Source organism: Chenopodium quinoa, unplaced genomic scaffold (assembly GCF_001683475.1).
Source record: "Chenopodium quinoa cultivar QQ74 unplaced genomic scaffold, ASM168347v1, whole genome shotgun sequence".
Classification (NCBI taxonomy): domain Eukaryota; kingdom Viridiplantae; phylum Streptophyta; class Magnoliopsida; order Caryophyllales; family Amaranthaceae; genus Chenopodium; species Chenopodium quinoa.
This window is the reverse complement of record NW_018743814.1, coordinates 725,801-797,889: the sequence shown is the minus strand read 5'-3', so window position 1 is coordinate 797,889 and position 72,089 is coordinate 725,801. Positions and strand designations below refer to the sequence as shown.

Below are 72,089 nucleotides of genomic sequence, written 5' to 3'. Positions count from 1 at the left end.
AATTGATTTTAATGTAGATGGATGAATCTCAAATATCTCAATCAAAACAATATTTGGTACACTTGGCTTAAAAACTCAACATTTGATTTATTTGTGTGAGGGGGATGAAAAGTAAGAGCTCCTCTATTCATTTTTCATCCAACAAGTTGTTATCAATAGATCTATGAAGTCCTTAAAGATGATTATTTTAACATGTGACCTTTATGCCTACAACAACAATCTATATAGATTCATAAAATAATTGATAAATAACTAGATAAACTGCTATTGCTAAATCAAGAAAGAATTTGTTGAAAAAGCCTGATCCATGCTCAAACTTCATTTGTCTTCCTAAATAATTTGATAAATATCAAAGATAAGATTTAGATGTACTTTTAATAATACAAATAAGTCAATAATAAGCGGACAAACTTTTAATGTACTTCATTCTCTGCTAGAACTTAGGGGCCAATCCGTCAAGTGGTTAACATAAGAGAAAGGTGAAGGGTAAAAAATATCTTAAAAATCCAATATTACTGGTTGGTATGGTGTAGGAACTGAAAATTCCATAATGAAGTTTATTGACCTATGAATATACAGAGAGAGAATTGATATCGACCCAACTTCTCAACCACAATAGCTCTTTTTCTTCAAGGAACTTCCATTCTACCCCTTGCCCTCTTCCTTTACGCAGCCTGCAACCTCCACTTCTTTCTTGTATACAATCTTTAACCATCACCAACAACATAGTCTCTGACAATAGTGTTGACAGGCCCGATTCAGATTCTACACTGGAAAATCCAAGGCCCCAAATTACATCTATGAAGCCAAATGTGCCCGAGCTTAGTCATGGAAATCAAAATTATGGCTTGTCTGGCATAATCGATTAACTCTGATCAAGTCTCTCTCTTTCTTCCTCAATTGAACGATTTGAATCTTGGGATATCAGTGGTTGATATGATATGTTTGGCTGGGTAATTGCTTTTGTAGACGCTGTGACTTACCAGCCAGCATCACCTTGAAAATTTGTCAGCAGGTTGCAACTTAAAAGTAGGTAATTAGAGCTGAATAGTTATCGTGAGGTGATGGGATGCTGGGGGAAGAGTTTGACATGGCTAGTTGACAAAAGGTGATTGGGAGAAGAGGGCATGTATGATTGACTTTATTTAGCAGAGTTGAATATGTAATTGACCATGAAATTATCTACTTTAATACAGTCTAGCTGTTTTGCAGTACAAAATGTTACACTGACCTCTTCCGTAGTTCATCAACCTAAAGTTTCCAAAGCTACACTATTACTTCAGATCTACATTTCGGTAAAGGCCCTTAATTCCAATTGCCTGATTGCAGCACTAATCCGTAATCACAAACTATTGTTAATCACAATGTCAGCGTAAGGGTGTCCATTGCAAACAGTCTGACCCCTAGCATTACCTCAATAAATCAATAATAGCATAGAAGCCATTTCCAATAATACAGTGAAAAAACACATCTTGAGAGTCAAATCAGATAAAGTCTAATTCAAGGTAGAAACATAGCAAGCTGCTAAATCGGATTGAATTTAGATCAATCAACAATACCAAACAAATACCCACCCTCAATTGTCATTTTAGCTCCAATTCAATACACTGCCGGAAAAATTAGTAGATACAAATTCAGGATGGCCTTCGAAACAGTTTCAGTTCACCCATTAATTAAACAACTCCTCCCACTCCTTCATACTCCGGGATTTACACATTCAGAATATCACAATAACTAAGATTGCACCAAAATGAATGCTAGAACCATGGAATTAGCAAGTACAAAATCAGGAAACCCTTAATACGATTTCAGAATCACCCATTAGTTCAACAAATCCTCTCACTGCTTCATATTCCCGAATTTACACATTCACTATAACGCGATAATTAATATTGCACCAATATGAATGCTAGAACAACAAATTATTATAATAAACATCCATTATTATATTACCGATTAACAACAAATTATTGTAATCTTCAAACATCCATTACTATAATTCTAATAACATAGAATTCTAACTTCAAAACATCCATTATAATAAGAAAAACACAACACGAATAATACAATTAACAACAAATCACTCAAGCAACCAAAAAAAAAATTATCCAGCATAAAAATTCAATGCAACAAACCCTAGAAAGTGAGAGAGTTAGAAAGTAACCTGACGAAGAGAGACGAAATTGAGGAACATCTGAGTGACAAGCTCGCGAAGCTCAGGTTTAGGTTTATCATCCTTTTTGAGAGAGAGCATCTTAGCAACTATTTCTTCCACAGAAAGCTTGCTTTCTTTCAGCAAATCATAGGGAGATTTCTCTACCGCCATTGGAGGAGCAACATTAGCTTCCGACGTTGACGTTGACGTTGACGTTGACGCCGCCGCATCTTCCATCTTAACATCCATGGCTGCTGAGCTCTGTCACCTCGATGTGGTTATTGCTTGTCAATTCAACTGTGGACTACTAATCTAGAGGTGTCAAAACTCTAAAAGCAGGCAGGAGTGCAGGAACCGGACCACACCAACCCGGACTAGACTGTAGATCGGTAAGTTAAAATTCAAGATCCGGATACCGAAGCCCAGACCGAACCGAACCGGTTTAGACTTTTTTTTTTGAAAGCATGGTTTAGATTGATTTTAGAATTTTTTTTATAAAAGATTTTTAAAAATTTAATGATATCAGCCATGTTTGGTAAATGATTTTGGCTGGCTTTTTTATTGAATGATTTCCCTCAAAATTGTTTAAATCAAAATTACTTCTTACTTGTTTCAAAAAAAAATTACTTCTTACTTTACGTCGTTTTAAAAACTTATTCCCTGAATAGTTTACACGTAGGATTAGGTATTAGCTTTGTAATTTTTTTTTAAGTGTAATACCGTAACTGGTGATAGCGGTTATACATATACTTCGTAGCACTTTACCACCTCTTCCCAGTCTTCCACTCTTCCCAATTCTATCTCCTTGGGTTTCAATGTTGTTTTTTTTTCAATTTCAAACCTCTTTTTTCTTCTTAAATCTTCTCTCTTCTTTCTCTCTGTAAAACACCAGTTTTTAATTGTAACTTTGTTTTGATTTTCTAGGTAATTTCATACAATTATGATTTTTGGGTAATTTTATATATATATATATATATATATATATATATATATATATATATATATATATATATATATATATATATATATCTCACTATTTTTTGGATAATTTTGTTTTGATATAATCATACTATTTGAAATATAAGTTTATTAAAGTATAAAAACATTGAAACCTAATGGCCTGTTTGTAAACCATAATTTCAAATTTGGCCCAATTACATTGTTTGGATTCACTCTAAATTTGGGAATTGTAATTGGCCCAATTTCAAGGTTTTAAAACAGAAGTTAACTTTGATTGAATTAAAATTCCTACTTAAAAGGTGTCATTCGAAATTCCAACAGTTAAAAAAAAGCCCAATTCTCTCTCCTAATTTCTTAATTTCTCTCTTCTATGGATGGGTTTCCTATTTTCTCTCTCCTCCATTGAAGAAGATCGTGAGTTCTCTACTATAAAGCAGCATGTTCTTCTCCATTAAAGGAACTACTGAGCTTTCTCGATCTCCTCAGTCGATGTGTTTGTCGATTAATCCTCCATTGTAGTGGCTTTTGTGCTCTCTTTGCCATTGAAGCTTGCCTTGAATCCTCCATTAAAGCGCACCTTAATCCTCCTTTGAATTAGCTTTTGAATTTCTGTACTCTTCAAACCTCCTCTCTTTTTAATTTGTTAGATAAGCTTTTGTTTTTCCCCTAATTTTTGGTTGTTTAATTTTGTCAATTTGATGAAATTAGGGTTTCTCGAGCAATTTCCATAAATAATGCTAAAATAAAAAAATAATTTCGTGTGTGCGTTGCTTTAAAAAATATTTCCCACCATACCGTCCACGTAGGGTCGGATTTTTGGTTCGTTTTTTGGCTATTAATAAACCGCTAATAAAGATTGCGGTTCTACACAAATTAGAACCGCTAATGGTATTAGAGGTTCTTCAAATAGAACCTCTAATACCATTAGCAGTTCTATTTGAAGAACCTGTAATGTTTAGAGGTTCTTTAAATAGAACCTCTAATGGTATTAGCGGTTCTATTTGAAGAACCTCTAATACCATTAGCGGTTCTATTTGAAGAACCTCTAATACCATTAGTGGTTCTATTTGAAGAACCACTAGTAGAAAATATCAAAAAGGCACCCCCTAATTGGCACCGGTTCAGTCCAAACCAGTGCCAAAAATGGCCTACAAAATTGGTGGGAAGCTGAACCAGAATAAAATTAAAGGCACCGGTTCATTTCAAACCGGTGGCCTTTGCCTTTGTGAACCGGACCTTTTAATTATTAAAAAAATAACCGCCCTTACTCTCTCCCTTTAATTAAAACCCTAAAATCTTGCTCTTTCTCTCTCCTCTGCTCTCCCTTCTCTCTCCTCTAGCTCTCCTTCTCGATCTCTCCTTCCCAATCACTTCTCTTTCTCTACAACAACACCACCGCAACAACAACAACACCACCGCCAAGCCGCCACCACAAAGTTCGATGTTCTAATTCGATTTTCTGGGTTTTTGTTGTAATCGATTTTCTGGGTTTTTGTTTTAATCGATTTTCTGGGTTTTTGTTTTAATTGATTTTTTAATCGTTTTTTTAATTTTAATCGATTTTAATATTTTTTTTTCTGGGTTATTGTTTAGATCGAATTTTTAATCGATTTTAATTTTAATCAAATTTTTAATCAATTTTTTTATTTTAATCAAATTTTTTAATCAATTTCGATTTTGATTTTTTTTTTCAGATTTTAATCGAATTTTTTTTCGATTTCCATTTTTTTGTTTTCTGGGTTTTTTTCGATTAAAATCCAAATTGTAAGGGTTTTTTTCGATTTCAATTTTTTTGCGTTTCTGGGTTTTTGTTTTCAGATTGATGAATTTTTGTTTTCTGGGTTTTTTTCGATTAAAATCAAATATTAAGGGTTTTTTTTCGATTTCAATTTTTTTTGTTTTCTGGGTTTTTGTTTTCAGATTTTGAATTTTTTTTTCGATTTCAAGTTTTTTTTCTAGGTTTTTTCGATTTCAATTTTTTCTGGGTTTGAATTTTTTTTCAATTTTTGGGATTAAATTCTGGGTTTATTTCGAAGCTTAATTATATTAATGGTTTTTTTTTTATTGGTGCAGGTATGTTATTTAGATTTGAAATCGAAGAAGCAAGATACAAGAATGAATGGTGTTTTTGTTTTTGTTTTTTTTTATTTATATTGTAATTTTTTAAAAAATTTATATCGTAATTTTTTTTTATATTTATATCTTGTAATTGAAGTATTTATATGTTGTAATTTTTTTTTGATTATGTATTGCAAATTTTCGATGATATTGATGTTGTTTTAATCGATATTCGCTTTACGTTATGTTTTGATGTTATGTATTTTAGTCTATTTAATTTTTAAGTGGAAAAAACATATATATATATATATATATATATATATATATTGGCACTTGGTGCCAAAAACAACAAAATAATTTTTTTTTGCCATTTTTGGCACCGGTTAACCGGTGCCATTTCCGAGTTTTGGCACCGGTTTGAACTTGTGCCTTTTTAAACCACTTATTGGCACCCCCCACATTGACACCGGTTCAAACCGTGCCTTAGGCTGGATTTGAACCGGTGCCAATTTCATTTTTTCACGTAGTGAACTTGTAATGGTTAGAGGATCTTTAAATAGAACCTCTAATGGTATTAGCAGTTCTATTTGAAGAACCTCTAATACCATTAGCGGTTCTATTTGAAGAACCTAAACATTAAGCCTAGTAAGTTATTGAGTATTTTAAGTATAAACCGTTAATGACATTAGCGGTTTTAATAAATAAACCGCTAATGACATTAGTAGTTATTTTTTAAAATCCGCTATTGTTATTAGCGGTTTATAGCCTCGGATTTTACAACCCTACACTAATCCTACGTGTATGGTACCACGGGAAATAGTTTTAAAACTGACATATATACGGAATTATTTTTATTTTAGCATTATTTATGGAAATCGCTCGTGTTTCTCTATTGTTAAGTTTTCCCCAAATTCATGCTTCAATTTTGGTGTAGTTTCAATTTGTTTGATTTGTGCGGCAGATTTCTTGTTCTTCTTTATTTCTTAGTTTTTTTCTTTAATTTTTTTAATTATCTGAGTTGATTAAATTCACGTGCAAAAGTTTATATTTTGGGAAAAAGGCGAAAATCAAAAACGAATTCTGAAATTTGGTGGCAAAAGAAATCAATTTTGTAGCTGATGAAGTGTATTATCATTTTAGCTTGAATCTAGGATTTGAAATTTTTTGTTTTCCCAAAAAAGTTTTTGGAATTTGAAATTCCAAATTTGAAATTCTTAATTTGCCAAACATGAAACTTTGAATTGAATTCTGAAATTGAAATTCTGGAATTGAAATTAGTGATTTCAAATGAAATGTGAGTATCCAAACGCAAACTAAGCTGATTTATAATGAAATCAAAGATGAAGATGAAGATGATGTTGAACTTAAGTAGAGTAGAAGACAACGGAATCCATGGATGAAGTTGAGAGCTTGTATGCCTTTGAAATTGCTGCAAATTAATCACTATGTTCTAGGCAACATGCAATTATGAATTCCCATGTTTTTTTAGGGGAATATCTCAACATAAACCTCAAGAACTTCGAACAATTTTGCTGAAAAACTGGTTTTGTAAATGTAAAATCGCTGCCAACAATCGCGGTTTTGTAAATGTAAAACTGCTATCACCATTTGCGGCTTTACATTGAACTAAAAAAAAATACAAAGTTAATACCCGATCCTACGTGGACACTATTTAGGGAATAAGTTTTTAAAATGACGCAAAGTAGGAATTAATTTAGATTTAAACAATTTCTAGGGAAATCGTTCCCTTTTTATTGGCTTTTGGCTTTATCTTTTGGTCAAACAGTAAAAAAAAAAAAAGGATGATTTACAAAAATATAGCTTTTAAAAAACTTATTTACGATTTTGCATTAGAATGAAACTTATTTACGAAAATACAGTTCACGTAGGCTCGGTAATACATTTGGGGCAATTTTTTTCTTTAGCAACAAACTGCTACTTAGGTCTAAAACCGGTACTTAAGGTAGCGCTTTGTCTTTAGTACTCCAAGTAAAGATATGGAATAGCAATTTGTAAAGGGTAAAATATAAACCACTAAAACTGCTACTTGAGGTAGCGATTTTCCTCTGAAAAATAAATAATAAAAATAAAACTTATCCCAGCCCCTTTGTTTTTTACGAGAAGAAAAAGGATTTCATTAATGAAAAATAGTCAAACGCACTTACAAACAATTCCTAGGAAATCTAAAATTCCAACACAAGTACAAATCACGTTAGAACTAGTTACATCGCATATTTGATCAACAATTGCCTTAATAAAAAACTTCATCCGAAGCAATACAATCTGTGAGTTAGCACTAATTAAGCTTGAGATCCACGGATGAGTAGTTGTTTGGGTGAAAAAACTCATATGGCCTTCTAGATACTTTCGGAAACGATGAAAACCTAAATCTTCAAACTTTAGCACACGAACAAACAAAGAAAATAACCCTAATTGAATAAACACCATCATAAATATGGGATCTATTTATTAAAAGCAATTAAAAAGTTTTTTGGGGCTTACCACCGGTAAAAACACCGGTGGAAGCCCCACAAAAATTTACAATTGAGATCAGAAGAAAAGAGATGAAAGAGAAAGAAAGAAAAGGAATAGAGTGAAGGAAAAACTTCAAAAAAGCAGAAAAAATTTAGCAATGGAGGCTAGAAAAAGCCTCCCAAGAGAAAACCCTAGAGGGAACCAAAAAAAACCTCCCAAGAAGAAAACCTAGAAGGAACTTATCCGAGCCTATTTGGACAGTAGTTTCGTAATTAAGTTTCATTCCAACACAAAAATGTAAATAAGTTTTAAAGTAACCAAACTTTTGTATATCATCTCATAAACACATGTTTGGTAAAGCTGAAAAGACAGCTTTTCCGCCAAAAACAAAATTCTAGTTTTACTACCTTTTTAGTTTTGGCTTTTGGCTTTTCATTAAACAAATTACTTCTTTATCCATAATTAATAATTGATACAGTATTTAATAATTAATCATTGATGATGAATAATAAATAATTATTATAGTAATTAGTGATTATTACTTAATAATAATTTATTAATACTTAATAAATAATAGTTAGTAATTAAAAGTTTGTAATTAGTAATATATAATTAATAATCAATAATTAGTAGTAATTATTACTTAATAACTAACGACTGAATAATTAATATTTAGTAATTTATAATAGTAATTAAAAATTAAAATTTGCTAGTAACTAATAATTAGTATTTCATAATATTGATAATAAATAAATAAGAACACATAATCATGTCATTTAAGGTCATTGTGCTTCATTACAACAAAAAGCTAATATCTGATTTTACCAAACATACTTACATACAATAAATGGTCAAACAACCAATATTAACAGCCAGTCAATTAAGCCAAGTTAAACAACCATCAACCAACATCCAAAAGCCAATTGTCAAATAAGACCATGTGAGAATACGATAAAAAAAGAAAGGAAAACAACTTCTGTATGTTTTTTTTTTTTTTTGTAAGTTTAAAACAAAAAACTCATAAAATTAAAGTTTTTCTAACTTATTAAGAATAATTTTAATTATTTTATGGATTTTATGCATAATTTAAGCATTAATTGATTTGGTTCAAGACTAGGTTTTAAAGGGTTTTGGACTAGACTAGATCGAAGACCGAAATATTGTTTTCACGACCTGGAGATCGGGCTGATTAATTTAGTCAAGTCCTTTTTTCTGGTTCGGTTAGTTTTTGAATTGTATGTACACAATAATTTTACAGGACTCAACTTTAAAATAGACTCGTCCGATTGGACCTCATTAAACTCGAACCGAGTATCCGAATTAACACCTCTAACATATTTAAAGATTCATGCAGGGGCACAACACAATTTTGAGGAAGTATATCTCTTTTATTTATTCAAAAAGTTAGGCACACATATTATTATAAATCAAGATACAACAAAGACATAGTGTGACCTTTTTTTTTAACAAGAAAGACATAGGCTTTGGGGGAAAGAATTCATACAAATTAACTTTGAATTACCACATGTGTCACATCTCGCTGTGAGATGTGCAACCATATTGCATACCCTCTTGGTATGAGAAAACGAGATAACATTAAACAATTTAGCTATTTTAGAATCAAGGTTGCCATACATTATTGGAGGTCGCTTCTCCCACCTGAACAACCAACTTAGGACATGTCCTCTTCAGTTCAGTTCAGTTAATTCCTAATTTCCTTATCTCATAAACAATTCAGTTCAGTTCAGTTCAGTTCAATTCAGTAAATAAGAACAAACCCTTACCCTCCATCGTTTTGATAGTAAATTATAATAAAGAGTATTTTATTACGAGCCACCAAAACTAAACTAGCGTATGAAGTAGTAATGTGTGCATCGACGTTTATCTTTGTTACCCCAACATGGGAGAGAGAGAAAGGAGGAGAGAGATAGGTATGTGGGACCACTTTTAAATATACCATTGAAACTTTATATAATACCATTAGTTATTTAGTGATACTGTATATGCACTTAGTTAGTACCACTTAATGCATACATAGTACCACTGAAATATTCAATGGTACTATTTGATCACCCAATGATACTATTGATCACTCAATGTACTACTCTAAAATCAAAATATACATTACGTGCAATTACACTCTTACCCCTCGTTATGCATTTGTTCTTGCATAATGGGACTCCCTTTAAACAGGCTCCAAACCATAGCAACTTCTCCATAATGAAGTGGTAGAGGCTTCACTAATCAGAGACTTAAAGTAGTTGCTCGCCCAAACCTAATGCCTTCACATAATATTAAAAAAAGTACATGATTAATATATAGACTCCACATTCACGCCGCAACACCCATGTTCAGGGTCAAAATTAGAGCCTTGAGACGAGGCAACATTATTGGCGAGTAAATCAAAGTTGATATCGAATATTAACGTCCTTTGTTAATATCAGGGTACCGTTGTCATTTCACATGGTTTAGTTAGGGGCAAAAATGTAAGGAAAACAAAACAAGTCGTTTTGTAAGCTATTCCCGTTTTGAAATGGAAGCCAGGTTATCTGGTATCCGCTCTAACCACTTTGTCACTTTGATGTCTACCTTTTGTCCTTTTCCTTATTCTGAAACCCCAACACAAGTTCAATGGTTGAATTGAATCCGATGACTGTTGCTGAAAGTTAGATAACTCCTAATTATTGGTTGGCCAGAAAAGTCGATCTTGATTTCCGGTAGTGCATTTTCTGGCTAGTCGAGGAGTTGTTGAATAGCCGCGGGCTAATCGCAGTTGATGATCATTTGTTCGAAGTTGGTGGAGGAGTTGTTCGATATTTAAGTTACCAACAAATTTGTTACAAAATTAACCACTAAATCAAACACCATACCTCGAAATTTCGGCTAACAGGATCTAATTTAGGGCTTCAAAATCAAAAATTTGCAATACATTTACCCCGAATTAACCAATCGTAGTGCCGTACATAATTTACGACGGAATAACCAAGACAGAGTTAGAAGTTATGCGAAGATTGTTTGTGTGATGGTTGTGGTGGTAGCGGATTATCCACCGTCGACCATCATCGTTTCCTCTACTTAAAATTTTTGTTTCTCTCTCCTAGTTTGTTATTCTATTTCCTCCTCACCAAGTTGTTGGGTTTCGAAGAGTCCGAATCACCATGGAAATAAAACCCGAGCCAAAGGAATTTTCACAATAAATACAACTAAAAGACATAAATAACAATATTAAGGAAAAGACTAAATTACCCTTGATGTGTTCTTCGCTCGACCAACAAAGCTCTTACTTGAGAAAGCCAAGTCTCACAAAGGGCGACGACCCGACCGGTATCCATCTAGAACTCAACCCGATCGGTCTCTTACTTGGAGGTTAGCCAAGTCGGACCAAAATAACTACCTGAGTAATTAATGAGCTTAAAGGTTCTCTCAAGTAGAGATGCCTTTTTGAGCTCTTACTCAAGTGAACAATCACAAGGTATGCCTTGGCTATTTATAAGGAGTGCTTCCTTGTGAATTCCTCTAATCTTTCAATGTGGGATTTTTTCACAAAAGGATCCCACATGGAAAGAATGTTGAATTCAATTCCTAGTTAAATAAACCAAGGAATAACTAAATAACAAGTGTCACATGGTTAGGTAAGGACCAGTGTGAGCTAACCATGTGGCACCCAACCTTGAGCCCCAAGATAAGTTCGGTTAGGCCGCCACCTTTCGGCCCGTGTCCATGACCCGTCACCTGGGTTCGCGACCCTTGCCACATGGCGCTGCCAACGTGGCCCGCTGCCACGTGGCACGCGGCCACCGTGGCACGATGCTACTTGGCGCGCTGCCAATGTGGAACGCTGCCACTTGGTGGCTTCCAACGTGGCTTCCATGTGGCACACTTCTATTTGGCGCGATTCCCTAACCTTTTGCGTTGCTAGGGTTTTTACTTATTACTTGAAGTATTTTCCCGTCTCACCAATTCCTAAATTTTGGCTCGACTTTTAAAATTCGGTTCCGACGCTCTAAACTCGGAATCCGACGTCTTTGTTCACAGTACTCGAGTGACTCATTAATTCCTTTTGGATTAATTCATCGTGTCGGATCATTAGTTGCTTGGGTGTGACCTGAAGGGTTCAGTCAAGAGTAAGCTGTAATATTAATTATACATTAATATTACTGATCGGAAGCGGCCTCCACCTAGGCATTTCGATCACTTGACCTTACTGAATAATTAGCTTTCTAATAACTCTGAACCCTTTATCGTAATACTACACTTGTTTGAAGGACACCATTCCTTTCAATCTTCCACTTGTCCTTCCAGACAAGTGTGCTTTTAATGTACTGCCTTTTTCCTATGTCACTTAATGTGTCTTCATGAACTATTAGGTAAGATTGTTCATCATCCTTATTACGTCCAGAAGTGTTTCTCGATATCTGAGTTTGTCTATCAATAAATAGATGATTTCTAAAATCCATCCGAGCACGACCATGCATTTTTACAGTCTCGCTCTTCGAGAGGCCTTGTAAACAACAATGACATGTTCCCTATTTTTAGTAGGGGGATATTCTTAGTCTTGTAATGTCAGCTTCTCTTATTAAGAGGACCTATCCGCCCAATTGTTATCGTTATAATCCCCATGTACTGCAGATGTTTGACCAACATCAAAATGGACTAGTGCTAAAAAAAGAGAACTCACAATACTCATGGTTGAGGAAATAGGTTTCGATAGTTATAATGAGAAATATACTTATGACAATTTTTAAATCTCTTAAAGTATTCTCATAGGTCAATTGGGTATGGTTCTAAACCAATACCTGTGCAAATGTCCTTGTAACACAAGAAACAGTGCTATAAATCATACTACACACTAATCTCAAGTGGCCATTAATCGTCCACCATCTAAATGACCTTGATTTAGGGATAATTTTCGATTAAAATATTCAATGTTCACTTAATAGGTGTTTCTTTATCCAAGACATTGTCTTGATACCCTATTTATTTTGAATATTCTCTCAATTGAATAGACTCAATATTTAATTCTAAACCACAATTAAATAGTTTTGTGGAATATTTAGGAAATTTTTATTCCTCTATGAAACTTTACAACATTTAATCTTATGATAAATGGTTTTCCCAAATGTTTTAAGAGTAGTACTCTTCATAAAACATTAATAGAAATCACACCCATATTTGATATGCTTGATTTCTTTTACGCAATTTGTGAATGTTGTCGTTCACTTATTGCATAGGTTAAGTCATGATTACTTTGCTAATCTTAGCATCTTCATTATTTCATAATAAGATGATAAAATTTTTAGAGTATTCATGCATTATATGTGATTTAGGATTTATTGTCCAAGTGATGGCTCCCACTCATTTTCATGATTTGATATCTTTAACTTGACAACCTACAATCATCAACGTTCAATAACGAAGTTTCCATTTAACATCTTGCTTATTATTGCCTTTAAGGAAACACTATTATAACATATATTTTAGTATACTCCCTGATGATGCCTTGTTTGGGTTTCACTCCAAACGGCTCACAACGATTTGGGATACCCTAATCACTTGTGATAATGGAAATTTACCTTAAATTTCCACACATTACACACGGATGCACATCCATGTTACCATTGACAAGCCACGACGCTTCTTACCTCGTGCTTACAAATGGCTTCCTTGTTAAGGATTTCATCCTTGTTAAGGTTTGTACTTGCAACATCAATTCACAAATTACATTTGTTTCCATGCGTTAAGAACTCATCCTCTTACTCATCCAAGTACTTTGGATGTCTTTGATCATAATCTAATGATCTATTACTTAGATTCATGTTGATTGGTATTATATACATACTTCACATTTTCTACGCAAGTAAGCCATGTGGTGATTTCATATCGTAGCGTACATGATGGATTTAATTGTAGAATAATTCTCAATCTTATTCCATCCATGTGACATTTTAGCTCATCCTGTTTCACTGAGTCTTGCTAAACTATTTGCTATGTGATACGGTTGAAAGTCTCTACTAGAGTCTTTCATGTTTGACTTAATATTTAGCCTAGCGTATGCTTAGTTCAAACATTTACTTAGTTTTATACATATAGGCCGAAATCCTTAGCTTTCAAAGTCCTTCATGTTAAACATGGTAAATTTCTTTACTCATTTAAACATTTAATTAAGTCTATATTATACCATAGATCTTAATTTCCAATATGTACTAAGTATCGCCTTTAGCTTGGTCCATTGTCGAAAATACTTTTAAATCTAAGCATTTAGCATTTGATAGTTATTTCACAATAGAGTTCATAATCTTCTTGTTGGACCTTACAAGATTGATTCTTGCTCCCAATAAACTTCTTATCCATAAGTATTTCTATGTTTCTCCATAAGCCAATTCTTAACTTTATGAGAAAATATGTTCCAATTCCTATATGCAATGTTTCCTTCAATCCCATAAAGGATTTCCTGAGCTTGCTTCCAAATCAAGCTTTGTTTAATTTTCCAAAAAAAACCCTTTGACTATTTTCATAGTCACTTCCAAAAACCTATTTTTAGGAAGGCGGTTTTGGTATCTATTTTGCCATATTTCATATACTTAATTTTGCTAGAATAATCACGAAATGACATAAGCATTCCGATTGGTGATTAGGTTTTTATTCAAATCAACTCTGGAATTTAGTTATATCTTTTTCAACCAATCTAGCTATGTATGCATATACATTTTCACATGTATTAGTTTTCTCCTTGAAAACTTATTTGCGATTGATGGGTTTTTCACCCTTCATGCAAATCAATCAAGTTTCAAACATGATTTTCAAACATGGAGTCTATTTCGGATTTTTTATGGCCTCTAACCATTATTCAAAATTTGGATTTGTCGTAGCTATCTTACAAGACATTATTCCCTTACTATCTAATAGTAAATAGTATGCTTGTAAGTATTAGGTCTATTTCTAACTCAATAGAAATTTATAGGATTCAATCCAAGCCTTTGGTGAATTCTATACCTATACGGGGTAATTACATCAAATACTAAGTTTCAAGGCGCTTTCAAAGTCCTTTGATTATTTTGATCTTACTACAACATTTCTGATGTACTGTGAGTAATGAATTCTCTTTAAGGCACTTCTAAAGTCCTTTTGAGTATTCTTGATCAAGCATTCTCATGAAGCCCTTTTAAGGTATTCCGAGATTCTCAATTCTAGTTTGTTGCTAATCTCGATGGCCATCGAGTTCATTTTCCTCCCACTTGTCGTTTTAGAAATGTGTTACTTTCTAGAAAGACACCACTTAGAGCAACAAACATTATGTTCTCAATCAGGTTGTGGAGGTAATGCCCGTAGTCTCACTTGTATGCTTACAAAGAGATATGTATATTGTCTTTGGGTAAAAGTTCGCTGTGAAACAAAAAGTTAGCTTCCACTTGAGCTATCTTAGCCTTTAATGAGCCATTAATATCCCACTAAGCCACCTAGCTTTCACTGAGCCGATGAACTCCCACTGATCCACTTAGCTCCCACTGAGCCAGTGAGTTCCCACTGCGGGTAAGAGCCTTAGACATATACTTAAAAAGACGTTTAGAAGTTATCTATCCAAAACTGAATATGGCGTCCTTTTGTTTAGTGTAACATTAGTCATTTGTGCAAATCTTTTAAGAACTTTATAGGAAGGGATATGATCCATCATTGTTCGAGTCATTTTCAAATGGCTTTGAGGTCTCCGTGAAAACATACTATGTCCTTTGTGGAGTTTGTTTATGAAAATTTCCATTTCATAACTTTGAGATGGTCATACTTGGCTCAAGCAAACATCGCTCGATCTAATCAAGATGTTTTGATATCATGTCAAGTCGATTCTATACTTCACTGAACTCTTGAGCTACTCAAAGTCAAGTTTGTTCACATTTGATGAATATAACCATATTCTTTCAAATTATTTGCGAAACGTTGAAGTAATTGAATCCTCTTTAGCTTTCGGAGTCATTTGTCTATACCAAAAACAATAGCTCTTTCTTTTATCGGTTTCAACAAGTAAGACTTGCTTGCCTTAGAACGATTCTGAATCGATCAACTATCAAGAGCCTATCTAATAAAACCTTGAGTACTTTCTTGTCAATATGACATTGCTAAAGATGTTCGGAACACAAATCATGTCCATGACTTGGACTTTGTGAGTTAATCATGTTAGGGAAATGTTTGTTTATAATCAAGTATTCTTGACTCGTGGCTTGATAACCATGCCATCCAAATAAATTCGCAACTATTGCTATTTACTTTGAATGTGAGTTTTTCCGTGTGTAAACGAATCATTTTCTGATTATGGAACATAATATTAGCCATTATTCATTCCAGCCTTAGCTTAAAAGGTCTTTAAACAAAGCATGTGACCTTATAACGGATGTAGCTTTCCTCGCTTCATTTTAAACTTGTAAGTCAATAACTTAGCTTATCTTCAATGGTTTGAGGTCACTTTCAAAGTGGAACCCTCAAGCAATATTCGATACTTGTGAAGACAACGAGTTGCTAAGTTCACCATAACAGTGAACTCTTTAGTAGAAATGGAATCTTATTCCTTTTATTTGTTCCTCATTTCCTATATTTCTTATCATACTTTATCTCATAATCTTTAAGAACAATTTCTTTAAGAATTTTGACTTTTATACTTTGTTAGGCATAATTAAGCATCTAGTGCGCCGTAAAACAAAGTTCCATATTTTCCTTTAGTTCATGCTTGAATTACTACATCAATGAGCCTTACTCATCTATGTATGTAGCGGAAAGATATGTTGGTTGTCAAAATTGACAATTTGAGTTTGCAACTTAATACTTCATGTTTATCAAAACTACCTAGCTAGTATTTCGAATACATGATTTCCGACTGTCCTTTCGATCTTAGTTATAAAAGTCATTTATGAGAATTGTATTTTAGAAATGCTTTTCCTTTCTTTGAGAACCACCCTTAAAGATTTCCTTTACCAATCATGAAAATAATATAATTTGATTTAGAATACTACAAATATAAGTGCAAATTATAATCATTTATCAAGATATTAACACAATAAGTTCGAAATTTAAAGCATTCATGCAAATTTCAAACTTATTTAACGTCTTATTCACGCATTAAATTTGTTCCCATTTGGCAAGAATAAGGAGATTCCAAGATCCAAAGAATTTATAAGTAGTTAGGCATGCCAAAGTCCTAACACTTATTACTCTAAGGTAAGCAACTCTTTGCTAATGGCTCTAAGCCATTCTTGGTTAGATAATCGTCGGATCTAATGCTCTCGTGATGATTTATCTCTTTTGCCACGACATGTTAGGACTCCGTCACTCATATCATTGAGTTTAACCAAAACCAACATGTATATGATGTTTTTCTTTTGGAAAACCTATCAACATACCTTACGTTCCTTGGAGTAGTAGTGATGCCTCGCTTTGGCGTAGCCCATCACTACTCTCGTTCGATTGGTAAGTGTTGTTTTGGAATGGCGTGTTTTACTCAATATTTTAGGGACCTAGGGTTTCTATGTTGGTTGATTTAAGTGAACTTAATTAATCATCGCAACATTTGAAATCCCTAAACATGCATCCAACATATCATTCACATATATAAGCACAAGCATAAATATATATAGAAAGCATAAGTAAATGATGCATTTGACATCTAGTATGAACCCTTGAGTCTTCAAGGGTCTTCTCTTGCAACTTCATGGCTTCGTCTTCTAAGAACCTCTGTCTTTATGACTTAACCAAAATTATACAACTATTAGTATCTACGATTAGGACTAATCTAAATATTAAGGTACAAAAATACTCAACGGTTTGTAAACCGTATTTAGATTTACAAAAATACATCACGGAACGTAGTCCGTATTTGATGAATAAAAAGTTATACCGCAAGTGCATGGTGTCTGTTGTTAGCAGAGATTTAGCAAATACGGTCGAATCCCACAGGGAGACAGGTTCTATTAGTTTTTTCCCAATTATATGAACTGTTTCTATAAACGAATAATGATTCGATGATTAATTAACTAAAGAATAACAATAATAAAAATAAGGTTGTTCTCAGACAAATTAAAGTCTAGGGCTTACGTTCGGTCCACCATGCTTATACCAATCCAAGAAATGCAAACAATCCATTAATAAACAAACTAGGTCGAATAATTAAAGCACTTGTTAATCCTACGGTCGGGAATTAACGCTTACGAATTAACATATGTAGTTCGGTCGCTAACATAATCAAATTCACCAATTGTAATTAAGCCTCTAAAAATATGATCTTTCAATTCTAATTTTTATTAGCTAAATAATTAACTCATGATATTGGCCAATTACATGAATCAAACAATAAAGCACAAATCAATTGGAATTATTCAAACCCTAATTCATAAATTTATAAATAAATAAGCACAAATAATCATGGTATAAACATGGCTTCCCTCACTTAACCCTAGAAAACGACTACTCACTCATAATTGAAATAAACAAAATAAAAGAGATAAATAAACTTGAATTCATAATTAATAAAATAAATAAAGAAAGAAAAGAATAATTGAAATACCTCGATGATTGAATTAATGAAGAATGAAAAGCTCGGGTTCAACAATGGAGAGAAAGAAAACTAAGAAGCGTTTAATCTAGAAAATAAAGCATGAAGAGGAAAATAAAATCCTCCAAAGTATTTATATTAAAACCTAATCCTAAATAAAATAAAATAGATAAAATAAAAATAATGAAATAAAAGTAACAAAGGTCATCTTTTAATTGGTCGAGAGAATTACGATCGACGGAAAACAAGTTTCCCGCGCGCCAGACCCATCGCCCGATGGATGGACGATGGTCGAGTGATCAAGGGCTGCGACGACGACCATCGGCTGATGGATTTCCATTGGGCTAGGCAGATTCGAAGGGTCGTTTGTGCGGCTAAACCATCGCCCGATGGCTGGGCGCTTGCTGGCAGATTTGCAGGACCGATTTTGGAAGGCTGTAATTCACAAACTAGGAATCGTATGAAGGCGTGCGACCTATCATTAGAAAGATCTTCAAGTCTAGTTTCCAACCCAACTCGAATCATCTCAATCTGATCTGTAGAACTCGATATATGGCTAAAACAATGAACAAAGGTCCTTTTTGATACTTTGCAAGCCTTCGTTTTCCTTTGTTCCTAACTCAAATTCAATTCCGAAAAGTGCATATCGATCCTTGTGGATTCGATTTTCAATTCTCATGCATATAATCCTTAGAGACAACATCCACGAGCATAAATCCCCCGGTAAATGAACTCGATCCATCTATTTCCATTCAAATATCATTCGAATCATCTCCAAATACTTCGAAAGCGTCCAAATGACTATGAAATCACCTGAAACATTAAGAAATACACAAACGGAGCATAATAGAGCGATTTAGAATGACTTATGAAGATATGACCCTAAAATCGACCAAAAAGACTAAGAAAAAGGTATAAAAACTAACATAAACGTGCCTAAGAACCCTATATAAATATGATTCATCAAATTCCCCCAAGCTAAACCGTTGCTTGTCCCTAAGCAACACTTGACTCAAGACGAAGAAATAAGATAAACAAGACTTCCAGGGAACCAGAATAAGATCGACTCGACTCTCGAGCAAACTATCAAACCAAAGTTAGCGAAACTGAAATCTGGCTCGGATACATATAGAACCACGTAGCACTCATAGTCCTGCAATTAACTCACCGATCTAGAGGCCACAAACAGTCTCTTTCCAAGCTAGTCTTCACTGATTTCCTGTAGATATGCTGAAGTCGAGCACGAGAGGTGCCCTACCAGCTTAGGGTTATAACATACACTCAACCTATACCATGTCGACTCGGAATGCAACAATTACTCTTTAAATTTGACTCAAAACTCAGTTCACTTAATCATAACTTATGCACGAGGATCAAAAGGTCCTTATGAGGGTTGTAATGGGGGCTAGGGTGAGAGGTAGGATTAAAATTTTGGGAGATGTGAGAGTTGAAGTAGCTGGGAGAGTGGTAATAATAGTTTATAATAACAACACAACCAAATGCATGACGAAGATAACCTCGTTTAGCATCTAGGCTCTCCATACACCATAAAATCAAGACAAAAATCACTATACACCAAAGTAATTTGATTTTCTCTTCTTCCCTTCTTTCTTCAACCCTTATTTATTTATTTAATCTCTTATTTTTTTTTCATTTTTTGAAAAACCTTGAGCTTCCATTCAAAATCTCCTTTATTGCACCACGAAGCAAATATTTAGCCAAATGAAAATTCACAAATCACAAGATAGACCACTCCCCCAAGCTAGGCTCGGGAATAGTAACCAATTGAGGTCGAAGGCTTGTAATATGGCTAATTCAATGAAGGGTAAAGCTCAACATGGGTAACAATTAAGGAGCAAATGTACAAAAATAACTTCTGGAGGCTCAAATTGAGAAAAAGAAAGACCTTTATCATTTCAAACATGCACTCATCACAACCAAATTACTACGAGTCTCAAGGCAAAATCAAGATCAGAGTTACACCAGGAACTATCACACATACAAAAATTTAGACTGTTATAAATGTGACAATCAATCAATCGGGTTTTGAAAACTCACATGGCTTGGGGTCTACAAAAATATCGACTAGCTAGACTCAAAAAGAGCAAAACATCTTTCCACAAACTAATTAGTCGCAGGCTACATTGCTACGCAGTTATCAACGTATAAAGCACACCGACCAAATTTCAAAATTATAAATATGATGAGAAGAAGCTCAAGAGAGTCTAATATAATCCGCACACGGTTCGAAGTCAAACAAATGGAAAATAGGCACAAGAATGCATTATTCGAAAACACAACTAAACTAAGAAAGCAATACATTTTTTTTTCGTTGCACGTAAACTCCCATCCCTAATAGGCGGTACAAACCATGCAACACCTACAGAAAGCAATAAAACTTCACTATGAAAGCATTACAAGATAGATATCCCCCCCCAAGCTATAATGAAACACAGTGTCCTCACTGTGGCAAAATAAAATGCAAGAGAGAGAGACGAGAAAGAAAAGCTCACTCAACAGGAACCTCGTCGACAGAAGAGGTGTCGACTGTAGTGCCAGTAGATGTAGCGGTGGTGCCAGAAGCTACTATCTGCTGACGTAGAGAAACAACCTCCGAATTCAAGGCATGAAACCGTTGCTCCAAATTGCCGAAATGATCAATAACCTCCTGAGCAAACGTACCAATGTTAGCCATGAACTGCTTGAACATCTCTATAGTGAATAAATCACTTCTAGATCCCTCGAAACTGACACTATGACGGAAAGGGTGGGATGGAATAGTCCCACGAGAAGGAGTATGAGAGATTTGTGAATTGTCACCAACCAAAGGCGGAGGGGCCGAAGAAGAACCTTGCTTTGTAGAATGCACACCTGTGTGGATGATTGTTTTGATGTTGGGGGTAGGCAGAAACAAAAGGGCATTTGGAGTTCCCATGCGAGTCGCAAGAGTGGGCAAAACAGCATAAGGAGTCGGATGTGAGTCCTTCTCCTCTTCCTTAACCTGCCATACAAACAAACCAATCTTTGGTAACAACAACCATCCAAATCGTTCCATGCTCACAGTATCAAGGAGTGCATATGAGTTCAAATTCTTAAAGTAAGACAAATCGATCCCCAGATGCGTAGCAAAGACGGTTACAAAGCTTCCAATAGTGATAGGCCATTTCGGCTTGTTTCTCTCCACAAGAAATGCAGCAATGAGGAATTTCCCGAAATCCAATTGACCCATTCTATCTCTATCACCATGTAAGAAACACCAAAGCATCTTGAAATCACTTGTAGCAATTTGTCCCATCTCTGTCTTTGGAAAGAACACTTGTAGAAGAAAGCGATGCAGAATACGAGGCACATGGTTCACAATTGAAAAAGACTTAGTAAGACCAACTTTCCAATCATCTCGACCTGTGAGTTCTCTCCAAAACATTTTTTGGTGAAATTGTGATGCATTCTTGTCACCCCAAAACGAACCGAACTCTGATGGGCCAATAGTTCCATCACAAGGCCACTCGAAAATTTCATTAACCTGCTTTGGTGACATTGAATGTGCCATTCCATCAAGAGAAAAAGATATGTCACCATTGTTAGACACTACTAAAGAAGTAAGAAACTCAATAACCAAATCCGGATAAACCTCTTCCTTCAAATTTAGAACTTTTGACCAACCACACCTTCTACCTATCTCTTGCAAACAATCTTCAACCCCAAGCTTCTTACCATCGTCTTGTGAATAACAAAGTGTTGGTTTGATTTTTCGGTCTTGAAGGGAGAAACCAAGGCCTTCTTTGCTCAAACTTGAGGAAGGGTGAGAGGTGGAATGTGGGTTGGTATGAGAAGTGTTTGGAGGGGATTTATGTGGTGGTTTGGGATGCTTCTTTGAAGGTGAGGCTCTTGCTTTTCGAGGTGGGTTTCTTTTTGTGGGAGTGGATCTTAGTGGTGCAAGTGGAGAAGGAGTGGACTTTGGGTGAGAACTAGTGATTTTTGTGGTTTTCATGATGCAATGTCACAATCAAATAGCAATAAGCACAAAATACTCCAACCAACACTAGTAATCCAAAGTAGAATCAATTCCAATCAACCACCAACCAAATATCAATGTTCAATCAAAATTAATCACCACAAATTCAATCAACAAGCCAATATTAATACACAAGAGGCAAAAGTTTCAATTTTTATATGAATGCAAACAATTCAAGAGGAAAAGTTGGATGAAAAATTGAAAATAATACCCATGCTTTTTGCAATTAAAACAATACTGTTGTTGTTTACCTCAAATCAAACACCAATTAAATTGCAATTTCAACCAATTCTCCCAATTGAAAAAGAAAATCAAAAGCCCTAACCTTGAGAAAAATTAGGGTTCCTTTTTTTTTTTTGGTTTTTTTTTCGTGGAGGTTGGCTGACTGTTGTCTCGGAGCAGCGCCGGTAGGGCGTCGGTGATGCAGGCGGCGGTGCGCGGCTGTGGGGTGGCGGAGAGGTAGAGAGAGAAGGGGGTGGGGTGTCTTGGGATTCGTGCAGGCTGGAGCTTTTTTTTTGGTTTTTTTTTTTCCTTTTTTTTTTGGGATGCGTGTAGCTTCCTGGGCGCTGGAATTCCAGCGGGCGCTGGATTTCCAGCAGCCCAGGCAGAACGTTGGGCTACTGGTGGGGGCTCGGCCCAGCGGGCGCTGGCCTGCCGCTGGCTGTGCGGGCTGGTGCCTGCTGCTGGCTGCCTCTGCTTCCTTCTCTTTCTCTTTTTTTTTTTATATATGAAAATAAAATAAAATAAATTTATACCTTCACTAAAAATAACAAAAAAAAAAAACAAACAAACAACGTTAAAAGAGTTAGTGAAGTAAAACAAAAACAAAACAAAAAAAAAGGAAACGAAACTAACACTAAAATAAATAAATAAATAAATAAATAAATAAATAAATAAATAAATAAATAAATAAATAAATAAATAAATAAATAAATAAATAAATAAAACTAGAAGAATAGCATAAATAAATAAATAAATGAATAGAAAAAATAGAAATGGAGAAAATAAAGAAAGAAAAGTTAAAAACAAAAAGGAAGAAAAACTAAAAAGAATAGGAAAAACAAAACTAAAAAAATCAAAATAAAGAAGAATTAGGAAATCGGGTTGCCTTCCGATAAGCGCTCATTTAGAGTCGTGAGCTCGACTTCTTACCTTAGTATCAAGCATCAATTGGTGTATCGGAGAGATAAATCGTCTTCAATTTGCCGATGAAAGCACCCTCGGTATATAGCTTTAAACGTTGTCCATTTACCTTGAATTTCGTGCCGTTTTCGCTAGCAACCTCTATGGCTCCATATGCTTTGACATCGGTGACTGTGAAAGGCCCGGACCATCTAGACTTAAGTTTTCCAGGAAAAAGTAAAGTCTTGAGTTATAAAGCAACACCTTGTCACCATTATTGAACTCTCGTTTTTGGATCATCTTATCGTGAAACTTCTTCGTTTGTTCCTTGTAGAGCCTATGATTTTCGTAAGCATCGATCCGAATCTCATCTAGCTCGTTCAATTGAAGAAGTCTCGCTTCACCGGCCTTCTCTAGATCCAAATTAATCTCCTTGACGGCCCATTGTGAAAGGTATTCCATTTCGACCGGTAAATGACATGCTTTGCCATACACCAACCGATACGGAGTTGTCCCTAACGGAGTCTTGTAAGCCATTCGCAATTCCCACAATGTATCATCCAACTTCAATGACCAATCTTTGCGGGATTTGTTGACTACCTTTTCAAGGATTCTCTTGATTTGTCGATTAGATGCCTCAACTTGGCCGCTCGTTTGAGGATGATAGGCCAAACCAACCTTGTGAGTAACTCCATGTTTCTTAAGAAGAGACTTGAAAGTTCGTTGATGGAAATGAGAACCACCGTCACTAATGACAACTCTTGGGAATCCGAAGCGCGGAAAGATGATCTTTTTGAATAGCTTCATAACGACCTTTGAATCATTAGTAGGCGACGCAATAGCTTCGACCCACTTGGAGACATAGTCGACGGCAACCAAAATGTACCGATTCCCACAAGAAGAGGGAAATGGTCCCATAAAATCCATGCCCCAGACATCAAAAGGCTCGACCTCAAGAATCCCATTTTGTGGCATCTCTTGCCTCTTCGATATATTTTCCGTTCTTTGACACTCATCACATGCATTGCAAAAAGCACGAGCATCCTTGAATAATGAGGGCCAATAGAAACCACATTGAAGCACTCGGTAGGCAGTTGCAGTAGAACCAAGATGTCCACTAGAAGGTAGATTATGGCAATGATGAAGGATACCATGGGTATCCCAATCCGCTACACATCTCCGAAACATTCCATCAGCGCACTTTCGATACAAATGAGGGTCATCCCAAAAGTAACGCTTGGCATCATGGTAGAACTTCTTGCGTTGTTGGTAAGTCAGATCCGGAGGATGTGAACCACCTACACAAAAATTAGCATAGTCAGCATACCATGGAGATACAGAAGAAACAGAGAATAAATGATCATCGGGGAAAGAGTCATTTATAGGGCTATCTGAAGTAGACTGAAATCTCAATCGAGAAAGGTGATCCGCAACAACGTTCTCGACACCTTTTTATCTCGAATCTCTAAATCGAACTCTTGAAGGAGAAAAATCCATCGAATGAGCCTCGGTTTAGCCTCTTTCTTTGCTAGGAGATACTTTAGAGCGACATGGTTAGTGTGGACAATTACTTTCGAACCAATGAGGTAAGTTCGAAACTTGTCAAGAGCATACACAATATCTAGGAGCTCTTTCTCAGTGGTGGCATAATTCATCTGAGCCTCATCCAAGGTTTTACTAGCATAGTAAATGGCATGAAAAACCTTGTTCTTTCGTTGTCCAAGCACGGCTCCCACAGCATAGTCACTCGCATCACACATGATATCGAATGGAAAATCCCAATCTGGAGGTTGTATGATAGGAGCAGCTATCAATGCCTCCTTAATCCTATTAAAATACTCTATACAAGCATCAGTAAACTCAAATGTGGCATCCTTAAGCAATAATTGAGTGAGGGGTTTCGCTATTTTTGAAAAATCTTTTATAAATCGGCGATAAAACCCTGCATGACCAAGAAAACTTCTCACTCCCTTGACATTCACTGGAGGGGGAAGTTTCTCAATCACCTCAATTTTTTCTTTGTCAACTTGGATGCCACGATCAAAAATAAGATGACCAAGTACCACTCCCTCATTGACCATGAAGTGGCACTTTTCCCAATTCAAGACTAAATTGACATCAGTACAACGTTTAATCACCTTAGAAAGATTATGCAAGCACATATCAAAATCAGAACCATAAACACTAAAATCATCCATAAATACCTCCATGATGTTCTCAATGAAATCAGAGAAAATGGCCATCATACACCTTTGAAACGTCGCAGGGGCGTTACACAACCCAAATGGCATTCTGCGATAAGCAAATGTACCATAGGGGCATGTAAACGTTGTCTTCTCTTGATCATCCGGATGAATGGGAATCTGAAAGAAACCTGAATATCCATCCAAATAATAGTAAAAACTATGTTTTGCTAATTTTTCAAGCATTTGATCTATAAACGGTAAGGGGAAGTGATCTTTCAAGGTGGCTGTATTCAACCTGCGATAATCGATACACATACGCCAACCTGTGACAACACAAGTAGGAATTAGTTAATTCTTATCATTTTTAACAACAGTTGTCCCCCCTTTCTTAGGAACGACTTGTACCGGGCTCACCCACTTAGAAACTGAGATGGGGTAGATGATGCCCACGTCAAGAAGTTTCATTACCTCTTTCTTCACCACCTCTTGCATATTAGGATTCAATCGACGTTGTGGTTGGATGCAAGGGCGATGATTCTCTTCCAAATTGATTCTATGCATACAAAAATTAGGACTTATCCCTGTAAGATCATCAATGCTATACCCGATTGCCTTTTTATGCATGCAAAGCACAGTCAAAAGCTTAGAAACTTGGCTATTATCGAGTTTAGCACTAACAATTACAGGACATTCCTCATTATCATCAAGAAATGCATATTTAAGATGAGGAGGCAAAGGTTTTAACTCTACCTTTTTTACTTGTGACTCAGAAGTAGAACAAATAATTCCCATTACCTCAAACCCCTCAGTGTTAGGGGCATCCAAGTCATGAATCAAGGAATCAACCTCTGCATCTCCTTCTCCTTCAGAGACCTCCAGGGTGAGAACAGCTTCTAATGGATCATTAGCTAACTCACAAGGCGTATCATCTCTCACAATCTCATCAAGCACATCAATCCTGCAACAAGTATTCTCAAGCATAGGCGACTTCATCGCATTGGTTAGATTAAAAGTCACTGTATCATCACCAACAGACAAAGTAAGGGATCCAGACTTGACTTCAATAACAGCACCTGCAGTACACAAGAAAGGTCTACCTAAAATGATTGGGATATTACTATCTTCCTCCATATCCAAAACTACAAAGTCAACAGGGATGAAAAATTTCCCAACCCGAACGGGGACATCCTCCGAAACACCTAAAGGGTATTTTATAGAACGATCCGCCATTTGCAAAGTGATTTGTGTGCATTTTAAAGCTCCCATATTCAACCTGTTACAAATAGAAAGAGGCATAACAGACACACTAGCACCTAAGTCACATAAAGCTTTAATAAAGAATAATGCACCTACATGACACGGGATGGAAAAACTACCAGGGTCCTTAAGCTTAGGTGGGGATTTATTTTGCAATATAGCACTACACTCTGTAGTTAGAGCGACTGTTTCTACACCACCAAAGCCTTTCTTCTTAGTAATCATTTTCTTTAAAAACTTTGCATACATTGGAACTTGAGAGACCAAATCAGTAAAAGGAACAGTTACCTCAAGGTTCTTGACCATAGTCAAGAACTTACCAAATTGTTGATCAACCTTGTTCTTTTGCATCCGATATGGGAATGGTAGCTTTGGCTCGACGGGTGGAGGCTCGGAACCTTTCTTTTTCTCTTTCTCAGCATCATTTGCTTTAGCTTTCCCATCTTTTGAGGTGGGAACATCATCCAAGGCCTTCTCTGCAGCCTTACTCTTATCCTTCTCAAGATTTTCATCATCAATAGGCATTTGGGGCCCTTCATAGCTAACACCACTACGAGTAATAGCATTGGCGGTCTCCTTAGGGATAGGATGTACTGGTAAGTGGCCAGGTTGCCTTTGGATATTGGTACCTGCGACTTGCGCGATTTGGTTCTCCAAATGCTTTGTCGTATTTTTCAACTCCTTGATGCTATCTTCAGTGTTTTGCTTCATGGATGTCATCATTCTCATGAGGTCAGACATAGTAGGCTCTTGAGTGCTAGAATTTCCATGAGTAGGTTGTTGAGGTGGTCTATTGAAACCCGGAGAAGGATGATGAGAGGCCCCTTGTTGATGTTGTGGAGGCCTTGCAACATATTGCTGAGGTTGAGGGTTCTGAGACCACTGTTGCTGAGGTTGTGCCCATTGTTGCTGAGGTTGAGGATTTTGAACATTATTGCTTTTGTATGAAAGGTAGGGATGATTCCTCCAACCTGGATTAAATGTGTTAGAATATGGATCATTTGGTTGCCTTTGTTGAAAGGCATTCACCTGCTCCATCTGATTGGTGTCTTGAGAATTCTGAGCACATTGATATCCAAAATGACCCTGTGTACCACACAATTCAAAAAAAAAATTAGTTTGCGAAGGTTGAGAAGACATAGCATTAACAGATAAAAGAGAAGATTCTTGAGCGGCCTGCAATGCTTCAATCTTTGCAGTTAATTGAGCCATTTGAGATGTCATGAGTGAATAGGCTTCAACTTCCATCTTCCCTTTCTTTGGTTGCGTTCTTGGAGATGAGAAGTGGTTGGCTGCAAGATTTGCAAGAAAATCATACCCTTCCTCGATTGTCTTGTCAAGGAAAACACCACCTGCGGCAGAATCAACAATACATTTAGTCTCGGGTTCTAGTCCGTTATAGAAAATACGAACAAGATTCCACTTCTCAAAATTGTAATGTGGGCATGATCGTTGAAGATATAAGAATCTATCCCATGCTTCCCTAAGAGATTCCCCCGACTCTTGAGAAAATGTTGATATTTGATGTCGAATCTTTTCAGTTTTTTCAGGGGGAAAATATTCTTTGAGGAATGCTTGAGAAATCTTGCTCCACTTCGTCTCCTCGACAGTGTTCAACCACTTTTGAGCTTTATCGCGAAGGGAAAATCCGAACAACATCACCTTCAATTGATCTTGAGTGACTCCTTTGTGATGAACAGTGGAGCATAATTGTTGAAATCGCTGCAAGTGATTAATTGGCTCGTCAGTAGGATGGCCGCTAAACTGATTTTGTTGGACCATACTGAGCAATGCAGGTTTAATTTCAAAGTTCTCTGCAGTGATTGCTGGCATTTTAAGACCCGTTGGAATGCCATCTTGGGATGGTACTCCGTAAGAATTAAGAGACCTATTATCAGTCATCTCTTTGCGTGTGTCAGACTATGTTGTAGAGCTCTTCTCTGAGTGGGTCTTTTTCTGCTTCCCTTTCCCTTGTTTTTTGAGTTGCCTAAGGGTCTTGTCCAAGTTCGGATCCTTAGGGATCAAATCACCTGTTTGTTTTGACCTGGGCATAAACAAAAAGAAAAAAAAAGCAATGAGAATGTCCCGATTGAAACTAGAAGTTCCAATGGGACAATAAAAACAGTTCAAACAATCAAACTAAAACTAATTGAATCTAGCCGTCTCCCCGGCAACGGCGCCAAAAACTTGATGAATAAAAAGTTATACCGCAAGTGCACAATGTCTGTTGTTAGCAGAGATTTAGCACATACGGGTTGAATCCCACACGGAGACAAGTTCTATTAGTTTTTGCCCAATTATATGAACTATTTCTATAAACGAATAATGATTCGATGATTAATTAACTAAAGAATGACAATAATGAAAATAAGGTTGTTCTCAGACAAATTAAAGTCTAGGGCATACATTCGGTCCACTATGCTTATACCAATCCAAGAAATGCAAACAATCCATTAATAAACAAACTAGGTCGAATAATTAAAGCACTTGTTAATCCTACGGTCGGGAATTAACTCTTACGAATTAACATATGTAGTTCAGTCGCTAACATAATCAAATTGGCCAATTGTAATTAAGCCTCTAAAAATATGATCTTTCAATTCTAATTTTTATTAGCTAAATAATTAACTCATGATATTGGCCAATTACATGAATCAAACAATAAAGCACAAATCAATTGGAATTATTCAAACCCTAATTCATAAATTTATAAATAAATAAGCACAAATAATCATGGTATAAACTAGGGGTGAGCAAAAAATCAGGGTACCCTGAATCGGAACCGGAACCGCAGGTTCCTGAACCAGAACCTGTACAAGAGGTTCCGGTTCCGAGTAGCAAACTGGAGAACCTGTTGTAATAGGTTCCAGTTTAGGTTCTCAATTTTTTGGAACCGGAACCTGTAGGGTACCCTGTACCTGATAAAAGTATCACTTAATTTCAAATTATACACTAATTCTTACTCAATTTTTAAATAATAAATATCAAAATTACAATTATAAAAATATATATATTAAATTTGTAAGACAACTACTATTAGTTTGTCTTATTTGCAAGTTGCAAACATTATAAATTAGTGACCAACCAGTTTTTTTTTTAAAAATTCCGCGAAAAAGTTAGTGAGTATATTATAATACAGGGTACCCTGAATTCGAACCGGAACCTACAGGTTCCGGTTCCGGTTCCCAATTTCCAAGAACCTGTTCAACAGGTTCCGGTTCTGGTTCTCATTTTGAGGAACCTGTTGCAACAGGTTCCGGTTCCTGGAATTTTTACAGGGTACCCTGTTATGCTCACCCCTAGTATAAACATGGCTTCCCTCACTTAACCCTAGAAAACGATTACTCACTCATAATTGAAATAAACAAAACAAAAGAGATAAATAAACTTGAATTCATAATTAATAAAATAAATAAAGAACGAAAAGAATAATTGAAATACCTCGATGACTGAATTAATGAAGAATGAAAAGCTCGGGTTCAACAATGGAGAGAAAGAAAACTAAGAAGCGTTTAATCTAGAAAAATAAAGCATGAAGAGGAAAATAAAATCCTCCAAAGTATTTATATTAAAACCTAATCCTAAATAAAATAAAATAGATAAAATAAAAATAATGAAATAAAAGTAACAAAGGTCATCTTTTAATTGGTCGAGAGAATTACGATCGACGGAAAACAAGTTTCCCGCGCGCCAGACCCATCGCCCGATGGATGGACGATGGTCGAGTGATCAAGGGCTGCGACGACGACCATCGGCTGATGGATTTCCATTGGGCTAGGCAGATTCGAAGGGTCGTTTGTGCGGCTAAACCATCGCCCGATGGCTGGGCGCTTGCTGGCAGATTTGCAGGACCGATTTTGGAAGGCTGTAATTCACAATCTAGGAATCGTATGAAGGCGTGCGACCTATCATTAGAAAGATCTTCAAGTCTAGTTTCCAACCCAACTCGAATCATCTCAATCTGATCTGTAGAACTCGATATATGGCTAAAACAATGCACAAAGGTCCTTTTTGATACTTTGCAAGCCTTCGTTTTCCTTTGTTCCTAACTCAAATTCAATTCCGAAAAGTGCATATCGATCCTTGTGGATTCGATTTTCAATTCTCATGCATATAATCCTTAGAGACAACATCCACGAGCATAAATCCCCCGGTAAATGAACTCGATCCATCTATTTCCATTCAAATATCATTCGAATCATCTCCAAATACTTCGAAAGCGTCCAAATGACTATGAAATCACCTGAAACATTAAGAAATACACAAACGGAGCATAATAGAGCGATTTAGAATGACTTATGAAGATATGACCCTAAAATCGACCAAAAAGACTAAGAAAAAGGTATAAAAACTAATATAAACGTGCCTAAGAACCCTTTATAAATATGATTCATCAGTATTTTCTATCCTAATCGGGCCCCACTAGTTGCATTTCATAAAATTTATGAGAGAATAAACATTTCATTCATTCAATCACTATTTTTTAATAGTCTATGTATTTTACGACGATAAACAAGTAACAATGCACAAATACATGTAAACTACTAACTTAGGTGGTTAATCCGATTAACGTGCCTAATTAAAACTAGTCAAAGTTGTTTAACCGATTATGTAATTAAGCGCAATTAAATAGCTCAAATAATGAAGCTCCCACTAAATTCTGCATCCAACTTAATTAATCCAATTAATTAAGCCGATAAACCCTAAATTTTGCCAAAATAAAATTTTGCAAGTGCCACTCAAAAACCGAGGCCTAGCCTCAAAAATAATTAAATTAAGTAAAATAATTAAAATGGAAAAACCGCAAAACATAGCCCATCGCTTTCGTGTGCCTAGCACCAAGCAACAAGGCTTGGTTTGCTAGGCACCAAGCCCTGGCAGGGGGTGTGAGGCTGCTGCTTGCACTAGCCTTACTGTTGTGTTGGGCTCGTGCTGCCTAGCAGCCACGCCCGCATAGCCTTCGCACATCCCCGTCTATACGCATACAAGCATCACACCACTCTCGCACACACTGGCTGCAGCATCAAGCTACGCCCCCCATGTGCTCACCTCGCATGCACACATCACGAGCCTCGGCAACCTCATGTGGGCTGCGCTAGCAGCCCGGCTGGCCGAGAGCTTGCTTGGAGATCTTAGGCCTCGATTTATGTGCTCGGGCCTCGGGAAAAATTACCGATTTTTCGTGTGACATTTTTAATCAATTCTAAATTAATTTTAGAATCAATTTATTGAGCAAAATAAATGAAAATAACAAGTCTAACTTAATACATTCATTCAAGTGCACAAAACCAAAATTAATTTCAAGAACTATTCTTTAATAAAATTGGTTCAACTTGATGCAACAAAAAAATGAAGGGCTACTATCACTATTAATTTAATCAACATAAATTAATCATGAGATTTGACATTTAAAAGGGGGAGTTGGAATTATGAACATAAACATTCAACTAAAGATTCTAACTTTAACTTGTGAATCGTTGAAAAATTACATCTTCCTATATGAAGATTAATGAAATTTCTATCACAAGTTTGAAACTTTATGACTTTAATCAACTTGAAATGATTCAATAAAGAAAGTTCAACAAAAATCATGGAATTTAGTAACTCAAAGTTCCAACCACTTAAAATAATTAAATTTGATCTTTAGTACTTAAGAGCCTCAAAACATAAACTTTTCACACTTAAAGCAATGGATTTGCAATTATGTGAAAATTGAGTCAATCTTTCAAGAACTAACTACTACAAAGTAACCATGCTTAAAGAGTTCCAAAAATGCAGAAACTTTAAGGAAAGAACCAAATACATAATCACCGTAAATATGCCATTAAGATTCAAGGTTAAAAGACTTAAATATTTTGTCAAAAATGAAAAACCTTCAAAAAAAGGTATTTCTGGTCGGATTTTGGCTTTTTCACAATCCTTAAAGGCTTGAAAGTTTTCCAGAACACTGTTTCCACCCAAAATTCACAATTTTTGGGCAAAAATCTGGGTTCAGGGTCAAAATCTCGTAAAAACGGGATGAAAAATAATTTAACCGGGCTACTAATCTAATTAGCAACACAAAACCAGAAAAATAAAGCCGTAAAAACACCTAGAAAATTTTTGGTTATAAAAATAAATAAGCAAGGCTCCGATACCGTTGTTGGGTTTCGATAAGTCTGACTCACCGCGGAAATAAAACCCGAGCCCAAGGAATACTCACAATAAATATAACTAAAAGACATAAATAACAATATTAAAGAAAAGACTAAATTACCCTTGATGCGTGCTTCACTCGACCAACGGAGCTCTTACTTGAGGAATCCAAGACTCATAAAGGGCGACGACCTCCAATGGTATCCACCCAGAACTCGACCCGACCGATCTCTTACTTGGAGGTTAGCCAAGTCGGACCAAAATAACCACCTGGGTAATTAATGAGCTTAAAGGTTTTCTCTTAAGTGGAGATGCCTTTTTGAGCTCTTACTCAAGTGAACATCCTAAGGTATGCCTTAGCTATTTATAAGGAGTGCTTTCTTGTGAATTCCTCTCATCTTATGTTGGACTTTTCACAAAAAGATCCCACATGGAAAAAATGTTGAATTCAATTCCTAGTTAAATAAACAAAGGAATAACTAAGTAACAAGTGTCACATGGTTAGGTGAGGACCACTTCCTCACTTGCTCCCCAAGGCAAGTCACATCCATTGTGAGCTAGCCATGTGGCACCCAACCTTGAGCCCCAAGATGGGTTTGGTTGGGCCGCCACCGTTCGGCCCACGTCCATGACCCGTCACCTAGGTCCGTGGCCCTTGCCACGTGGCGCGCTGCCACTTGGTGGCTACCAACGTGGCTGCCACGTGAACTGCCACATGGCGCTGCTGTAAGGAGGGTGATCCCATCGTAAGGGGTACTCTCCTTAAATGCCCATGGCCGCTTAAAAGATTAGGACTTTGCACTTGTTAGGGTGTAGTAGGATTTGAATTCCTGACTGTTTGGGGGACCTTGAATTAGAATTGATTCTATCTTTACGTTTTTTTGTAAGAAACAAGTAGGGAGTCTCCAATAAGTTTTAGGAAAAACTCATAAACCTCGTTCATGCCTTTCTTCCATGTGGAGTTCATGGAATAATTAGCACGAATTATAAGTTTACCCATGCCTAAATTGGTCTATAAACCAGAAATGAGTTTGGGAGCGAGGGTACTAAAATAGCGTTCCTTTTAGAGGGTAATCGTTTTCCTAGCCCTAGTGCGGCCTCTACTAGCTCTTCCTTTTTTACAATTTCATCACCAAACAATATATGCAACGAGATACCTAAAACTATGTTAGTTGATTTTATTTACAAGCATGCATTAATTCACGTAGGAATTACATCGTAATGTCGTTATTCTTATTTAATCAAATTCGTGAAAAGGACAAGGATATAAACAATATTCGCCTTGGCTTAAGTGATCAACCAACAATTATTTAATTCAATTCTAATCTTTATCTAACGCAAGATACTATGTGGAATTGATTAATTAATTATTTTAAAGGTGATCAAACAACACTAATTCATTAATTAAGGTCCTTTTAAATAAGAAAAATAAATGTGATTTAACTAAGTGCTCGGAAATTTACCACTTCTCTTTGCTAGATCTCCGTTTAGAACACTTATGGACTCCTTCTTATTGGGGAACCTCCACCGTAGTAACGAAATATAAAAAGAGTGAGTGTTTAGGACAAGAGGGGCTAGGTTGCACAAGTTCACAAGTATTTCGCTAGAGTTTTAGGTTATTTTCTGTGTCTTTAAACCTCAGTTTAAGCTCTTATTTATAGGGAATGATTAGGTTTAGGGTTTCAAGCATTCCGCCGCAGCAGGTGTCGAGCGCAACATAATGAGTTGCGCGTGGCATCCCAGCGCAAGTGATTGGGTTGCGCTGCTATGGGCAGCGCAACTAATTGTCTTGCGCGCGGCTTTATGGTAAGATTTGATTTTATATTTTCCGTATAATGCCAAATCTGCCGCAGCGCAACTCTAGAGGTTGCGCTGGGTGTCGCGCGCAACTGAATTAGTTGCGCGCGGCAGCCTAGCGCGACTGTTTGAGATGCGCGCGGCTTTTTCTGCGGCAGCACTAAGATTTAACCTAGGCGCTCCTAAATCCGTCATTATTAGGTTTTAAGCACGGGCTTAAGCCTAATTATGATCGGGTTTAGTTAATTGGACCATGGTTTTGGCTTTTATTTTTAATTTGGGCTAGTCTTTTGTGTGTGGCTTAACCAGTTATCCATAAGTATTCTTCACTTTGATCCAACACGAAGATGGTTTTATTTATCGTCATTGCACTTCCTGTCGGGACAAGAGGCCAAAAGTAGATGTCTACAGCTGCCACGTGGTTCACTTCTCTTTGGCGCGCTTCCCTAGCCTTTCGCGCGACTTGTGTTTTTACTTGTTACTTGCAAGCATTTTCCCGTCTTGCCACTTCCTAAATTTCGGCTCGACTTTTAAGATTCGGTTCCGACGCTCTAAGCTTAGAATTTGACGTCTTTGTATACTCGAGTGACTCATTAATTCCTTTCGGATTTATTCGTCCTGACGGATTGTTAGTTGCTTGGGTGTGACCCGAAGAGTTCAGCCAAGGTTCAGTTGTAATATTAATTGTACATTAATATTATTGATCGAAAGCGGCCTCCACCTATGCATTCCGATCACTTGACCTTACTGAATAATTAGCTTTCTAATAACTCTGAACCCTCTATCAGAATAATACACTTGTTGGAAGGACATCATTCCTTTTACAAGTTTACCCAAATTTCATTAGAATGAAGAAGACAACGTCAAATTTGTCGTCCATTTAAAATCCGTTACACTTTTGCAATAAAAATATTGCAGCTACGGAGTCCTAGTTATCATTCCACTACATTACAAACACATGTCGGAAAAAGTTCCAATTATTTACGATAAAGCCATGATATCAACATGGCTTGTTGATATATGATATTAATGGGGACTAGCTCATTATTGGCAGCCCATGTAACCATCAATCCAGCCACACGCGAATATTTTTGCCATTACCAACACTCCATCTTATTAAATTGTCAGTCAATAGAAACTTCAAACCCTATAAACTTCACCATGAATAACTTATATTATAGCCTCAATATGCCTTTAACATTGAGCTGTTCTCAAAATAGTGAGCTTTTAGAATAGAGTGTAAAAACAAGATTTGATCATTGTAGAGACGTCACATTAAGACCTTATTCATTTCACCTTAAATAAATAATATTCAATAAAAATAATTTCAATTCAATATATATAAATAAGTTCAATTCAGTAAAATTAGTTTCAATTCAGTAAAAATTAGTACTTGTAAAGAAGAAATATAATAGATAATCAGTAAAAAAATAATTTCAGTTCAGTAAAGATAATATGTCACCTACTATTAGCAATCATCAATGTTTCCACAGAAAAAATTATAATTTGTTAGCAATAGTATTTGAACCCTCATGACCACATATTCATTAAAGTTAAACTTTAACCATCACTCCAATAATAACAAATCTTATGATAATAAAGTTGTATTAAAATAGTTAATCATGTTCATAAATTCAAAATTTTAAATTGCTAACTTATATGTGTATATTTTAACAACAATATGATTATAAAATTAATTTCATTTCTTTCAGTTACTCAACCAATTTATTTAGATTATAGTTCAGTATTTAAAATATGTATCCCAAATTTAAATTAAAGTTTTTTCTTATAACCATGAAGTATGTTACTAAAAGGAATTTTTTATAGCTAGAAAAAGAAATCCCTTTAACCAGTGAAACAAATTGATACGATAACACATTTACCTTAACAACAAAATATATTACTTGAAAGAGCTTTTTTTTTTTTTTTATTTATGATATACAGCTCGAAAAAACATCTCTTTAACATATAAAACAAACTGATAAAATATAACATTTAGGTTACTTCATATTGAATAATTAATTTTGGTGTTTAATTATATTTACAAAAATTAACAAATGATATATCGTTTTTAGGAAATTTTAGAAAATAACACCAAAAAAACCCAAATTTTGATTATAACACCACAAAATTTAAAAGCTTTATTATAACACCACAAAAAAAAAAAAAAAAAAAAAAAAAAAAAAAAAAAAAACAACTCACATATTTTATTTCACCACTACTTAACAAATTCTTGGATGGAATTCGTTAGAGGGGCCTATAATTTGACACGTGTCAATAGCCTTATAGGTTTGAAAAATTTTCTTAATAAAAAGAAAAAAAAATTTAGAAAAAAAGAAAATCCCTTAACCCAACTAGCCCCACCACCGACGCCACCTTGCTTCAGCCGCCAACACCATGCCGACACCCATCCCTCCCACCAAAACTGGCAGAACCACTCCACGATGCCAGATTTTGCCTTCCCCCTCCTCGAAAACCACTCACGCCGCTAAACTCCTACCACCAAACGTCCAACCTGAAAACCACCCCGCGCTGCAGAACTCCTACATCACGCCACCACCTTTTAGCTCATCCACTTAGAATTATTTTAGGAAAGTTCCCTCACGTTTTCCTTAGCTTCCCAGACGCCTAATTCAGATTATTAAACTTAGCAAAAATATCCTAGAAACTTACCAAAAATAACTTTAAAGAAACTTAATGCTTAAACCAAGAATTATCCTTAAAGCAAATTAAAGAATCTACAAGAATCTTCCAAGAATCTTCAAAAATCCTCAAGAGTCTTCTAAGATCTTCAAGAAGAGATAAAGAACACTCAAGTGTGTTCAAGAACACCAAGAAAAGTCACCTTGCAAGTCGTGGACTTGTCTTGATGTCCAAGGTAGTGTGAGTTGCTAGCCATGGACACATCAATGTTTAGGGACAAACTTTGTTGCTTTTTGATCAAATCTTCAAAGTCATCACCATTGATACTCGTATCAAAGTACATCACAATTTCCAATATAAGGATTTGAATAGTACAACCTATCAGACATTGTTGCAATGGGACACAACTGTAAAACAAGGCCGCACTGAACCATATTACAACAACTTTAAATATGCAAAGCAAAATACAATACAATAAACCCAGAAATAATTGTCAAATCCACAGCTCTAATAAACATGTTGATCGATACATTTGATAAACACTGTCAGAAGGCTGTGAGGTCAGAAAATCCTAAACCAAAAATCTGAATTGTCAATATTCTACAAGAATAAAAACTAAGAATAATCATACAGTGAAATACTTTTGTCATCTGACACACTGGCCAGTCGACAAGCCCGGACACCGGCCCCACCAGGTGGCCGAAACGCTACCCCCCATACCATGTCAGAGTGGTTGGTCATGCTCTGAACAGCTGCCCGCATGCTGAGATCCCAAAGCTTCACCGTTTTATCACTTGATCCACTTGCAATGGCACCACCATCTGGGCTTGCATCAATACTCAGAACCCAGCTTGAGTGACCTGACATTGACCCAATTAAGCTCTTTCCTTCGGCATCATACATGTGTATATGGGCATCGTCAGATCCCGAAAAGAGAACTCTAGGGTCATTGGGAGAGTAGATAAGGGATCGAACAGGCATGAGGTGGCCCTCAAGGTGGTGTAAGAACTTAGCGCGTGCAACGTCAAAAACAGAGATTGTTCCATCCATTGAGCCGCAGGCCAAACGTCTCCCGTCAGGAGACCAAGCAACCGAGAGGACAAACTTCTTGGTGGCAATTTTATCGTTTGGTTTGCTACTTTCAGGACGGGGGATTTGTAGTGATGCAGCAAGTTGCCATGTGGCAGTGTCCCAAACCTTGATTGAAGTGCTGCTTCCTCCAGCAACTGCAAGCATGGTACCCTGATGACAAAAGATGCATAGGATTAATACAAACATCAGAAGTTGAGAGCAGATCTCAAGTTGTTTGATACCCTCGTTTCTTTTAACAAGGCACGTTGACCATTTTACCGTGTATTAAGAGTTAGTAAAAAATGCAGTGGTGATTCAGATTGACATTAATACTGAATTCAGAATATAAGTAAACCAGCACATCAGACAGACCAGACTAACACACTATGTGCAGTAAATAGATGGTTAACCAGTATGGTGACATTGCCCAAGCAACTGGAGTCCAACTTAAATAACTACCCCCGGGAAAACTGTGAATTCAATCACAGAAGTTATATCATTTAGGTGATTTAACTTGGCTGACCACCTAAAAGGGAATCCAAGATGGGAAATATATATATATATATATATATATATATATATATGTATATATATATATATATATATATATATATATATATATATATATATATATATGTATATGTATATATATATATATATATGTATATATACACATATATATACACATACATATATATATACATATATATATATATATATATATATATATATATATATATATATATATATATATATATATATATATATATAAAAATAAAATAGTTCCATATATTTGATACTATTTACATAGATAAGATAGCAACAAAAGCTCATGTAAGGGCAACAAAAAATCATAAATGAGCAAGAAGCACCCAAAATGGATAAAAATGCAAATTTATATAGTAGTGTGTGGCTGTGTCCCTCCAACAAAAGAAGTCAAAAAAGTTTTCCTTATTAAAAAAAAAAAAAAGCAATGAGGAAAGGTTGAGGGAGTGATGGTCATTCCAGTTGTCTTGACCCTATTACGGGGATAAGGCTACAATTGTCATCAAGAAGAAAACGGAACATGCAGGTAAACTACAACAGATTCAGTATCATCCTAGAGTAAATCATCAAGTCATGAGCGCTGTGGTTCCAAGGAAAAGGCTACAGGAGAGCCAGGAGCAGAGGCATGTGGAATCCCATATGAATCAGCAAGGACCCCCGAATTTCCATGAATATCAATATCAGAAAAAGATCTTTTCCAAGACCAACAACATACAGTACTGGACATGAAATGGCATAGATTGATATACAACCAAACAACTCAAAATAATAACATGGCAGAATGATAAGATATTCTAGCAAAGTAACCACAAGTAAACGTAAATAAGCAATTGCAAGCACAAAACAGTGCAACAAGTTCACTTATAACATGTATGTGTATGCAAAATAGGTTAAAAATGCTGTTACAAAATATCATAATATATTGAAAGTAGCATCTCCAGAATACAGAACCATGGGAGCATAATAACACAATTACATATAACCCTAGTACAAGCTCACAACTCACAAGCCACCCAGAAGGGCAAGCACTTGTCTAATCCTGCTTTGGCAATGAATTTAAAAGGGAAAAACCATCTTGCACCTTTCTGGTAAGGACAGACCAGTGACCACAGACCTGATGCAGAAATATATAGGAGCTAACCAATTACCAAGCACTTATCTAATCCTGCTTTGGCAATGAATTTAAAAGGGAAAAAACATTCTTGCACCTTTCTGGTAAGGACAGACCAGTGACCACAGACCTGATGCAGAAATATATAGGAGCTAACCAATTACCAAAAAATGAAAACTTCCATTCCAGTTTCTTTCTTCTTATTAATTTTCTTTAAAAAAAAAAATCATATGATCATTGCGGACATCAGGGTACATCTTTATTTGGCCTCGTATAATTTACTACATGCTGCAGAAAACATTTACTGCACAGTCCACATGAATTCTGATACTTGTAAAAGTATATGATTGATGATAAGATCTTTGATGCTACCAACTCATATTTCATTATAAGGTTGTTCGTTAATACGAAACACAACCAGAGCAGATTGATGATAAGATCTTTGATGCTACCAACTCATATTTCATTATAAGGTTGTTCGTTAATACGAAACACAACCAGAGCATCCAAAAAGGTAAGAATTTGGCATGCCTTGTAATCAAACTTATTCAATTCCTACATTACTAAAATTTGACGAAAGGAATACTAAAATTTTTGTCGTGCATACACAACATGCTGCATGCAGATATGGACTCTCCTAGCAATGAAATACACAGCACAAACCCTAATATGAGTAGAAAAACACATAAAACAAATTTAAAACATAAATTTCTTCAAATTTAACATTATTCTGTCATATATCCATTTACGTAGCAAGTTTTCTAAAAATACTACACTCAATCCCTATTTCGACTTCTCCAAACAAGAAAAGGAAACTGGATTCCTGCTTGCTTTCCATTCTCTGCCTACTCTATGGTCTTGTAGTCTTTCACTTACAGAAAAGAAATATGTATTCGAGAAATTCATCTGCAAGAAAAGAGAAGTGCTAACGAGCAATAAAAGAAGAAGACTTTCTCAATTCTCATTGCATTTGTTGGCCTATCCCTATCTGTCGACCTTAGTCCTCTGCGAGCAATCTCATACCTTTTAAAGCAAGCAATTGAATACCTATCCCTATGGCTGCTATTTGCTTCTAGCTTCTATCCTTGAAGGAGAAGTTACGAATTAGTTCAAACAACAGGAAAGGTCAAAAAACGGCTCATCTGGCAACCGGACGATACCCAGCAAAAAATTGACAACAATGCTAAGAACCATCTGAAAAACAATTCATATACACACTCACTACAATGACTACACACTATAACGGTCAAACATTGCATCAGCAAACTGATCACTAATTCAATATCGGGTCTTGATACCATATCCTAATGCTTTAACCAACTAAACTAGTTGACATCCGCAATCAACTTAAATATCTCAAATAAATGCACTCAAAACTCAAAAACATTCATCACAAAAACACAAATTGAGTAAAATTACTCATCTGGATATTAAAATAAAAAAAATAAAAAAAAGTTAAGAGTGTTAACACACTCACTACAATGACTACACATTGTAACAGTCAAACATTAGAGTTCGAAAATTCTCCAAAATTAGCTCATATTTATTTGGAATTGGGGTAGTCAGTAAACCGATGACTAATTCAGTACCCAGTATTACCATATCCTAATACGTTAACCAACTAAACTAGTTGACATCCGCAATTTAACTTAAATATCTCAAATCAATGCACTCTACACTCAAAAACATTCATCACAAAAAAAAAAAAAAAAAAAAAAAAAAAAAAAAAAAAACAAAAAAAAACAAAAAAAAACAAAAAAACAAAAACAAATTAAGCCAAATTACTCATCTGGGTACTAAAATTAAAAAAAAGTTAGAGTGTTATACCTTAGGGTGGAACTGCATTTGCCAAGATTCAGAAGGTGGAGCCTCAAGGGTGGCAATAGTAGAATTGGAATCAACATCAAAAACCCTAACAAAGCTATCGAGGGAAGCCGAAGCGGCGATAACCCCAGAAGGATGAGCAGCAACAGAGACAACGCCAAGGCTGTGGCCGGTATTAGTGTGGTCTAACACAACATCATCGTCGGCCTTCCAAAGGCGAACAGTTTCGTCAAGGGAGCCTGTTAGGAGGAGCGAAGGACGGGTTTCGGTCGCCGGAACCCATGTTGTCGCCCATATTGAATCGTCGTGTGCTGATTCTAAGGATTTTAAGCCGGCTAATTTCATTGCAACAACAATTATGGGGTTTTGGTTCAATTGTTGATGTAATTTTGTAGGCTTGGGTTTTTGGTTTTCTTGTTTTTTTTGGAAGAGGTTGGTGTAATGTAAATTTCGAACTGCAGTAGGATTTTATGATTTGGTTGACAGTCGAATGGAAATGAAGGCCGGTTTACTTAACCTTGAGTCCTTGAAAAACAAGCTTAGACCAGGCTATTGGCCATGTTTGGTAATTGACTTTTTAATGGCTTTTTGGTTAGCTTTTGGCTTTTGGCTTTTTTAGGTGGTCAAACAGCAAAAAAATGTGTTTGGTAATTGGTTTTTTAGTCAGTGAAAAAGCTGGCTTTTAAGCCAAAATGAAAAAGCTGATTTGAGTAGTTTTTTTGTTGGCTTTTGGCTTGTTGGCCCACAAATTATCTAATAAATAGCTAGCAACCAATAATTAATTTACCAAACACTTTTATAAACAGCCAGCTTAAACAGCCAATTTCAAAAGCCATTATAAATAGTCAAACATTCCAGCTAGTCAAACAAGCCAAATGAACCAGCCAACAACCAACCGCCAACAGCCATTTGCCAAACAAGGCCAAATGTATAAGAACTAGAGTGTACCAGTGCAAAATGCACGGGATATATATACTACCTCCGGTCCACATTAGTTGCAACTTTTTCCATTTTGGGCTATTCCACATTAGTTGCAACTTTCCCATTTCTTTCCTTTTGTAGTAAATTTTTAATGGTAAAATTACAATTTTACCCTTACTTTTTTTTAAAACACCCTAATTACAAAACTGATTTTATCTAATTAGCTTAAACCCTAACATTAATTAAGTTATCTATTTTCACCAAAATCAACCCCTTAGCCACCGAAACCAATTGCAGCCACCTTCATCCTCCTTCATCTTCCTCCTCATCACCATTATTCATCAAATTTCTACATCTTCTTCCTCATCCCCATTTTTTTCTCTCTCCTCCTTCAATCATTCCTATTATTTTTCTAGATCTGTGGGTTTGTGGGGTTGTGGATCTTTGGGTTCGTGGGTTTGGTGGTAGGTGGGTGTTTATTGCGGCACGTCGGCGGGTTCCTGTGTTGGTTGTTTCGGGGGTTGGTGGGTTCGGCTGTGGTGGTTTCGATGTTGGTTATTTCGGGGTTGGTGTTTCGGTGTTGGTGGTTCGGGCGTCGTTGGGTTTCTGGGGGTCGGTAGTTTGGTGGTCGTGGCTGGTGGATTCGGTGGGTTGGGGTTTCAAATCGGTGGGTTTGGTGTGATTCATCGGTGCTGAGTTTGGTGGTTGATGGGTTCGGTGGTTGATGGGTTTGGTGGTTGATGGGTTCGTGGGGGTTCGTGGTAGGTGGTTCCTAGGCTCGTCGGGGTTGGTGGTTGGTGGGTTCGGGGGTCGTTGGTGCTGGGTTTGCTGGGTTCAGTGGTAGGTGGTGGTGGTGGTGGTGGCCAGTGGGTGGTTTCTGTACAGTCCGGTGGTGGTGGGTAATTAATATAAATTGAGTTGAATTGTTTTTTTTTTTAAGGTTATATTAAAACTTAAGCATATACCCTTATCTTTCAATAATCATGCTTATGATCTTTTGTCTCGACCTCCGCAATCACCCCCAAAGTTGCAACTAATGTGGACCGAAGGTAGTATAATATATCACATAGTAAGATACTCCGTATTAAAATAAATACAATGTAGGAAGTTTTTTTAAAAGGAAAATTGTGGAACTTATGCTAGCGTGTTAGTTTTCTGTGCGTAGCAACACCGTATGGTTATTAGTAGAAAAATGGAGTAACCGGTATTATATTGAAATGGTAAACCCTTATTATACTTTTTGCGTAACCCTAAAAACAGCATAACCCCTATATTATTAACTAAGTAAGCTCTATATCCGTAACGGAGTAACCATTATTAACACTAATCGAGTAATTTCATAAAGTGGCCAGCTAAAAGTTAGAGAACTTAGGGGGGGCGGCTATATTATTTTACAAAATAAATAAAATGCCTATAAATTTAAGATTGAAGTTTTCAAGAGTTGGGATAATACAAAATTAAAAAATGAAACGTACAATTATAATATAAATTTCTTCCAATATTGTGTTATAAAATATTAGTGTGTATATTTGTAATATTAAGTAAAGTGGCTAGTTCCCTCAAAAATTAAAAAGTAAAGTGGGTAGTTTATATATTAACTTTTTTATAAGATGAAAAAACATAATAAATATGCTTGTAGTTGAATGTTGTTAAAAATGTGTAATTATATATGGAGATATATATTGTATTGTAAAATAGTAAAAGTGAAAGTGATTTATTTATTTATTTTTTTAATCTAAAATTTAGAGAAGTGGAAGTTATTGGAAACCAAAAAGAAAAAGAAAAAGAAAATGAAAAGATAGGTAGTTATTTTCCAAAAAAAAAGTAAAAAAAAAAAAAATTACACCAAATTGTTTGGGGTTTTGGAGTGATGTGGTTAAGTGTTGCAAAAATGACTCTACAATTATATATTAGATTTATTATTTTACTCATAATATTACAATTATATATTTGTTCAAAAATCATATTTACATATAATTATAAATTACTAACCTATAAGTTAGTAAGTAAAATAAGTACAACTACACAAGTTAAATAAATAAAGACCGATCTTGAAATGCTCTCCCTCGCAAGATAGGGTTTCCTCCTCGAAAGATAGTCGACCTCCGCCTCGAACAGGAATCTCCGGTCCCATGGCCGACGACCTTATCTCCAAGTGTTCCAATCTTGATGCGGGGATCGTGGATTTACGGGGCACAGATTCGACAAAACCAAAGGAAAACCTGGAATTACTCCTAGTTGGAAAGCTATGTACTGAAAGAAATTACAATGCTGATGCATTCAAACGAACTATGCAAAAGGTGTGGGCGTTGTAAGGAGGGAGATCCCACTGTAAGGGGGTCCTTCCTTAGATGCCCATGGCCATTTAAAAGCCTAGGACTTTACACTTGTTAAGGTGTATTAGGATTTGAATTCCTGACTGTTTAGGGGACCTTGAATTAGAATTGATTTTGTCATCACCCTTTTTTATAAGAAACAAGTAGAGAATCGCCAATGAGTTTTAGCAAAACTCATAAACCTCATTCATGTCTTTCTCCCATGTGGAGTTCATGGGATAATTAGCACGAATCGTAAGTTTACCCATGCCCAAATTGATCTACATAAACCAGAAATGAATTCGGGAGCGAGGGTACTAAAATAACGTTCCCTTTAGAGGGGAATCGCTATTCTAGCCTTAGTGCGGCCTCTACTAGCTCTTCCTTTTTCACAATTTCATCACCAAACAATATATGCAACGTGATACCTAAAGACTAAGTTAGTTGATTTTATTTACACGCATTAATCATGTAGGAATTACATTGCAAAAGTCGTTATTCTTATTCAATCAATATTCGTGAAAGAACAACAAATAAACAATATTCGCCTTGTCTTAAGGGATAAAACAACAATTAATTATTCAAATTCTAGACTTGATTAACGAAAGAGTACTATGTGAAATAATTAATTAAAAGTTTGTTTAAAGTGATCAAACAACACTATTTATTCAATTAAAGTTATTTAAACAATAAAGGAAAAGTGATTTATCTAAGTGCTCAGGAAACTAACCATTATTCTTTTATCTTAAATCTCCGTTTAATGTGTTTATGGACTTTCTTTCTTCTTCGTACCTCCAAGGACTTCAATGGATTCAATTAGGGTTGGAAATTATTTGGGAAGAGAGAAGAAAAGGTAGTATGATAGTAAGAGAAGTTGAGAGATTAGGGTTTTGAGAATAATAGGGTTTTTAATTTTGAATATTCGGTCCTCGTAATGCTGAACGAAGACCCCTATTTATAGGCGTAGGGATCTAGGTTTAGGGTTTTAGAGACGCGCCGTCAGGTGGCGCGCGCAACTCTCTGAGTCGTGCTGGGTGCTGCACGCATTTCAATGAGTCGTGCGCGCCAAGCACGCGCAACTGATTGAGTTGCGTTGGTTTGCGGTTTGCCTTATACGAAAGCGCGTTTTTAAAACTTCCATAACTTTTGATTGCGGATTTGGATTAAGGCGTGTGAGATTTCATTGGAAATATCTGAATGTCTACTTTCCAATGCCTTTAGAATTAGGTTAAAATATGTTATGGATCAAAAGTTATGGTCGTTGGAGTGAAAGGGTGTCGGTTTTAGGGCCTAGTTTAGTGTTTTGATCATAAATTCTTCGTTTTGGCTCGGAATTGGGCTTATAATATGCCGTTGGAAAGCTCTTTGAAAGGGATACCCATCTGTATAGGCCTTGCACGGGAATTGGATGGTTGGTTTATCTTTTTGGCTCGGTTTTCAACAATGTAGGTTCCGTTGGATCCAATCATTGCATTTGACGCATTTGGGTCCGTTATTAATCAAGTTGAAACATGTATGAACACGTTTTAGGCCTAATCAGTAATCGGACAAGGCTCTAAGATAAATTGGTCTTAAATATGGGTTTACACTTACTTCATAATTCTTTTCATAGTCCATAAACACTTCAACTCTGATCTAGCATGAACAACGGATTTTTGTAACATTATCGCACTTCCTTTCGGGACAAGAGGCCAAAAGTAGGTGTCTACAGGCGTCGACTCACAATTTGATTATTCGCTCAATTGGACCAAATCTCTATGCCTTTCAACTCTTCCATTGGAGGGATAAGGAGAAAGCTTTGAATGGACGACCATGGTGTTGGGAGAACCACCTTCTGATTTTGAAGGAAATTACAGGGGATGAACAACCCGAAATTATTCCCTTAACGCACTTGCCTTTCTGGATTAGAGTCTACAATTTGCCTTATAATTGTAGATCGAACGAAGTTATCAAAGCCCCAACAGCGGGATTGGGGGAATTTCTGGAAATCGAAGACAATTTTTTCGGGCTGGATCGTTTTTGACGAGTTCGAATGATGATTGATGTTCATAAACCTCTCAGAGGACATCAACGGATTAAAGATAAACAAGGGAAGGAAGTAAAGGTGGAGTTTAAGAATTAACGATTGCCATATTTTTGTTTTGCTTGTGGTATAATTGGACACTGTGAAAAGGATTGTTCAAAATTATCTAACGAAGAAAAATCAAACAGATTGAGGTGGGGTTTGTTTTTACGAGCCTCACCTAGAAAGGGGCACGCAAAGGAAAAAGAGGAGGTGACCTAATAAGCCTCCAAAAAACAACTTTTTGTTATGAAAGAGGTAGATATTGCTCAGCCTCGAATTCCTACCACTGCTAAAGAGGAGAAGTTAATTGAAAATGTGGCCCCTAACATTGAATAGAGCCTTATTCCTAATTCTTGTGTGGAGAACAGAAGGGAGGTTAATATTTTGGTTGACTTGAACTCAAAACATGGTGACAACCAAATGATCATTGATGATGAGGTAGCTATTGAGGCAGGCTCATTGTCTAGGGTGTGTTATTACGAGAGAGCTGATGGTGTAGGCAAGCAAGTGCCAGAAGTAAGGGAATAAGTGTAAGCGAAAGGCCCGCACTAGGAATCCAAAAAATTGACCTTATCCAGATGTGGGCGAGCTAAAGAGAGGTTCTAATGTTGCGGGACTAGGGAGTGAGCTGTTTCTAGGTGTGGTAGAAAAGAGGCTAAAGCCGAGTGTGGAGTACTCTAAACTTCAAGTAACGGGTATTGATCAAAGCCAAACCCGCGAAGAATAATGAATCTCTTGTGTTGGAACTGCCGAGGCGTTGGCAACCCCTCGGTAGTTAAAGCACTACGAAGGTGGTACTCGACTTTTGCTCCTGATATTCTTTTTCTTTCTGAAACTAAAATTAAAAAAATGTGACTCGGAAAATTTAAAAAATAATTTGGGTTTAGACTGTGCTATTGGTGAAAGTAGTGTTGGTTTGTCTAGTGGTCTTTATCTTTTTTGGAAGAGCAATAATGTTACTTTCTCTCTAGTTTCTCTCTCTCAAAACTATATTTGTGGTGACATTGTTATAAAAGATAATGCTTCATGGAGGTTTGTTAGTTTGTATGGATGGCCGGAGACGGGCAATAAATGTAAAACATGGAGTCTTATTAGGAATCTTTGTGAGTGTTATGATAGTCCTATGCTTATTGGAGGAGACTATAATGAAATTTTGTGTTATGATGAGAATGAAGGAGGGGTGGAAAATGAGCGAAGGGTAATAGCAGATTTTCATTAGACTTTAGCAGATTGTAATCTTCGGGACCTCGGATATGCAAGACAATGGTATACCTGGGAAAAAGGTCTGACTGCTGAAACTATTATTAGAGAACAATTCGATATCTATTGTGGGAATGAAGCTCGGACTAATTTGTTCCCGGAGGCTTTGGTGAAAAATCTGGTGCGCTATAAATCGGACCATACCCTAATTCTCATGAAATTGACATGGCCTAAGAAGAAGCATAGAAAGAGAAGGAGGACCTTAAAATTGGAAACAACATGGCTGCTTGACCCATCATGTGTAGCGGTGGTCAAAGAGGCTTGGTCAGGTTTGGAGGTGTAGGGAATATTTCAAACATCCCACACTTGAGCCCCATTGTGATCATACACTTAAGCATGGTGGCCTCCAAAGGGAAGGAAGCTAGAGTAAAAGAGTCGCCAACAAGTTTTAGGAACTTGTAAACCGTTCACAGGGTGAAGGTTACACTTCTTCACGATCTATGAGATCGCTAACTCCATAGTGGTCTGGAACCATGATGGATATTCGGGGATAAAGGTAAAAATCCAACCTAAAAGAGATTGAACCTACCCTAAAAATAGGCCTCTACTTTATTTTATCATATTCATGTGCACTTTCTGACTAACATGCAATCAATAGGTTAACCCTAAACCTGTTTATCTATGTTGGTGGAATATTAATGCACAAACAAAACTATTATTGGCGATCACTTGAATTATAATCATATTAGCCTAAACAAGATTATTAATAATCTTATTAAGTGTGATTACAAGTACAAATTCGCTTTAATCCTACATAAAAGGCGTGATCAAGCAATAACAATGATATATCAAGTAACATAATAATCATCATCATAATAATCTCAATAAAGCATAATAATTTTAGCAAGATCCTAGGCATGATGCAAACATGATTAGCAACTTCATTGAAAATATCAAATCAAGCAATTAAATTAAATAATTGAAATAGAGATTTGGGACCAAACCCTTAGAAATTATCAACCTTTCACGTCTAGGGCAAAGGCAACTTTGAGCCTGGCTAGATTTGTCTAAAGCTTGTGAATGCAAAATTTTGTAAAAGGGAAAGGTTTAGAAAAAGAGAGAAGAATAAGTTTCTAGCTTGGGAGAGTTAAAGATTGGTGAATATTGATGATTCTGAGTGAATAAAAACGGGGAAATACAACCCTGTTTATAAAGAAAATAGTCCGAAAACGATAAAAAAGAATCAGATTTTGAATAGGAATAAAACTAACCCCTGTCGCCAGCGACAGAGCCCAGCGCAAAACGACAAGAATTCGCATGGCGACAGCTTTGTCGTATGGCGCTAATTAAAAGATAAAACGCGCTTTTGTACGAAATCCTCTTCTTAATAAAATTAAGCAATTAAACTCAGTTTTTATCAATTTTAAATCAGAGTTTGTCAAAATAAAAACACATGTTTTATTTCAAATCAAATTCACTATTTTGCTAAAAAGATGATTATCAATCCTAACTCTATTAGAACTCAAAATAACCTTCTAGACTATTCTAGAAAATTAGAATCAATCCTAATAATTTAGGAATAATAATTAATGGGCCCTCCACTAGATAATTGGGCCATAAAACCATTTCAGACCCAATTTAGAATTTTGGTCATAACTTCCTCATTATTCATTAGAATTGGGCTTATAATATATCATTGGAAAACTCTTTGCGAGCTTGACCCAACTACACTATTATTGGACCCTTATCATGGACCGATATAAATTGGACTAGCTATTTTCATAAAATAGAGAAGATTTTCGAAAACAGAAAGAAAGATTTTTATTAAAACAACCGCATCACAAGACTTTTCACACTTTCACTTCATTCGATACTCAAGCGACGTGAAAAGTATTCATCACTGGGTTTGGCTTTTGGGGAGACATATTTGGGTGTCTACAGAAGCCCCCACTTTGATTGAGTTTAGAGAAACACATGTTTCGAAAACAAAAGTCAAAGTAGCGATAGGGATGGAGAATGATTCAGAACGTTCTGCAATCCTAAATCATTCTTGTAACGCCAATACCTGCAAACTAGCGTTAGTTAAATAGATAAAAGAGTTAAGAAACGCGTATCTTGCACCGTCGAGCACACGTCTCTAGAGTAACTAATTTTGTTGCTAATTTTTGTTGTGACAACCTCCACAGTTCCCGTGAACGCCATCGTCGAAGACCGTTGCTTGTAGCCATCCTCAATTGTTTGTGACAACTCTCCACATCCTAGAGATCATCGTTGAAGGTGACTGCTTGTATCCATCTTCAGCTTTGACGTGACAATCTTCCACATCCTAGGGAACACCTTCAAAGGTGATTGCTTGTAGCCATCTTCAATTTTGACAATTTTCTCATCCCAGAGGATATCATCGAAGACCACTGCTTGTAGTTGTCTTTAATCTGGGTATGACAATCTTCCTCACCCTAGGGAACATTGTCGAACACTGGTGCTTGTAGATGTCTTCAAATTCTCGTCTATGCCTTAACTCGATTACTTAATTGACAACCTTCTCATCCTAGTGAAAGTCGTGGAAGATCTCGTTGCCTTGTGATCCTCCATCCGCTGATGCTTTGCTTGAACGCTCGTTGCGTTGATGCTTTGCTGTAGTTTCTTGCTGTGCCAATGCCTCGGCGCATTTTGTAAATGGGCCAGTGCCTTGGCGCTTATGCTTGCTTGTGAACCATTACCTTGGTGCTTGCGATAAGCCAATGCTTATCCGCTTTAAGCTAAGTGAGACGATCGTTGCTAGGTTAATCACTTAATGCAATTTTAATCGAGCCGACTACTAATCATGTTAACTTGCTTATATAGGCTAACTGGCATACCAAAGAACCCAATACCACTACATTAGGTCCGCATAAATGATTATGGAGGCCATAGGCTTTGTCGCTGAGCCAACGCGCACTGCTACACGCTGTCGCCGCGCGCAAGAGCTGTCGCGATGCGATAGAAATCATACATCGTGTGATTTCTGTTGTTTGTCGCTGGAGTTGGGTTTTCGAAGTACAACCCCCTTTCTTCTACATTTCGCCATGGCTTCTTTCATTTGCTCGGTTTCACTCTCAAGTTCGAATCACTCTTTCTCACTCGTTTCTCAACCGAATTCGCTCAAGTTTTTTTCAAATCGACGCTTTTGATCTCTAGTTTCCTGATCTATGTAAGTTTTCCTCAAACTCACCTCGGTTTTACTGAATTTAGCATGCTTTTGTTCACGAATTTATGAAAAATTCGAAACTTTTGTTGCTTAATTCACCTTTTTTATTGAATCTTATGCCATGAAAGTGTTTGTTTATGCTTGTATATTGTCTTGGGAGTGTTTTTACTTGTTTGACTCGATTTGGTGAAGAAACGAACGTTTTTCCATTGTTGAGCCCTTTGAGTTCGTGAGAACAATGTGGCTTATTCATGATGTTCTTGCTAGCTATTCATGCTCAATTTTTCACAATATTTGTCATTGTATTGTAAGAAATTGTTTGATTACTTGAAAATTCTATTTCTACTCAAATCAAATCATGCTCTGTTTAGTACCACATACTCTATTTTTTTTTATGTTCAATCATAGTTCATGCGGCTAGGCGAACCTTAGATACCATAGAACCCTTAATTTAGTGTTTTGCATAATTTAGCATGTCTCGACGTCGTGGCTCTAGCTCTCGTTTTTGCGAGGCTCATTGGGAGGACGAGCCCGTTAACGAGGGATCTTCCACCAGTCTAGGGGAGTTCCATGAGTGGGATGAGCGCACTCTTTACTTCGCGCCCGAGTTTCACATCTCAGAGCGGGCGTGGCTTGGGATGACCGGTGATTGTGTTTGTTGCCTCGGCTCAGGACACGGGGCCATTGGTTCGATGTACGATCTTCACTTTCGCGATAATAATGACTTGCACGAGTGTAGGGAATATTTCAAGCATTATCCCTAGCTTGAACCCCACTGTGATCATACACTTAAGCATGGTGGCGTCCAAAGGGAAAGAAGATAGAGCAAAAGAGTCGACCACAAGTTTTAGGAACTTGTAAACCGTTCACAGGGTGAAGGTTACACCCCTTAACGATCCAGGAGATCGTTAACTCCAATAGGTCTGGAACCCTGACTAGTAGTTCGGGGATGAAGGTACAAATCCAACCTAAAAGAGATTGAACCTGCCCTAATAATAGGCCTCTACTTTATTCAGATCGTATTCATGTGCGCTTTATGACTAACATGCAATCAATAGGATTAACCCTAAACCTGTTTATCTATGTTGATTGAATATTAATGCACAAATAAAACTATTATTGGCGATCACTTGAATTATAATCATATTAACCCTAAACAAGATTATTAATTATTTTATTAAGCGTGATTACAAGTACCAATTCCCTTTAAACATGCATAAAAGGCGTGATCAAGCAATAACAATAAATAAACATCAAGCAACATAATAATAATAATCATAATAATTATTATAATCAATAATCATGTTAAAGCATAATAATAGCAAGATCCTAGGCATGATACTAACAAGATTAATAACAAACCCTAGCATGTCACTAAACATCAAAGATCAAATATATAGCCCTAACATGATACTAACAAAAATATTAGGAAGAAAATAGGAAGCATCGCAGGAATCATAATTGACATTATATTCTTTACCCTAAACATGATACTAGGAACTTATTCTTGTCACCCTAAACATGATACTAGGAATCATAATAACAACCTAGACATGATTTCTATATCATAATATCAATGCAAACAATTAAAGCACTTACTTGGATGCCTCGTATCTCTTTCTAATAACAAAATACACGCGTTAGTAACTTCAAGGAAAATGTAAAAAACAGTTAAATTAAATAATTGAAATAGAGAATTGGGACCAAACCCTCAGAAATTAAACCTTTCACATCTAGGGCGAAGGAAACTTTGAACAATGCTAGGTATGTCTAGTGCTAATGTATGAGGAATTGTGTTTGTAAAAACTAGGCTAGAAATTGAAAAAGGGGAGATATGACCTCTATTTATAGAGAAGAAAAAGAGGGTCGAAGAATAAGAAATACTACCTCCGAATTCGAATCGAAATAAAACTCGATGGACAGCAGTTTTTGCGGATTTAGTTTTTGCGGATTTTGTTTTTATCATATCTTTTGATCTAAAAGTCCAAATAAGGCATATGATATGTAGTTGGAAATTTCTTGAAGTCTACTTTCCAATCCAATTAGAATCAGATTAAAATCTTATATATATGAAAAGATATGGCCGAAATAGTGGGACGGTGTCAGTTTTGGATAGGGTTTCATATCTAATTCATATCTTTTTCGTTATAGCTCGGATTTAATATTATAATATATCATTGGAAAGATAATTTCAAGATCTATCCAAACATATAAAATTTGGATAAAGATTATGAGGCACGAAAATAAAATCTGACTGTCTTTGAACATCTTTAAATTCGAATAGAATTAGGATTTAAGAAAAAGAAAAGTTTTAAAAAAGGAAAGTTTTTATTTAACTCAAATTCTTTAATCTTATCTTTTCAAAAGGGATGATTAAGATCTTTTAGAAATTTATGGAAGCTTCTAATTAATCATAATTAGTTTAGGAATAGGATTAAACCTTTGGACCCTCCATATGATCATTGGGTCGTAGGTAAAATCCGGTTTGGGCCCAGTTTAGTATTTTGGCCATAACTTCCTCATTATTCATCGGAATCGGGCTTAGAATATATCGTTGGAAAGGTCTTTTCAAACCCCATCCAACTACACCATTATTGGACCCTTATCATGGACCAAACTAAATTGGAATGCACGTTTTTCATAAATAAGGTAAGAAAAGAAATATTTTCAAAAACAGAAAGAAGAGATATTTTAATAAAAACATCCTCATCACTAGACTTATCACACTTTCGCTTTATTCGATAATCAAATGACATTAAAGGTATTCATCACTGGGTTTGGTTTTGGGGAGACACATTTGGGTGTCTACAACGAGCTGTGGGAGTCTTGTGGTCTGACTCCTCTACTTTGAGCTACTCGGGCTATGTACTCTTTCGTGTCGAGTCGTTCTCTAGTTCGAGCTTTGGTGGAGTTCTTTTGGGACACCACCAACACCTTTCACTTTCCTTGGGGTGAGATGACTATCACTCCCCTCGACTTTTCTCTCATAACGGGACTGTAGTTCTGGGTAGCTACGGTTCCATTTGGCAGCGACATTATTGTTTTCTCTCCAAAGGTAGAGGAATTTTGGCCCTATAGCTGTTCGAGCTCGTGGTGAGGCTCGACCGACGCAGATCAGCGCTCGCTGCATTCGTCGGACCATGCTGACGGAGACCTTTCAAGATAGTACGACTACCCTAGAGCAGCGGTTGCGCATCTTTGATTTTATTCTTTTTTCAGGGACCTTCACCCCTGACAAGAGTAGCCGTTTTATACTATACTATCTGCCTGCTCTTCGCGACCTTCGTATGGTCGGATCATATAACTGGGCCAGCTTGGCCTATTTTGACTTCTTGCTTGGATTACAACTCGCTTGTCGCCACCGCATTTTTGACGAGGAAGTCACACTTTCTAATTTCTGGGGGCTTGTAGAGGTATACTTTATTTCCTTTAACCGAAGTTTGTCTTAGGTTTTGTGCTAGCACTCGCTGGCGCATACACTTCCTTATTTTACAAGTCTGGTTCTACGAGTATTTTCCTTCTTTTTCACAAGCGAGGCCTTTGCCTCAAGGGCTCCCCATTGCTGCTGTAGGGAATATTTCAAGCATTATCCCAAACTTGAACCCCATTGTGATCATAAGCATGGTACCGTCTAAAGGGAAGGAAGATAGAGTAAAAGAGTCGCTAACAAGTTTTAGGAACTTGTAAACTGTTCACGAGGTGAAGGTTACACCCCTTAACGATCCAGGAGATTGTTAACTCCAATAGGTCTGGAACCATGATTGGTAGTTCGGGGATGAAGGTACAAATCCAACCTAAAAGAGATTGAACCTGCCCTAATAATAGGCCTCTACTTTATTCTGATCGTATTCATGTGCGCTTTGTGACTAACATGCAATCAATAGGTTTACCCTAAACCTGTTTAATCTATGTTGGTTGAATATTAATGCATAAATAAAACTATTATTGGCGATCACTTGAATTATAATCAAATTAACCCTAACAAGATTATTAATTATCTTATTAAGCGTGATTAAAAGTACCAATTCCCTTTAAACATGCATAAAAGGCGTGATCAAGCAATAACAATAAAAATATCAAGCAACATAACAATAAAAAATAATAATCATAAATCACAAAAATAATCATAATCATGTTAAAGCATAATAATAGCAAGATCCAAAGCATGATACTAACAAGATTAATAACAAACCCTAGCATGTCACTAAACAATAAAAATCAAAGCTTTAACCCTAACATGATACTAACATGAATATTAGGAAAGACAATAAAAGACATCATAGAAATCATAATAAGCATATTTAATATTATAACCTTTACCCTAAACATGATACTAGGAATCATTGTTGTCATTCAAAACATCAAATTAAGGAAAACATCCTAACATGATACTAGGAATCAAAATAACAACCTAAACATGATTTCTATATAATAATATCAATAAATCAATTAAAGCACTTACTTGGATGCCTCGTATCTCTTTCTAATAACAAAATACACGCGTCAGTAATTTCAAGGAAAATAATAAAATCAAAACAATTAAATTAAATAATTAAAAGAAAGAATTAAAGGAATTTTAGACTAGATTTGGGACCAAACCCTCAGAAATTAAAACCTTTCACGTCCAGGGCAAAGGCAACTTCGAGTTTCGCTAGGTGTTTCAAGATCTTGTGAATGCGGAATTTTGTATGCAAAAGGCTAGAGAGAGAGAGAGAGAATAAGCTTTAGCTTTGAGAGAGAAGAGAATTAGAAAACTAGAGAGTTGATGATTTTTTATGAGGTGAAAGTGTGGAAAGTCTAGTGTTGTGGTTAGTTTTTATTAAAATATCTATTCTTTCGGTTTTCAAAAACCTACTCTATTTATAAAAATAGCCATTCCAATTTAGTTTGGTCCATAAAAAGGGTCCAATAATGGTGTAGTGGATTGGGCTCTAAAAGAGATTTCCAATGATATATTATAAGCCCAATTCTTATGAAAAATGAGGAAGTTATGGCCAAATTGCTAAACTGGGCCCGATTTGATTTTTTTATATGCGGCCCAATGATCTAGAGGAGGACCTATTATGAATTATCATTCCTAATGCAATTAGGATTGATTGTAGTCTTCTGGAATCTTCTAGAAGGTTCTTTTGAATCCTAATGTGATTAGGATTGATAATTAGGTTTTATGAGTTTTATTTGGAATAAAAGAAGTGTTTTATGTGAAATTACGATTTTACCCCTCGTGCGGAATTTTACGATTTAATTTTATCAAAAAAATAGAAAATGTGTGGAAAAATATCCTGCAGCGCCAAAAGTCAGGCTGTCGCACGGCGACAGAGGCTGTTGCGGCGACAGAGGCGTGTTTTATTCCTCTTCAAACTCCGATTCTTTTTTATCAAATTCGGACTATATTCATTATAAATAACGTATTTAGACCTCCGTTTTCAATCATAAAAAAATAATCAATTATCACCAACTCTCATCAAGAAGTTTTTGATATTCTCTCTCTCTCTTTTCTAAAACAACTTTTTACAAAACAAAATTCCGCATTCACAAGATCTAGACACACCTAGCCAAATTCAAAGCTGCCTTCGCCCTAGACGTGAAAGGTTTGATAATTTTTGAGGGTTTGGTCCCAAAATCCCTATTTCAATTATTTAATTTAATTATTTGATTTTATATTTTCCTTGAAGTTACTAACGTGTGTATTTTGTTATTAGAAAAAGATACGAGGCATCCAAGTAAGTAATTTAATTACTTTATTGATATTTTGACATAGAAATCATGCTTAGTTTTTTTTTTATTTTGATTCCTAGTAGGATGTTTTATTGCTTCCTAGTATCATGTTTAGGGTGATTTAATTTCCTTATGTCGATTATGATTTCTATGATGCTTCCTATTTTCTTTCTTAATAGCATGTTAGTTTCATGTTAGGGCTCAAGCTTTGATCTTTATATGTTTAGTAACATGTTAGGGTTTGTTATTAATCTTGTTAGTATCATGCCTAGGATCTTGCTATTATTATGCTTTATTTTTAACATGATTATGATTTTTATTGTTATTATTATGTTGCTTGATTTATATTTATTTTTATTGCTTGATCACACCTTTTTATGCATGTTTAAAGGGAATTTGTACTTGTAATCACGCTTAATAAGATAATTAATAATCTTGTTTAGGTTAATATGATTATAATTCAAGTGATCACCAATTATAGCCCTCATGATTGCTTTAAAATGGATTTGATATACTACTCATACCAACAAGATGCATCTTCCTTTTAGGGAGATCATATGCTAAGATACTCTGTAGTTAAGTGTGCTTGGCTGGGAGTAGTCTTGGGATGGGTGACATCCTGGGAAGTTTTCTCGGGGCGCGCATGAGTGAGGACAAAGTGCGCCGGAAGGACTTGTGTTGGTTTGTGAGGACAGTTGTTGGCCCTTGATGCGCATTTCGTGGCAATAGGCCCCTCCCTAATTTGTTTAGGGTCAGGGTGTTTACAAATGGTATCAGAGCAACCCTGCGACCGCGTGCTGACCGTGGATAATTAATCTTATGTCAGTCGTCTAGAGGGGGAGAATTCTGGGGCCATATGGCCGTAGCCAGGCTGGATGTAACACTTTGGCTACCAGTTGCCATTAGGCGTAATACTGGAGTCCCTAGTTTTCCAGGCGCAACGAGGGCGTTGCCGTTCTCAAGTGGGGGTGTATGTAATACCCCTCATGATTGCTTTAAAAGGATTTGATATACTACTCATACCAACAAGATGCATCTTCCTTTTATGGAGCTCATATGCTAAGATACTCCATAGTTAAGCATGCTTGGCTGGGAGTAGTCTTGGGATGGGTGACCTCCTGGGAAGTTTTCTCGGGGCGTGCATGAGTGAGGACAAAGTGCGCCGGAAGGACTTGTGTTGGTTTGTGAGGACAGTTGTTGGCCCTTGATGCGCATTTCGTGGCAATATGCCCCACCCTAATTTGTTTGGGGTCGGGGTGTTTACATTAATATTCAACCAACATAGATTAAACAGGTTAAGGGTTAACCTATTGATTGCATGTCAGTTAGAAAGCGCACATGAATACGAGAAGAATATAGTAGAGGCCTATTATTAGGGCAGATTCTTTCTCTTTTAGGTTGGATTTGTACCTTCATCCCCGAACTTCCAGTCATGGTTCCAAACCTATTGGAGTTAACAATCTCCTGGATCGTTAAGGGGTGTAATCTTCATCCTGTGAACGGTTTACAAGTTCCTAAAAATTTTTGGCGACTCTTTTGCTCTAGCTTCCTTCCCTTTGGACGCCACCATGCTTAAGTGAATGATCACAATGTGGTTCAAGTTTGGGGTAATGCTTGAAATATTCCCTACAGTTTTTGGCAACTCCACTGGGGAGGATTTCTATTTCAATTCCTAAAATTTATTTTGGCAATTATTTAGAGTGAGTGTATGAGACTCGAAAAGTTCCAAGTATTTCATTTGCGTAATTTTGATTAACAATATTGTCATATGCATAAAAAAGGTTCTCATTGGAAAGACCATCCGTAATGAGTCGAAAACATAGGATTTTTTACACGTAGGAAATTTGAGGAATATCTTTCACAACTAGAATCGAAATAATACCTCGAAAACTGGAAAATTCTAAGAACACAGACAGCTGCTGAGGCATGTAGGAAGTAGCGTTCAAAAAGCAGAGCCTATCGCCACTAATACGGTTATGTCGCCTGGAAACACTTCTATAGTCTAACGACAGGGCTCATATCATGGCGACAGACTCCGCTGTCTGGCGCCGCGTTCTTCCAATACCGAGCCAGAAATTTGCCTTCTTGTTTCGACCAGTTCTAGCACTGTTGGCTCGATTCTACTTCCTGATTGAGTTTTTCTCACTTTTTTGAAACCCATATGTGTTCTACATATGGACATAACCCTCTGGGAATTCATGCTCCATCTACCCGATTGAACGCTCTGAGAAACGAAGGGTACATCCGAGAATGTTGAATTCACCAAACCATGGAAGCGAGTTTAACTTGCGGGGTCCCATCCACTCGCGCCAACACTTCCAAAGGTAAGGCTTCCGCGCGGTGCATCTGGACTCATAACCATGGACCCTATTTGACTAACCCATATCCCGAACTTTAGAGAACTAGAGCCGTGGTTAGGTTGCAAACTCATTGCATCATATTGTGCCTACTTGACTATTTGTGCATTATTTGTTGTGCATACTCTATGTGTTTTTCCAAACCGTTTGTTTGACTTGTGTTTAAGCCTAAATAATTATTAATTACTAAAAAGGACTTTGCCTAATTAATTAATTAATATGAGTAATTAAAGTTTAATAAATTATTCAAAACTGACTTAGTACGACTTTAGGCCTGTCCCGTAGAGTAAAAATACCGAAAGCAGTCCTAGATTAATGTTCCAGTAATGGCACAAAAATTTGGGCTGCAGCGCTAAACACTGTTGTGCAATGTCGTGCTACACCTCTGTTGTATGGCGCTGCACTATAGTGTGCGGCGACAGTCATGTTGCTTTAGCCACAGTTTAGATTTTTACTCGAGTCTAATTAAACAGTTTATTAATCAGTTTGATTATTTTGTTAATGGCAGTAACTTTATTTAGTCCTTGATTGAGTCTAAGCACTAATCCCATGGTCTTACACAAGAGTCAAAGCATTTCACTTACACTCACAATTAAAGCACACACTAATATGTATGTACACTTTGACCATGTCTTGAGAGTCTCGTAAAGTCAAAGTCAATTTGAGTCAAGTCATTAAAACAAGTAAAATGGTTTAATTTACAGCTCGTGGTCAAGAAAGGAAGGGCGTTTAATCAGGGACAACCTTTTCATTCAAGTACAACTTTTTGATAAACCAGTAAGTCAGAAAAGAAAAGCTAGGAAGACAATGGCGAGTCAAGAAGAAGTTAATGAACTTAAGAAGCAAATGGCTAGTGTGACTGAGGTGTTGAAGACCTTAACCCTCCAAATCAATGACCCTGTGAAGCAACAACAAATGGAGCTCATGCAAGAGAGCTTGATTAAGATATCTAATGACTACAGATTTCAGGGCATTAGCTCACAAGGGGTCTTAGTGGACAAGGAGCTTCTTCCGCATAAGTTCAATGCCAACGACATCCCAAAAATCAAGGCTACTACAGACAATCCCTATTTCCATTTAAGAGCCTTCGAGACTATAATGAATATTAAGGGGATTGATAGAAAAGTCTTCCATTCTTTATTTTCTTTATCTCTTGAATCCGTTTGCCTAAAATGGTTCCTTTCCCTCGACAAAGAGAAAACCTCTACTTGAGAATCTATTGTAAACGCTTTCATTGATATAAATGCAATATTCAAGTTGAAATTGATCATAGTGAACTTGAAATACTTAAACAAAAAGAGAATGAAGGTTTCACTTCTTTCTTTAATAAATGGAGAGAAACTTCTGCTAGGATGATTGAAGTACCAAGCGAGAAAGAATCTGTTAAGATGTTCATTAAAAAACCTCCAAGAAAAGTACTCCAAACATCTCAAAACAATTTGTATACCTTTAAGGCCGTCTATGATATTGGAATTAACATTGAAGACGACCTTGCTAAACAAAAAGCTGCTAATAATAATAACTCCAACAGTGGCTGGAAAGGTAAGAAGAACGACAATCCTTCTTCTTCCAAAACCACCCACTCAAATAATGTTAGCACCTTTAATTTAAGTGAAGTCATTGCTATGAACAACCAAGGACAAAAGAAACCATTAAGGAGGAACTTTACTCCTATTGGTATGAGTTATGACACCGCATTCGATCGTCTGAATGCAAATGGTCTTATAACTCCTATTGGGCCATTTGGGGATCCACCTGTCGAAAAGAGGACGGCTAACTGGAATCCCAATGCACATTGCAAGTATCACCAAGGCAGGGGCCATCTCACTGAAAACTGTTGGAAGCTTAAGGAAGCTATCCAAGACTTTATTGACAACAACAAACTTCCATTGCCCCCTGCAAGCAAAAAGCCAAGCATCAACAATGCACCCCTCTCTGATTCTTTGTCCATCTCTGATGAGGAAGACCATGCTGACCCCTCATCCCTCATCAAACCAATTGAAGAATTTCATGCTATCAAAGAAGAGGAGGAAACCTTTTTTTATGCCATGAGTGATTTAAGGAAGAAGTTTGGATCCTCATACGATCAATGTGGGAGGGAATAGGCTTGTTACGCGAAGCTATTTGAATTCGCGAAGAAATAATAACAGGTGGTTTGAAGCAAGCATGTCAAAATTCCACCTATGGAGAAGAAGTCGTTTTCTCTCCAAGTAATTGATACACCCAAGAAGAGTAACAAATCTTACACTCCAATTGGGACTTCCTATGCTAGTATGTTCAAAATGCTCTCCGAGAGTGGTAAGGTTAAACCTCTCGAACCGAGACCATTTGAGTCATAGAGAGGACATATAGGTTATACAGTCCATATCATCAATCAAGAGGACATACCATCGAGAATTGTTTTAAATTTAAAGATTTAATTCAAAAGCTGATTGATAACAAGAAGCTAGTCCAAATTCCACAAGAACAAGATATTAGCATCAATGGGGTTTGGGACAGTGATGATGAAGACGTCTATCTTAAGGATATGGAAGGACCTCCACTTTCAATGACATATTCAGTAAGTGATTTTTTGGATAAAGAAGATTCACCCATAGACGTCCTCACAAGATCTGGGAGAATGCAACCTCCCATCTCCACACAACCTATTCTACCGTGCAATAAGTTCCCATACAAATTATAGAGGACAACGATGTTGTCAAGAAATTCAAGAAGACTAAGGTCGAAATGAATGTATGGAAACTTCCAGCCACATCCCGAGAACATAGGCTTGCAGTAATGAATGCCTTGGACAAAATAGGGATAGACTCCGAAACCACTACTGAAGGGTTAGCTAACTTTCTCATGAATGATCTCCCTAGTCCCATTAATTTGATCACCTTTTCTTACAAGGATTTACCTCCGGAAGGTGATAAACATAACAAGGCTTTAAACCTCACAGTAGTCTGCAAGAGAATGAATGTCCGAATGACTCTTGTAGATAATGGATCGACAATTAATGTTTGTCCACTTAGAACTGCGAAAAATCTAGGCATAAGGGATGAAGATTTAACCCCGTCAACACAAGGAATAAGAGCCTACGACAACACTCGTCGCCAAGCTCTTGGAAAGATTACCATGAATGTAACGGCGGGAGCAATCGAACATGCCACTACATTCCAAGTAGTGGATATCAAAGTTTCCTTCAACTTGCTGTTGGGACGCCCTTAGCTTCATGACCTTAAGGTCGTCCCTTCAGCCTTTCATCAATAAGTAAAGGATATAATTGGAGGGATTCCTATTACAATTGATGCTTCACCTATGAGGATTAAAGCTGTAGAGAATCCAGTTATTAATGTGGAGCACGACGAGAATGACAAAGATTTATGGGGCTTAATGAAGAGGTCTCCTTAATCGAGGAAGATGAAAGGATCCCTCTTTTCCATGACCCCCACTCCAATATGACGGTAAATGCTATTCTAAAAACAAGGACACTTTCCCGGGATGACTCTCGGAAAGAAAAAGGAGATAGCTAAGCAAATAGAATTACCTGGCCTCCCTAAATTAGATACTTTCGGACTTGGTTTCGAACCGACTTTAGAAGATCTAAAGCGAGCCCAGGAAAAGTCTAAGGCGCGTAAGAACACTTGCACCCAAAATAAAGTGATCCTAATGGACCAATATCCTCTTACTCTCAACGGATAGTTTATAAGAGAAGGAGAGGATTATCCATGTTACGAATTTCCCGAACCCTTCGTTGTAAATGGCATAAGGCAACCGGGGTTCGAAATCTTTCTGGATTGGTACTTTCTAGATGAGATCCCAACTCTTATTCATAAGGAGAAAGCACCTCCACGCTTTGACTTTAATGTCATGGGACTCCTCTTTGGGCGCAAAAAGGATGAGCTAAAGTATATAGAGGACAAATCCTCGCTCATTCAAACGGTTCTACAAAGCGAGAACTTTGACCCTTCAAAGCTCATCACTCCAGCAGAGGATTTAGTGCAAGAATGGTGCAAGACGGTCAAGTTGACCACTCCGAGTGGAAGAAAAATCACAATAACAACAGGACAAGGACCAATGTTTGAAGAGTCGTCTGAGTCAGATTCAGAGTCAGAGTCTTTTCTTATAAAGTCTTCTAAGTCTTTAGCTGAAGCACCTTATTCTTCTTCAAATTCTTCTGTTTTAGCATCTACTCCTAGGATAGTTAGCAATCAAGTCCCAGAGGACATATCTTTATTCGATGTAATGATTTCCGAGTTTAATAACATGTCTTCTTCCTCTTACTCCTTGTGTTTTTCTTTAACCCAAGATGACGAGCATTGCTTAACTAACAATGAAAATGACAAAGAAATTATTAAAGCAATGGAAACACTTGAAAAGAAAACACCAGTAATTGAGGATACTGAAACGGTTGATATCTCAAATGATTCAACCATTAAAAGGGAAGTTAAAATTGGACTAACGCTAAATAAAAAAGAAAAAAACCAATTTAATTAATCTACTTAAAGAATTTATCGATGTATTTGCTTGGTTTTATGAAGATATGCCAGGTATTAATAGAGAAATAGCTCAATACACTATACCACTAATTCCAGGAATGAAACATGTAAAACAAAGTTACGTCGAATGAAACCTGACGTAGCTCTTAAGATAAAAGAAGAAGTTCAAAAGCAAATAACTGCAAGTTTCATCAAGGTATCCAAATACCTCGAATGGGTCGCAAACATGGTCCCAGTTCCAAAGAAAGATGGAAGGGTAAGAATGTGTGTCGACTATCGAGATTTAAATAAGGCAAGTCCAAAGGACGACTTCCCTTTACCACACATCAACATCTCAGTAGATAATACAACGAATCACGCGCTTCTCTCGTTCATGGATGGATACGCAGAATACAACCAGATTTTCATGGCGGAAGAAGACATGGAGAAAACGACATTCATAACACATTGGGGTACTTACTGTTACACGGTAATGCCATTCGGGTTGAAAAACGCGGGTGCCACTTACCAACGAGTGTTCTAGACGCACCTAGCCAAATTCGAAATTGCCTTCGCCCTAGACGTGAAAAGTTGATAATTTATGAGGGTTTGGTCCCAAATCCCTATTTTAATTATTTAAATTAATTGTTTGATTTAATATTTTCCTTGAAGTTACTAACGTGTGTAATTTGTTATTAGAAAGAGATACGAGCCATCCAAGTAAGTAATTTAATTGTTATTCTTTTGATATAGAAATCATGCTTTAATTATTTTGATTCTTAGTATAATATTAGGATGTCTTTATGATTCTTAGTATCATGTTTAGGGAAATAACTAAGATTTCTAATATCATGTATGTTTCTATGATGCTTCTTATTCTTTCTTCTATCATATTAGTATCATGTTAGGGCTAAAGCTTTGATTTTTATTATTTAGTGAAATGCTAGGATTTGTTATTAATCTTGTTAGTATCATGCCTAGGATCTTGCTTATATGATTATGCTTTATTGAGATTATGATGATGATTGTTATTATGTTGCTTGAAATATTATTGTTATTTCTTGATCACGCCTTTTATGCATGTTTAAAGGGAATTTGTACTCGTAATCACGATTAATAAGATAATTAATAATCTTGTTTAGGCTAATATGATTATAATTTAAGTGATTGCCAATAATAGATTTGTTTGTGAATTAATATCCAACCAACATACATTAAACAGGTTTAGGATTAAAGTATTGATTGTATGTTAGTCAGAAAGCGCACATGAATATGAGAAGAATAAAGTAGAAGGCCTATTATTAGGGCAGGTTCAATCTCTTTTAGGTTGGATTTGTACCTTCATCGCCGAATATCCAGTCATGGTTCCAGACTACTATGGAGTTGGCAATCTCATGGATCGTGAAGGGGTGTAACCTTCACCCTGTGAACGGTTTAAAAGTTCCTAAAACTTGTTGGAGACTCTTTTACTCTAACTTCCTTCCCTTTGGACGCCACCATACTTAAGTGTATGATCACAGTGGCGCTCAAGTGTGGGATGCTTGCAATATTCCCTACAGATGCGTGGTTTTTGTTGCATGCACTAGTGGAAAAAAGTTCATTTGTAACGCCTCATTTGTAACGGACATAATTAAATCCGTTACAAATAGATGATTCGTAACGGACAATATAAAGGTCCGATACAAATAACTAATATTTGTAACGGGCGCAAATTTGACCGTTACAAATAAACAGTATTCGTAATGGACAGAAATTTGTCCGTTACAATTATTGCTCTAATCGTAACGGCCAAATCAGGTCCATTACAATTCCATCACGTGTTAGCACTAACATTAGGGTTTTGAGAAATTAGTCGTTCATTTCTTCCATCAGCCGTTTTCCTCCCTCTCTCTCTCATATCTCTCTTTCGCTCTCTCTCTCTCTCCTCAATCTAAAACTTTAAATTGCAGATCTTTGTTATTTGGATCTAAATTGAGAATTTCTGTCAACTTATTCGGACCAATTGTTCGAAAATTGACGTTTCGAGTATGATTTCTTTGGTAATCTCTGAAATCCGATTCAAATCCATGACGCTGAATCTTGAGTAATTTACCTCCATCAAAGCTCCATTGTAGAAGCTTCTGAGCTTTAACTCGTTATTGAAACAAAATCAGAGGTAAATTCTTTATATTTTTTTCATAGATTAACCGTTGAATATCAATTTTTCAAGTAATTATAGTCGAATTTGGGTTATATTGAGGTGAATTATTGAATGTTGCTCAATTTATTAAAGATGATAACAATCAATTTTGCTGCTAGAATTTCTTAGGAATATGTAATTTTTTTTGCTGCACCGATCCATGTAATTTTTTTTTCATTTTATGTTCCATTAATTCATTGTTATTTTATCATACATTATTATTAGGGAAATTCCCATTGGTACACCCGTGGTTTTGACTTTTCCCATTGATACACTCCAAAATTTTTGTGTTCCCATCGGTACACCCATGATTTAGTCTTTTTCCCAATCGTGACTAACACCGTTAAAAAATATTTCATTAAGTTAAAATAATTAAGAAAAAGACTATAATACCTCTTTTAAATATCTAATGTCTCGATTTGCGTATCAAAAATTGTTCGGTTAAAGTTTTGGAAGTCATGTTAGTCCTTAAGGATCCAAACCTCGAAATTAGCAAAAAAAAAAAAAAATAACACAAATGTCTCATGTGCGTGTTAAAAAATGTCTCGGTTTGCGTGCTATTATTTTTCTGTGATAGTAATTGTTCGGTTAATGTTTTGGGGGTCATTTTGATCCTCTAAGGATCTAAATCAAACTCGAAATTGTCAAAAAATTAACAAAAATGTCTCGTTTTGCGTCTCATGACAAAACAAAAAAGAAATATCATGACGTGCAAAATGAGATATTTTTGTTAATTTTTTGACAATTTCGAGTTCGATTTAGATCCATAAAGGGTCAAAATGACTCCTAAAACCTTAACCGAACAATTATTATCACAAAAAAGTAATGGCACGCAAATCGAGATATTTTTTGACACGCATATGAGACATTTGCGTTATTTTTTTTTGCTAATTTCGAGGTTAATTTGGATCCTTCACGACTAGGACTCCCAAAACTTTAAACCGAACAATTTTCGACACGCAAATCGAGACATTAGATGTTTAAAAGGGGTATTATAATCTTTTCCTTAATTATTTTAACTTAAAGAAATACTTTTTAATGGTGTTAGTCACGGTTGGGAAAAAGACCAAACCATGGGTGTACTGATGGGAAGACAAAAATTTTGGAGTGTATCAATGGGAAAAGTCAAAACCACAGGTGTACCAATGGGAATTTCCCTTATTATTATTGTCTCAAGATTGCATCTACTTAATTGTGGTTTTGATTTTTTTCGATTACAGATCCTGTGTAATTGTACTACAATTTGTCAACTATTTTTGTCGGATGATTTACTTTTAATTACTTTACTACTACATGTTTCTGGATTTTATTACAAATTAGAAAAATTGGCCTGGTTTCATTATACTATACTATTGTTTCATGGCTGAATTGTCAAATGGTTCAACTTACACTTCAATCTTGTCGTGATTTTGGAGTCATATGGATCTAAATATTAGATTCTTTATTCCTTGGTGATGTCTTTTTTTTTTTGAAACCCTTGGTAATGTCTTATCTGATACATAATATACACAAATAATTATAAACCTTTTTATCTTATACAAAACTCAATCAATTTATTTTTGAACAAAATATTAATTTTAGGAATATGTAAAGTGATTGAATTTCAGTTTGTGCATATAAATTCTGCTGGACTATTACATTGAGTCAGTGACTGTTGTTGCTTTATATATGTATGTTTATTGCTTTATATATGTTTGTCTCGTGTGATTATTAGTAATGACATTACGTATATTAAGATTTGTGGCTTGAACAAATGTGTAGGAAGATAGACAATTGCATTAACTGCTTGGTTGTAGTGGTGGTGCTTTCAAGATCAATGAGGGGAGGCCACCTTAAGGTTTATGTCAGAGTAGGTGACAAGAGAAGATGAAGACAGAAAAAGAAAATAGAAGGGGAGAATATATATGGTATCATGCTAGTGCTTCGTATATTGGGTAATACATACTCTGGTTCATTTTGCTACAATGAATCTAAAGCTCGTATATAACCAATGATTTGAACAAGGTTACATAAACAAAACGCCTTCATCAAGATTGCTTCAAATTTATTATTTCTAATTTTATCAATTAATTTCTTGTGATTAAAGGGTGTTATCTCATTTCTGTGTAGGGTGTTATCTAAAGCTCGTATGTAACCAATGATTTGAGTAAGGTTAGCATCCATGGGTCTTCCTGATGCTTCTGCCATCCGCTCTACTATCGGGAAGGTTCTCTCTCTTTCTATTCATTTCATAGTATGAATTCATTACTTACTTAATCGGTTGAATCCCTAAAATAGGAATTTCAATTGCAATTGCCAGCTTCTATTGGAAAGTGATCGAGCAATGTGGCCCTCTGAATTAGCCAACAAGAGGTCTCAATACAACCATTTTAAGGATGAACTCTTGATGTCTCCCGTATGTCCTCTTATGTCTTTCTTTTGCTTTTCTCAACTACTCTTCTTAACTAGTTTCTTCTATTACTCATTCAATTTTCATTGTTTATAGTCTTTATACACATAACAATCTATCAATTTTCTTACTTGATGTGTTTAAACAAAATACATGAACAATAATTCTATTCTGGATCTGATATTATAGTTATCAGTTATAGTTATAATATCAATAACAAGTGTTTGTCTAATTTGAACAAGGACACGTTGAGGGTTGAGCCTGATGCTGAGAATCCTGGCAAGTTTCTTGTTGCCTTCACTTTTGATGCTACTGTTGCTGGAAGGTATTTTTTTATTTATGGGGTTTTGTTTAATTACTTTCTTGCGGACTTGCTGTTGTCTATAATGTTAATTTTTACAGAAATTGTATTTGGACAAAATTTTCTCTTTTGTATTTTCTTGTTGTGTGTAATTGTATTTGGACACCTTGTCCTCTCTTTGCACTTTGTTCTGTTTTTTCTTTTAAACCTTAATCTGTTTTTTTTTTCTTCTCAAAAACAAGTCTTTTATTTTTTTTAAAAAAAGAATGATGACAATGTATGTTATTCGCGGACTCCTGATTTTGAGCATTTGTTGATTATGTTTGCTTCATAAAAACAATGATAACAGATATTGTGACTAATTAGCTTCATTCTTTCCTAGTCAATGTAGTAAGAGTTGATGGTTTTTGGGGTTAAGCGAGGGTTGGGATGGCCTGAGAACTCAAACTAAGAGAGTGGAAGTTGCTTATTTGTCTCACGATTCATTTTTATCATGTATGCTTGTTGCACATGCTTGTTTAACACTGTTAACTGTGGAGCATATTGTTATAATCTACGAACTTTGTATTAAGCAGAAACAGAAGGAAGAGGTTGGCAGGTTTATCGCCTAGGAACTTGTGTGTTCAATACTGCATGTATTGGTTTCTAATGCTATGATTTTTATACAGGTAGCACAAGAGATTAACTCAGAGGCAAAACTTCAGAGTGACTTTGTAGATCAGTTGGTAAGGCATCAGCTTAATCTTCTATATTTATAGCATTTTTTGGTTTGACTCGATATCTTGAAAATCTGTTAAGTTGTTTTTGTGATATAACTGCTTGTTTTCTCTTTTTGGGTACTATTCTCTTCATTCATCAAATGCAACTTTTTTCTAGCTTAATAATTAGAATGCGTTTTATAAGTACTACTTTGTCAAATATACCTTGAGAATAGGTTCCTGCTTTCCTCTTTTCAGAATTTTCTTGTTATTTTCTATTTTTTTTTAATTTTTTTTTACCTTAACCTATGTTGCCTTCTTTCTCATTCACCCTCTTTAAGTTGGAATTTCTTTCCATTATCTGAACCCCAACAAAATCAGAATTGGTTTCATATTCTCGCTAATGTTGATGAATTCTATTTCAGTGTTGTTGATACCGGTGACATGAGCAGTTTTCTGGTCTTTCTTGTTGTATGTGTGATTGGCCAGCCTATTTTAGGACTACACTATCTTAAGTATATTCTGAAACTGATGCACTTTTCCGTGTGTGGATATTAACTAAACCTTTGGGGATTTTTGCAATTTACATGCATGAATGAGCTTGCTTATGTGACTTTGTAGTATTTTAAGAGGAATAAAATTTTCAGAGGACTGAATATCATTTGTATGGCTAAGAAGAACCCATCAGGTATACATATGTTATCTAAGACTTCAAGTATAGATTGTTGACTAATATGAGTTGAATATGGGTCTACTGTATGAATTTCATGCTATGTTTTCCTACTTGTGAATTAGTGATGAATATGAGTTGATTGTTTCCTCTCTTTACTTTTGTTGAATTTAACTCTTTTTTTTAAAAGTTATTTCTGCTGAACTTTTTTTCCTATACTTTCCTTTTGCTTAACATAGCTTTTTTTTTTTTTTTTCAAATTTGTCATATATTTGCTTAAATTTATTTTACTTGCTGAAGTGAGCTTCTTTGATTGTCAAGATTATACTACAAGAAGTGCCCTAGCTACAGTTGAGAATTCAGGGCATTGGAACTAGTACTGGGGCTTCATTCAGATTACCAAATGCCGAGTTATTTCCATTTGCAGGAGATGGGAATGACTCTGAGGTTAGTTGTGAACCACCTAGTAGGAGATTCAGCTCTTGCTCTAGCAAAGTAACAAGCCATTTTGGCTCAGACAGCAACAAGAAAGCTTCAAGATGGATGTTCAGCCCATTTGCAGGAGACGGGAATGACTCTGAGATTGTTTACTTATTCATCATATATAAAATTGGGTTGTTTGTGCACCATTGTTTACTAAATTTTGTAATCAATAGCGTTTTGGACTTCTCAATAGGAGAGTATATAATTAGCATACAAAATTGGATTTGGTTTATATGTTATGTTTGATAATATGTTTGTGGCAAGAAAAATTGGATTTATTATAATTTATTATAATAATTTGGATGGTAAATGGAAAGAAGAATAGGGGTATTTGTAACTAGCACCTGAAATGCTAGTTACAAATGCCCCTAATTTTTTGTCTTATTCGGAGATTATTCGTAACGGGCATTGTAATTGCCCGTTACCAATAACCCATTATTCGTAACGGGCACTTACAATGTTCGTTACGAATAAGTAGTTATTCGGAAGTGTCCGTTACAAATAAGCACTTATTCGTAACGGACACGTCAAGTGGCCGTTACGAATAATGGGTTATTTGTAACGGGCGTTTCAGGTGTCCGTTACGAATAATGACTTATTTGTAACGGGCACTTGAAACGCCCGTTACGAATAACCCATTATTCGTAACGGGCACTTCAAGTGCCCGTTACGAATAAGTTATTATTTGTAACGGACGGTGCCCATTACGAATAACAATGGCCATCCGTAACGGCCACATACGTAACGGACGCTGCCCGTTACGGATGAGCCCTTTTTGCCCGTTACGGATGACCTTTTTCCACTAGTGATGGCGTTGGAATTAATTTTTCGAATCCTAATAGGATTCAGTTTGCACCAATTTTGTGCGAAAATAGCCTCCTAATCTGCCAATTCTGTATAGTTGAACAAATTAAAAATAGTTATAGCTTTTATTTCTTAATCATGTCTAATAGTTTTAGTGATTTCACTCGTGAGTGGTGTTGGTGTCTGACCGCTAAGGAGAGAAAAGAGCTTGAATTTTTTTAACTTAGGGGTATATATGTTATGAAGGGGGGTAGATCTTGACATAGACTTTATTCATACCGCCTTGGAGTATTGGGATCCATATACTCATTGCTTTAGACTTGGTTATGATGAAATTTGTCCTTTACCGGAAGAATTTGGTGCCAATCTAGTCCAATAATATCCTTCGTGCATTATCTTTTGGACTAGCATCTTGCTATTCACATGAGTTCCATATACTTATTCGTGGACTAT

General features: G+C 36.1%; 2 protein-coding genes and 1 long non-coding RNA gene across 4 annotated transcripts in view; 1 reads left to right on the top strand and 2 right to left on the bottom strand.

Annotated features, from left to right (window-relative positions):
• Positions 1–2,403, bottom strand: part of LOC110685482 (THO complex subunit 5A-like) — an 18,195-nt gene extending 15,792 nt beyond the window's left edge. Inside the window, exon 1 of the mRNA XM_021862009.1 lies at positions 2,165–2,403. Coding sequence (XP_021717701.1) covers positions 2,165–2,392 — 228 coding nt within the window. The 5' untranslated portion in view covers positions 2,393–2,403. The remainder of the gene's footprint in view (positions 1–2,164) is intronic.
• A 35,344-nt stretch (positions 2,404–37,747) lies between these two features.
• On the bottom strand, positions 37,748–42,431 carry LOC110685481 (WD repeat-containing protein VIP3-like). Its single transcript, XM_021862008.1, has 2 exons — positions 41,893–42,431; positions 37,748–38,579 (listed from the first exon to the last, which is right to left on the bottom strand). Exons 1-2 carry the CDS (start codon positions 42,232–42,234, stop codon positions 37,953–37,955), a joined length of 969 nt encoding a protein of 322 aa, XP_021717700.1. The 5' UTR covers positions 42,235–42,431; the 3' UTR covers positions 37,748–37,952.
• Positions 42,432–65,947: 23,516 nt separating this feature from the next.
• LOC110685480 lies at positions 65,948–71,216 on the top strand. Of its 2 annotated transcripts, none has more exons than XR_002504070.1 (7): positions 65,948–66,267; positions 68,053–68,295; positions 68,401–68,497; positions 68,591–68,686; positions 68,923–69,005; positions 69,650–69,706; positions 70,671–71,216. It is a non-coding gene; the product is annotated as an uncharacterized LOC110685480 (long non-coding RNA). The 2 variants fall into 2 exon arrangements; XR_002504071.1 differs by having other exon boundaries at positions 68,569–68,686.
• Positions 71,217–72,089: the final 873 nt, after the last annotated feature.

Excerpts from the sequence above, each read along its gene's own strand:
- LOC110685481 (XM_021862008.1), bottom strand. The coding sequence starts at position 42,234 with ATGAAATTAGCCGGCTTAAAATCCTTAGAATCAGCACACGACGATTCA. Across the intron at positions 38,580-41,892 it reads AAATGCAGTTCCACCCTAAG|GGTACCATGCTTGCAGTTGC; the intron begins GTATAACACTCT and ends TTTTGTCATCAG.